Source organism: Asparagus officinalis, chromosome 4 (assembly GCF_001876935.1).
Source record: "Asparagus officinalis chromosome 4, Aspof.V1, whole genome shotgun sequence".
Classification (NCBI taxonomy): domain Eukaryota; kingdom Viridiplantae; phylum Streptophyta; class Magnoliopsida; order Asparagales; family Asparagaceae; genus Asparagus; species Asparagus officinalis.
The window spans coordinates 68,678,908-68,750,996 of NC_033797.1; the positions used below are offsets into that span (position 1 = coordinate 68,678,908).

A 72,089-nucleotide genomic window follows, 5' to 3' on the forward strand; every position below is an offset into this window, starting at 1 on the left:
CATCAGGCCGTATTTCTAACTTTATTTACTTTTCATTTGATATATTTCTTATATCTGTGTTATAATAGTGATTATCTATTAATTATTAAATTGCTTAAACTGATTTTCGTTATTGTCTAAACAGCTAATATTTCTAACATATTGTCCATAGAGAAGGAACCTAATCAACCATATATATGGTGCGTGTGATGAAAGTATGCAATTAGTATGACGATATACATACAATGAGAGGAAAAAAGAGTCAACATGAAACCTTGCAAACATAGCTTTAATGTTGATAGCCAATAATTAAAAATAAATAATATTTCTTACATACAACAAGAAGCTAACGAATTTCTAGCAATATATAAGTTTTCTAGAAGAAACATCCCTTTATTCATATATAAGATCACATACTTGCATTACCGGCAATATAGTCCCTCAAAGAAGGCACTTAAATTTATGCAACCCCAAAAAGACTCTGTATTATTTTCTGGAAGATAAAGTATAGTGGCAATAATAAGTAAAAATAAAAGTAAAGCAAAATTATATAGTACACTGTCAAAGTAATACCTCTATTTTCAAAGGTGAGGTGGTCAGTGCATATCTTTCCACGGTTATCCATCTTTGTCCACAAGGAACTTAGTGAAATTCCACTTGATGCCATCATAAAAAAACTCATTTTCTTTGATTTCAAGAACTTATAAAGAGTGGTAGTCTCCTTGTCATTCACTTCAACCTACAAAAACAATGAGTCAATCACATATAATTACATAAAATTTTCTTCTAGAACAAAGACAACATAGTAAAAATTTATGCTGTATATTTGCTAAGTGCAATGGAGATTTATAACTAAGCCAAAATTAAAAGCTAATAATCCTGTCGTGTAAAAATTAACACTGTATTTTCTTTTTTCAATCACGCTACCCATCGAAAACCAGATCTAGTTACTTTGAAGATATTCATATTCAAAACATCTTTGCAACATTTGTTAGATTTCATTTGAACTATCTTTCCTAATAAAAGATAATGATATACAGACAAGAATAAATTTGTAACAATAACATCTATCTACAAGTTACGCTTGGCCATAGATGTCATCTCATAAAAATGAAAAGAAATATGATTATCCTATTTGGTACGAACATTTGCTTTCTTGAGATTGAAGCAAACATGCTCTCACCTCACCCCCATGATTTCATAGGTGGACGTTCCAGTGCAAAATTAATTAGGAAAATGCTTCATTTCAAGAACTCTACACCAATTCCTCACATGCCCATTAGTAAAACTTGTAACAACTATCTATAATCTCATTCCAAAGGAGTGATTGCCCTAATAAATACTTTTCTGTTGAGAAAAGGCATAATATAGACATATAGAAGCAATGAAATAAAAATGCACAATTGTTGCATGCAATTTCTCATATATAGATATTATATGATATTATGATCAACCAGGACCTGCCTCCTATACGAGATGTCCAAGAGATACATGTTACTAACAGAAAGAAACGGTATAAAGACAAAACAAACTTGCAATTATGTGTTGTACTTCGGTCAATAGGGGCTTGCACTCACAAATTAGTAAATCAAAATTTTTTGACATATGCTTGATCTGCTCCGCTACATCTAGGAATGGTGTATGGAGTTTAAAACAAGTCATGAATGCACAAATACACACAGATTTCATCTTAGCTATCCAAGAATCAAATTCTGATAAATTACACCTGCTATGCAGCGGACAAGTGACTTCCCCATCTACACTAACAAGGGCATCAAATATGTTCACTTACTGTTGTGTTGATATTCCTTCCTCTGAGCTATAGAACAACAAATGAATCGATGCAAACTTAATAAACCAACTCTATTATGTATATGAACTGAAGGAACAAAGGAAATTTTAGTTTTGAACTTAACATTTATTCCAAAAGCCATAGTTGTTTCTAGGTTCAGCAATTCACCTAACCTTATGGAGCTTCCTTTGTTATCTTTGATGGAGATTATGAGGACATTTCTTGAGGATGGCAGGTTGGGTATATGCTTTGTCTTTTTGTGACCATCTCACATTGCTACATGGACTTTTTGTGATTCCTCCATCTGCTTTAACTAAATTGATATCCTCCAATGTTATCTCTTGGCATGGAACACTTTTGCTGCATTTGAAGTCGATCTTTGTATCTGAAGCAATTGTTCCTTTAATGTTCTTGTACGTGACATCACTTACGAGCATTGCTGATTTCTGCATAATACACAACTTTCGTATAAGAGAAGCGAGAAGATAAAAGAGGAGAGAGAGAAGAGAGAGAGGCAGTGAGGCTTTTACCTGTTCATAACAAGGTTTTTCTGAGTCACAATAATTTTGATCTATGAATATTGGATTTTGTACATTCTTCATGTCGACATTTCGAAATCGAATGTGTCTTGCGTAGCCTTTTCCTCCCTGTTAAACCAGTACGAAATGATGAGAGAAGAAATATGGCAAACAAATTCCTTCGGTGCACATAAAAATTAGTTATGTATACAATACACAATTGCAAAGTACATACACTTGAAGTTGATCTTATTTTTCCTATGGTGACTAAAGGTAATCAGACAATCGATCGTCTTCTTGAGAATCGACGTCCATCTACATGCTTTAATTAAAGAGGAAGCATCAGCAATGTAGTAATCAACTGCTTAATTACCTGCCAAGTCTCTGTTGGCTATTCTTCACCTTCAGGTTCTCAACCACCAAGTTATTGGTAGAATAAAAGGTTATCGCCTATTTGAGGGAGCAAAAAGGAAAAAAAAAAAATAAGCTTACTGAGAATAACCAAAACACAAACATTAATTCAAAAGAAAGCATTGCAAGATAGACTAACAGTTGGAGCATCCTTGCACGGCTGAAAATTAGAAGAAAAAAAAAATTTAAAAGAGGCTAGTCACATTTATCTAAAAGAATTTGCATTTGCAACATAATTTTGCAAATGGAGATTGTTTATGCCTGCAAATAGGATCCAGTGACTACCGTCTGCTCCATCCTAATTAATCCGTTTGGTCGGAGAAAACAATTTAGAGAGGGCGGGAGAAGGGCGGAGTAGAGGATCATTAAGGCATAGTGATTGTCGTTGAGAAACAGAGGAACCTAAGGGCTTGTTTGGATTGAGGGGAATAAGGGAGAACGGAAGTTAGGGGAACCATTCACCTTGTTTGGGAACATTTAGGAGGTGAAGTTATTCACCCTAGTTCCCCTTAGTTCACCCCCTAATAGTATATATAAAATTTGTTACCCCCCAAATTGAGGTGTGACAAAGGGGAAGGGAACTCCCTTCCCTTCCCTTCTCTTCTCTCACCTAGTTTCCCTTAACTTCCCTTAACCCCATTGAAATCCAAACACACCCAAGGTGAGGAGGTCGAGCATCGAATTAATTTAGAGAGGGAGAAGTAGAGGCGCAAGGGTGAGAACGGATAACAAGGGGAAGGAAGAGAGTTTGATGTTATCAAATAGGATAGGACAGGATAGGTACCTAGCTAATTAAGTTTTGATTTTCAATTAATCTAGTAATAACAATTAATAATACTAATACTATTAATTTAATTAATTAATTAACAAAGATTACTGAAAAAGGGCAAAGTTGGACAAACATAAAGGATAAAATTAGAATTAAGAAATTTGTAAAGGGCAAAATGGGTATGAAAAAGTTTTGACATTTTTTTTCTCTTTTAAAAATAGTATAGATTCCCTTCGATCATTTGCATCTCAATTCGCTGTAGAATTTAACAAATTACTAAACCATTATTAGTTTGTTCATTTGATGCGATTCTAGCTAAGACATCTGTCTATTTCATCTTCACGAGTCTTACATTTTAATCTAGTAACTTTTTTTTAATAAACAGTCCAAAATTGAACCTAGGACTAGAAGTGCTATATTAAATCCTCTCAACCGTCTAGACGAGTCTCATGTGGTGTGTTAATCTAGTAACTTTTTCAAATGGAGTAAAGGGCGATTGATAACTCCACGAGCAAAGCTCCTGATATTAGCCCCTATAGAACTTATAATTTGAAATTAGTCTCTCAAATCATTGAAATTGCTATTACCTGTCCAATTCATATATATCGTATCAAAAGTAGTCATAAAATCAGTGAAAATACTAGATCCCATATTTCTTGTTTCAAACTAGGGTTTTTATGATGATAAAGACCCCCAAATCTTCCTTATTTCTAAATAACACCCCCAAAATCTAGATATTTGTAAATAGCCCGCCCAAAACATGTAAGTTGTTGAAAACTCATGGATGTTTTCCATCCAAATGACTTACCCAACCATGGTTAGCCCTTAACCATGTAGATTAAATTACAATAATAGCCTTGCTCAATAACTCTAATAACTCAGTCTCTTAAAAATCCAGTCGTGCCCCCCCCCCCCTTCTCCGTTCCCCCCCCACCCTCCCAAACCCCTTCGACTCAAATGTAAGACTCCAAGAACGCAAGCCCTAATGAGGGGCTATTAGAAAAGGGTAAACAATTTGGCCACTTGTTGCCATCAAGAGCATAACGGTCCATCCCAAAAACAGAAATTTACACATACAGTGACATATAGTTACTTCTAACGAGGCGTTTCCCAACAACTTAACATGATGGGGGGGGGGGGGGAGGGGCGGGTGCTATTTAGACAATACCCAGAGCGGGGTCATTAGAAATAAGAAGATCTTTGGGGGTCTTATATCATAAAAACCCTTCAAGTTATTCCCTTCAGTTGAGGGTATTAATGGTATGATATAAGACTTCAATGATCCGAGGGACTAATCGCGAAGTATGAAAGTCTTTAGGGCCTAATATCCTAAATCCACAAGACAGAAATATCACCTCCGCCGAATGATCAAAATTCTATCAAATCTTATTTCTCCCAAATTATTCATGCATGCAACCCAGTTTTCCCTACGTACTTGTTCAGCGCTGCAGTAATAGGGAAAAAGAAAATAAAAGATCTACCGCTAACTTAGATGTTAAGCAGTAGCAATGAATGGGTTGGATTTACTATCTCGTGCTGATACAATACACTTTTCATCCCTGTCGACAGAATTGAAAGAATGGCGTCCATCTAGAATAAGTTCAAATTACAGTGGACTATTACGTACGTTCCCAAAAAAAGGGGAGGAATCTGATTATTACAGGTTTATAATATACAAAACAATGATAATAGAAGGGGATTTAATCAGTCCAGAAAACTGATCGAGGTCATATCTGATTGATATTGACCCCAATTTTCATAATGAATTTGTAAATAAAGATGATTTTCTCCTTCATATTGAACTTCAACTCACCCCAGCCACTGCTGGAAGCGGCTGGATGTCAACAACATCAAAACAGCGAGCACAGAGAGTGGGGTGTTCTGGAAAGGAACCAACTTGTGAAGAATAGTTCCAACACCTCTCACACTTGTTGCCGTCAGCACGGGCTACACCGATCCATATCTTGCTTACTTTATCGTCACTGTGCTGAGCAGAATACGGAATTTCCGCTACCATTTCGTCGTTCAAAGAATCCAAAATTTCAACCTGCAGGTTTTCATCACAACAATTGCACGCGCAGTCAGAAAAAAATTCAAAGAAAATTTGGCATTTTCTGTTCTTCCCTTTCTTTTTGCGGGTGGTTCTTTTATTTTGTTGTATTTGTCGTGTGGTTGAGGGTGGGGGTGGATGTTCCTGTTTTAGTGCCTCGAAATCATTTTTACTACCGAATTTAGTATGCCCTATCAACATCAATCTTGATATATATTACCTTGAAATGAAATATTCATATTTTGTTAATAGATTTCAGTAACTAGAAATACCACAAAAACATATGCAAGAAAGCAAACATGCATGCCACTATTGGGATCCAATATTTCACACTAGGTCATCAAGAAAAACATTTTGTAATGCAGGCTGTTTTCATTTTCTAGATGTTATTCTGAAGTCTTGATGCATATGCTTTATCTCGAATTAACTCTCTCACTTCTGGATCGCCTTTTGGTAGTAAGGTAAAACATGCTTATAAGTAGCATAAATATGATATCGAATCATAACATGATCATTCTTAGATTTACCTGTGATGTTATAAATATACGGTGCAGTTGGTCAGCATCATTCGCGGCTTTAGACATCTCCTGTAATTTCAATAGAGTGGCTGCATTGGTAGCATGTAGGTAGACCTTTGCTTCTAAGCTGGAACCTATCAGCTTCCCAATTCGTGCATTCTCAAGAACTTTGTTCACCTCTGATCTCAACTGGTCGAAGAAGATCTAACATCAGTAGTAGTTACGCAAAAAAGATTAACTCACAGATTAAATCCCATAATCATAATGTATAGCCTTCTGAGAACAAGATGTAATGTTATATTGCTTGGCAGAGTTACAATGACTTTTTAAAAAAAGTTATAAGCATTACTTGTAGTTGATATCATTTTGAAAATTTATATTAGAAACAATGCATAATAGTCCATGTACTAACAATGATAGATGATAAAGTCATACTTGCCTTTCTATTAGCGTTCCATTATTATATGAGCATGTAACTTGTAATATTAATACCATTTTGAATCAATTAAGCAGCTCCATATGATTTGATCATATACACTGCTGCATGCAGCCATTGGTTTTTATATGAGCATGTAACTTGTAATAGTAATACCATTTTGAATCAATTAAGCAGCTCCATATGATTTGATCATATATACTGCTGCATGCAGCCATTGGTTTTTATATGTTACAATTGCAATTACTTATATAAATTACAATTGCTAGTGTTGTCGTTGTTGTAGTTGTACAATTATGCCATACTTAAAGCCTTTGAAACATTTGATTTTGTTCTAAGGAATTTTCTATGTAGAAATCAACAATGTAGACCTCCAATTGGACGACACATCATAATCTTTAACTAGAAAGATTTATAAGTCAAACCCCATCAGCTCCAACAAAATTTACCCACCCAAGAACTCAGAAGAACCACCACGCTTAGAGCATAGTTTGCCTACAAGAGTTAAGGAATTGCACATTTTTACAAGAGAATAAGAAGGTAATCTTTATATGTCCCGTAAAGAGTCAGACTAATTACTCATAAAAGACGGAAATAACTTGAGGATCTCTCTCAAAAACAGGGTTTACTAACATGAATGTTTTCAGAAAACATTATAACAATCTTCAACCTCCTAACTCTGATGATTTCTCCTGCAAATGACTAGCATTACCTTTACTCTAAGCTAACTCCTGCTGCCAAAAACAGCCTTAGTATCAAAAGATGCAGCAAAGCTTTCAAAACCTTAATGCTTGTGTAGAGTTGGCATTCTAGCTTAAATCTTGTTCGAGACAACTTAAAGTTGACAAGTGAACAAATATTACTATAACATATGAAGGATAAACTTGCTAGGTGAGATTGCTACTATGGGGGCGTGCTCAGATCCCCACCATTTGTAGAGTAAAAGAAGAGGAAAGTCAGAAGGAAAGAGGAGACGAGGCTGGCTTTTGCTGCTCCACAACCTCTGCTAAGAAAGGAAGAAGAGAGAGAAAAATAGGGGTTTCCCATTGATCATTAACTATTCACAATTTCAAGTAAATCATGAATTATGGTCCTAAATAGCATGACAACTAGTGTATTCTTTACGCAAAAGTAACACGGGAAGCTAGGATACCTGTTTTCAGTTTACAAAACCCATTAGCTGACAATAAAGAGTCAAATTTTCTGTAATTTGGAGAATATACTAAAGCTGATACAATATGTAGTCAAAGAGGACTGGAAAACAATTATTAAAGACATTTATATGGTGCATCAAGTGAAAGAAACAAAGGTCAAGAACCTAAAAAATTGTTTAGATGGGTTTACTAGTTAATTGTACATAAGGAATTATAAAAATCTTTATGTCCTGATTTCAGAATGTCCATACTGTTGTAGACTTGTAGTTGATTTTCAGAGTTAGTATTAAATAAAGGATTTAGTATTCCACTAAACCTTCAAAAGTTAATAACATGATAAACTTATATCTAAATCTATTTATTTTAGTTTTCATTGCATATTAGTTATATCCCAAATTCTAACACTAATTCGCTTTACTCAATAGCAGAAATTGAGGCATCTAGTTATGGTTAAATCGTTAAGGACATGGAAGATAACGCAGATCAAGAAGAAAGGAAACATTTGCATACCTCAAGAATTGTCCTCCAAAAATCAACATCTTTCATTGGCATTGCAAGCCATTTTTCATTTACAGCAGGCCACTTTAATTCAAAAGCAAATCTTGCAACAGAACCGTCTTCCATAACATGCTCGAAAGGAAGGTTTTGCCAAACATCCTCAGCCAAGTGTGGCAAAATTGGAGCAATTATCCGAACTGATGAAAGAAGGTGCTCCGCTAGAACTGTCTGGCAACTCCTCCTAGTAAAACTAGTCGAGCCCCTGACAAGACATAATTACAAAATAAGAAGACTAAAAGATAGAAGGCAATATATTTCACCCTCAGTGTTCAAGAAGAAGGGCGTTCCATTATATTGAGTAAAGGATAATCATAATGACTAACATGATCCTGAGAATGAAGTATGAAGCTTTATGTATCATAATTAAGTAATTTGACTTCATGAAGAACAAAAGAAGAGCACCCTTGTGCAAACTTCAGCAGAAATTAGACCATCTTTTGACTACATTACTGAAGGAGATAAGCAGGCTGTACCGTATGGGAGATTAGCACATCAGAGGATTGTTATCTGTGAGCATCATATAAATATCTACAATTCTCTTTAAGAGCAACGAACTTGTGGACTAAGAGGCAAGAAACATGTAAGATCTGTTCAAGATAGGTCCTAGACATCGTTCAGCTTGTTAGGGAATACTTACTTTCTGTAACAAGGCAGTAAATGATACATGATAATTAACAATGCCACATAATCATTAGTAGAAAAATCAGATTTGATTCTAGAGTTCTGAAAACATTTATACTTTTGTTCATGCTTTACAGTACAACTCTGATTAATGGATATAGGGGTGCCAGTGGATTGAATCTCGCAAGAAACTAACCCAAGCTGCAGAAGTTTGATGCTCATCTAACACACACACAGAAACATAAATACACACATATATATGCACGCGGACACACATGCGTACATATCACAAAATAGTTGCAATTATTTAATTGTGATGAATTTGATCAATTAGGTCAGACAGAATGAGAAACCCAACTGTCTGGCATGACCCCCAATCTTATATAAGAAAACTCAGAAAACAAATCCTAACATGATTCCAGATAAAGCCTCAAGTTTTTGGTTGAACATAAATACTGAGTTTTGGCCTAGCTAAGGAAATCCCTAACCAAAAACTTCATCCCTTGGCTCATATTTAGCATCTTCCCTGTTGGCTCCAGCTCCAATTAGCTCGGCCTGCAGCCTTAATAGGAAGATGAGAGATTATGAAAGGAGCAAGCCCTCAACCTCATTTATGACAATGCTTATTGAGCAAGAGCTTGCGAATCTTACGAAAATACTCTAGATATAATATTCGTAAAATTCTGGAAAACAATTATGTAATAGCTTACACAGATAAATAACAAATAAAGGCCAAAATTGATTGAGAGAGCACAGATATTGTATGCCAGAAAAAAAAACATACCCCACATATAGTCGATCTTTAGCCACATCAAAATAGAAGTTTGACAGATCAACAATTGCAAACCGTTGTATTGTCTGGTACAACAAAATTTATCAGAGAAAACTGGTGTGCAAAACAGAACACCAAATATGATAACAAACAGTATACTTAATCAGATAAATTTCTGTAAGAACATGGGATTATACATAGCAATACAGGTTCTTTTGAAGAAATCATTATCTGCAACGTGGTAAAATAACCTATAATTGTAAGCATCAGCTAATAACTATTCATGCCTAATACAAACAAATTAGTTATGCAACAGATTTCCTATTCCATCCCATATGAAAAGCTGCAACAAGTTTAAAGTGTCTCATCAGTCTGAAAATGCAACTCGTAAATCTACTTGATATTAGCAGTCAATAGGACATCCGTCCATACCATATTATGCAATTTCCAATAGCAAATATTCCATCAAATAATGAAAGGGCAGCAGTTTATTTTTATTTATTTAGTTTTGAGGCGATCCAGTCCTGCCAAGCAAGGTCAACATGGTGATATGCTTCATGTTCTGATGCCAGCAAGGTGGACAATGGGTTATATATCTATGCACGTCACCCTTGGCTGGTTATATCTTTGCTCATGGACATCAAATATTCATATACTTCTAAATAATTGGGCCATATCCGGATGCTGATGCACAAATGACAAAATTGGTTTTTGATATAAATATCTAAATCATATATTTTGATGCTAGTTTTTACACATCAATATTTTAATTCAAGTTCTCCACGACGTGTGGAGGATGTGGGTGGGTGGGGAGGGGGCACAAATTAGTGATCGTGTCATGGTTGCCTTTATGATCTACCATCTAATCCTAGTTACCCATTACCCAGAGTGCCTAATTACTAACAAGCATTATTTCTTATCCCCTTATTTCCTTACTCTGTAAACAGAACTTCTTTGCTATTAGATCAGACCCAGCCCCTTTTAACCTTTCATTTCTTCGCCAACAAAGATTGATCAGGTCTGACAAAGTGATGACAACAATTATGGAATTCCAGCTGTTGCTCTATAACAACAGGGAAAATTTGGAGTTTTATCTGACAGAAAAAGTAGCATGCTGATAACCTTAAATGACAGGTTAGAACTTTATGACATACATCTCCAGATCCTAAGCTAGTAGTACTTATTAGGTCTACTATGACGATAAGGATGACCCAGTATGTATCCCAGTCCAACTTCGGAAAGATAGAGTAAGAAAGAGATATTCAACTTAGTCATTCCTATCTTCCTACATCTTTTTATTCCATCATAGATTAGTCACCATTAAAATACAGCAGACAATATATATGTCCACAGAATGAAGCAAGGACTGCGAACTAGTTCCATGTCCAGCACATACGGATGCTACAGAACTATGTGGGATTCTACGAAACCAAAATTAGTGTACCAGAGAGGTGTTCGCTTTTCTTTTTTAATTATAATTCTAAAAACCAGTGTTACACACCAAGAGCCATGTGTCAGTTCGACATATAAAATTATCATCTGAAATAAGAAGGATACCATGATAACAAACCCAAAACACCTTCTAATCATGTGAGGGCTTCATAGACTTGTATTGAGGAGATATCAGGTTGGATTTTCAGAGATTTCATTCTGTTTGATTTAGTTACTCGATGAGAAGGAATTAAATTTATTGAGACTTTATCTTGTCTTCTGACGATAACAAAACATATCCTAAACGCAATGGAATGGTGCATAATATAAATACACATAAATACATGTGTAGTCATGTCCTTGTGCCTGCCTATCCCGACGATTTACAACATCGTGTTGCATTGATATTAGTGTCATGTGTTATATTCTCTAGTTTCTAGGATCATGTACCCTTCTCAAAAGAATTACATTAAAGGTCTCATCAACCCTTCTGAGAATCCAAATAAAAGCATATGCCATTTGCCACCAAAATTTCAAAATCCACTTAGGTGTGACATTAGCAAAGAATAGCACTGAAGGAATGGCCAAAGACTCCAGGGAAAACAAGGTAGACACGTTGAAGAAGGCAATAGAAGGAGGAAACAAGCAAGAGCAACTATAGAAGCCAAAGGTTAAAATAGGACAATAGAAGCTACATATTGGGGTTTGGAATAGATAAAAGATAAGGAAGGAGAGGAACATCCTTCAGATGACAAGGGATAATCCTGTTTAGGGCTAAGGTAAATAATAGAAGATTTCTTGCATTCCTAATTTTCTAGGTAAAAGGTTTTTAGGAGGATCCATGAATGATTCTATTCTAACGAACTGAGAATACAAAATTGGACGCTATGGCTGAAAAGAAAATAATAACCGGATTTATACCTACGGATGCAGATGGATACACCAACTCCCAGAAAATAAAAGCATACAATAAAATCTCTTATGATGTAAAGTTACAAGTTCTTTATATTTTACTAAAGGCAAAGAGGACATGACATAAGGACAAACTAGCTGTAATTCATAAAACTAGTTCAAGGCAATATTTAAGTAGGGTATCTAACAAGAAATGAATATTTCCGAGAACTCAAGGAAGCCCATAATCTCTTAGACAAAAGCACTCAAAATAACTTGTGTAGGTAGATGCTAAAGTCTTCAGACTTTCAGAGTTATCCTACAAGTTCAAGAAGATGATTAACGGCTTCACAGCCTTAAAACAGAAGCCTGTGGTAATCCTCAGTAATAGGAAGACCAGGAAAACTAATGATACATTCAATTAATTGATCAAAAGGAAGATATGATAGAAAAGAGTCGCATGGACAAAATATAGCCACAAGTGAATAAACATAAGGTAACTGAAGTTCCTATGAGAAGACATGGAGATAAACAACATTGTGATCAAATAAACTGTGAACCAAGCCCACCAAAAAAAAAAAGTTATTGCCCCATCCATTTCCTCAAGAAAGAAATTTTAACAGCTCTCCAACTCATTCAAAAAGTGCCTTCTACATCGAGCTATGAGAGTCTAGCAAATTCATTGGAATTTATGAACTTTGGCCCAAAATATTTAATCTCAGCAAATCTTGCAAATACAGAAAGTGTATAAAATTACCTGGAATATCTTGTAAAACTGATAGCTTTCATAATTGTCCTTGATGGAACTGACTACATTTTCGAGTTGGAAAAGAGCATGCTGGTCAATCTTGGGAAGATCATCATATGAGACGGCATTTTCAGGCTACAAGATAGTAAAAAGAAGATGACATAGCAAAATGTAGAATAAAATAAATAGTTATTTCCAAATGCATATGTTGAACCCCACAAAAAAAAGATATCTAGACGCGATGCAAGGAAAATGATTTAGGCAGAGAGAAACAAAACTAGAAAATTTCTGTCAGGGAAATGAAAGCTTACATTATACTTTCATACTCAGGTAAAACGACATGTTACCATAACAAAACACAAGAATTTAAGCAAATTACCAGGAAGCATGAGAAGGAATGAAGGACTGTTGGAATAAAGAGTTTTCCTTGGTGTATAAACAAGAAAATAAAAGGCAGTAGTAGAAAGTGTATATCATAAACATCATGAATTGCACGACCATCAGTAGAAGAATAAAAGAATTTACAGCTGACAACCTGAACATACTTTCCAGTCATGCAGATTTGACAAAAGAAATCGCAGTGTCCCTCGAAGTTTTCTATATATGTCAGACATTTGGCGGAGTATCTGAGGCCCAATCAATACATCAACTGTATAATCAACGCTCGACACCCAAAGACGGAGGACATCAGCTCCATAACCGGGTCCGTCCTGCCGTAAAGGAATAAAACATAATAAACAATGTAGACCAATAAAGAGACTGCCATAAGTATTTTTATTGATGGAAACCAAACCTTTGAGCCTTTTCCCCCAGCAATGACAATATCTGGATCCACGACATTACCCAAAGACTTGCTCATTTTTGAACCCTTTTCATCCAGTACAAATCCATGGGTGATAACACATGAATAAGGAGCCTTTCCTGAAATGTATTGAAGAAAAATTATATCTCATCCAAATGTTTTTAGATAAATCTACTATAAATGACTACGATAGTGGCTTTGATGATTGGAAAAATAATAACAGATTATTACAAAGTAGAGAAAAACATATAAAAAAATGGCACTTCCTAGTTCCTACAACTTCATCTTTGATAGAATTCCAATAGGAAGTGCATGTTTGAAGGATTTTTACTTGAATGATACACTTCACCAGCTAATACGTCGCACAGAGTATTCTTTTGTTACTTCCTTTTGATAATACGGGGCCACATAATTTCCGATATTTCGGCTTGACATAAAATAATTTATTCTAACATCCGTTGCATCTGTTTAGTGCTGGAAGCAATTTAAACATCTCATGATTTTTGTTCATTTTAAATACAAGTGATTTCTTTCATCAAAACACACTAAAGTTAGAAGGTTTTTATATTGTAATTACCCCTTATACTACTACTCTTCTCTTCTCTTCTCTGAACCAGTCTATGGTCGAAAAGCTCATAATCTAAAATCAGGTTACATCAAGCCTCAAATTATTTATCTTGACTCACCAAAATTCCCTTAGTCCTATCATCCTATAACACCACCAACTTCCACCACCTTCTTTGAAGAGTTATGCTCTTCTTTTCTCCTATTACAAACTATTATGGTCTTCAAGCTCCTAAACAGATGTGCCTTCCAGTGTTACCTGGAGCTTCAATGTCATGTCCTTTAATGACTAGGAACACTTCAAAAGAACTTGACACTCCTGTCCTTGTAAGGCACACGTTATCATGAAATAATGATAACTTGTATCCATTCAATGCTCAATCTAGATCATGCGGCTCAAGTTCAAAGGTTACACTGATTATGCATAACAGTTTACTACATGCATGGACATTTTGTTGGGTTTAGAATGTTGCTCAACTGGATGTAAGTGAAAGCTCAAATTACTATTTATTATAAACAATCGTTACAATGATTGAAAGTATTTTCTTTGCTCAAGTGCCAAAAAAGAAGTTTAGTTAGGACCTGCTTTCCTTAAAGGAGCTTAAAAACATATGCTGATGTTAAACAATTGATGTTGACCCAGTTTCTATACGGTTAACCAAGAAGTCCGACAGTGTCCTAAGCCAAGCCAAATAAAGGTAACTATAGAGGAAGTCTGCATTTGCAAGTTTCTGTGAAACAAAATAACCAAGCGAAATTATCGCTTATTCTGAAAACTGTAACTGCAATGCAAATGTTAGCTGCTGCAACAGTCACAGACTCGCATTCATTTGTTGTCACAGTCAGCTTTAAACTCTTGCAATTTACAGTAGTAGATGCAGCTGTAGATTTTCGTTTGGGATATCAGATCTTTTGGACTTCTGTTAGGGACTGGCTATAAATGGACATGAAACATAAAGTCCAGTTATATAGTTCAGAAAAGTTGAATGTGCGACTCATGCCTTAAAATATGTTAACTGTGGAGGCATTTTTGCAACTGCAGTTATAATTGACTTCATTAGCAGCAGTTGTGCAAAGAGTAACAATTGGCTTAAATGTCTCAGATGCAACCCTCCACTCAAAGTGAACCGAATATCAAGTATATGCAACTATGTTAACATATTTAAAAGAATTTTAGGCGATCAAGGGATCTCGATAGAAATATGTAAAAGTTCAACAACTGGTCAGGAAATAACCTCAGATTAATACACTTAAGGACATCCTACAAGTCCCTCATGAATGAAGATCGATATACATCAAACAATTGCAAAAACTACTTTGGAAAAGATTACCTGTTGTCGCTATGCTGGTCAACAAAGAGCTCTGAAACCACCCACGATGCTGATCTGTACCTTCAAGATACACATCTGCTGGAAAACTGAGGCCTTCTCTTTTCCCCAGGACCGCAGCCCAAGATGAACCTATAGAGAAGTACATAATTAATTTAAGTGAACATATCGCATAATACCCATTTCTGACAGTTTTATTGGAACAGATTACTAATGTCCAGATTACATCATAGTTACAACTTACAAGCAACAAGATCTATGAATTCATCATAACTTCAGCACACTCATGGAATAACTGTCAAGTCTTATCAACTTGGAGGTCAATCATTAGGAGAGACATCTGCTAATACGTGTTCACAGAAAGTCACCACAAGACAACTGTCAAGTCATCCAAGAAGTATAATAGGTGTTAAACTGTTACATTCCGTTCTTAATCCTTTTCTGGTATAAAATTTCTCAGTTATTCTCTAATAAGGTTGTAGACAGTATTTGCCTTCTGCAGACAGCATCTTATTTACGTGAATGTATCTATAACCATTCTCCATTTTATTAACGATTTTTTATAATCTTTCTACTCAAACCAGTCGGACATATTGAATTACCAGTATAACTCAATGATTTACAATATCAAGACCATTTATTTAGAGTAATCAAATGTTGTTCGGAAAGCTTATGCATACATAACCATTCTACCATACAAGTTTTTTTTTTTTGCGGGTTGGGGTTTTTTTTTTTGTGGGGGTGCATTTTTAACTTGAGTACGATACCATTAGTATTATATCATACTAATGTCTAATCAAAAACATCATACTAGTGTCCTATTTAGGAACAGTACAGTGCTTTAACAATTTTTGAGCGCAAGGAGAAGTTATGCCCATAATATACAATGTGAGCTGGGTACAAGATCTGCCCAAGTTTTATGAGCAAACAAAGTACCCACATTCACTACAAGTGTATTAAGGCCTTAAATGGTACAAGAAATAAAAGTATAACCACAACAGATTTTAGTGTATTGCTGGTGGAAGGCTATTTTTTGACCTTACACCTTTCCAAACAATATCTGTATATGTCAGAACAATTTCACATTATGCATCATACCTATACCTTTTTTCTTGAAAAAGAAACATACCAGAATCAAACCAAACATCCATTGTATCAGTTCCCTTTTGATAATCTGAAGCTTTGCTGCGATATTTTTCAGGGAGAAGCTCCTCTGTAGACATATACCACCATGCATCACTACCCGTATTCGAGACTATAGCTGCACAATGGGAAACAAAATGAACAAGTAAATTGGAATATCCTATAATGATTAAATTATATCTAAACAACTATAGAAAAGGGAAAATGCAGCCAGTACATGGTAAAACGTTCTCCCTTGTGGTTGGATTGGTTTCATCTAAACATCCATAATAATCAACTTTGTACAACATCCAATTACATTTAACTTGTTAGTAAAGTGTGCCATTACTTATCAACTAAACATCAACCATGTACATTCATGATTATAAGTTGTGGGGGTATTGATCCGACCGGAAAAAAAACAAGTAGTCATCATATAAAAACAGAACTTAAAACATGGATTGCACTGCATACAACATCTGAAGCTCTAGATAGTAATATTTGACATATGCGAAGAGCTCATGTTTGTTTATATAATTAACACAACCGGTTCATTACAAAAATACAATTCTTCAGAGAGAACTACACGTATTTTGTCCAATTGTTAATTGCATATATATATTTTTTTATTTATCTAGTTAATGTCAATAGCATGTGTTCAGAGGAATTTTTGGGTAAAAAGTTAAATCTGGAAATATAACCATATTATATTCCAACTCAAGATAGGAAAAAATAAAATATAATTGTGATGAATGAACATAGGCAAGATGCAGTTTACACGCAGATGTAGTTAAGAAGCTACTGTTACCACTACTCCCACCATAGAGGGCAATCATCTTAACAAAACAGTATGGAATACGTTGCAGTAATGAATAGATTTTGGAGTAATGCAGGAATCTTCTAAATCATTAGCAAACAGATTTCACGTTGAACTGAAAATAAGTGTAACCAAACAAGGAAGCACAAGAGTTTTTATCTCAAAGAATATAATTGACAAGTTTCTAAGAAAGATATCAACTAAGCCAAATTCATTGATATCTACAAAACAAGACAAAAGTGTAGAAAGAAAAAACTTATATATCACTCTACAGAGTATTATCTCTATGTCTGTGTCCGTTCATTTTCTAAAGAAGGTCCTAGACAAACAAAACCATCAAGACTAAATACTGGATTGTTGATGCAAAATTATATATGATTGTTGATTACTAAACAAGATTGTTAAACAATTATCTTGTGATATGAAGTAAAAAGAGCTGATAGTATTAGCCAGGTTCAATAGCCATACTGATAACATAATCAGCAATAAAAAAGGAAACTGAACGGGTAAAGGTAAGTTGAAAATTTAAATTTTACGGTAACATTTTGAAGAAAAAAAATAATATACGTATAGTTTGAACAACAACAGAATAGTTATGGACAATGATGTGCGGATTTCAAGCAGGTGCATGCAGTGGCCAATGTGCAGCCACACACCAGCATTGTGGTTGTGGTTGCATGACACAGAAATGGGTCTCCTTGAAGCAATGAAAGCTGCTAAAATTATTGCCTTCGTCATTCTCAACTAGAATTTTATAAGACACCAGAGTTGGGTGTTTCTTTTCTTTTCCTTTTTTTGGCATAGGGTTTTTGGGTTTTTTTTTTTTTTTGGGTGGAAGGTTGGGGAGAGGGGATTGGGGGAGGGAAGTAAGGAACACCTCTACAAAAAAAAAATCAACTCTTTCCTTCAATGTAACCTCAAAGCTCCTGCGTTCCATAACCCTCCTAAGGAGTATTCTTCATAACTTTATATTCTACCTCAATTCATATACGTGTGTGTGTATATTTATATATATAAATGAATTTTCATCATGTAAAACCTTATTTAACGCTTGTATGAAGTCATATTAACATCCTGCATATCAACAGATGGATAAAATCAAACAATAAAGAGGATGTTATATAGAAGTGACTTATTAGTTGATACGAAAACTTAAGAAATTACACAAAACAGCAATGTACAAAAGATTTATAAGCATATATATATATATTAAGGTCCATTAAGTAACAGCATAAAAGTGGAAACATTGGAGAAGAGAAGGAAAAGAAAAGGTACTCAAATTCAAAGAGTAAAGTATTTGAAAGAAAAAAGAGACCATGAATTAATATGAGGGAGTTTCATACCCTTGACATGTGCAATAGTCTCTTCAGTTATCAGGGGTTCCTTTGAGTGTACATGATAGAAGACTGGAATAGGTACACCCCAATTTCTTTGCCGTGAAATACACCAGTCAGATCGGCTAGAAGTCATAGCAACAATTCTGTTTTCTGCCTGTGCAGGAATTTATCTCATTAGAAAATAGTCAATATCACATATAATACTATTTTGCATGCACAGACATCGGCAAATACACAGGGACACATATCAAATAGGTGCATCCAAATTCTTTGGCGTGAAACACAGCGATCAGAGTAGCTAGAAGTCATAAAACCAACCCGTTCTGCAAGTGCTAATATTTATCTCATCATTGGTAATGATATATCACTAATAAACTTATTCCGCAGACGCGTCAAAGCACATGCCCATGTACACAGTCAAAGCACATGTCCATGTACACAGATTCACCTATATGTGAGCACATGCATGCATGCACATGCATATATTTTTTCAAATTTGTATTTCCATGCAAGTATGCAGCCATGATGTCTGTGTCTGTCTGTATCTACACACAAGCACATGCTTACATGCTCTCAAATCTTCAATTATACATGCTGTTGTTTTCCAGTCACTTGCCCATGATACGTAAGAGCATATTTATATGAAATCGACTCAAAAGAGCATAAAATTATTCATGCTAATGTACTTTCACATAATTTCAGGTTTCCCATGTAAAGGGCGGTCACCTGCTGTAGGCATGTAAGAGTCTAAATACAACCCTCAACCCCCATCACAACTTCAGGGTTTTAGTGGTTTTAGTGTAGTGGAAGGAACCTTTTAACAGAACTTAATTAAATCCAGATGGGAGGAATAAACAAGAGCTGATGCAAATCCAATTACAAAGCCATAGTCAAACTACTGACTAGAATTTAAATAAAACAAACCTAAACTAATCTTACTTAAAAGAAACTTTATTCACCCTTGATGCAGCACTTAAAACCTAAAATTTCCCATACCTCCACTTGAGAGGGGGGGGGGGGGGTGGGGGGGGGGGGTAGAAGCTTTCAAGGAAAGGGCGAAAAGGGAAAAGCAATAAAATTCGTGTGAATATCCTTTCTAGCTTACTTTTTTATCCATTAAGATCAAAACAAATTTCTCGTTTAGAGGTCTTCCTAACATATTCTTTAATGATACATCTTCAACAATGTTCCAGTTTAGATATGCCTGAATATCTCGACAATGAGCCAAAATTGATAATTTACCACTTAGATCTACCCTTCCAAAGCTAATCTGAAATGGCTTAATCTGAAGAGTTGTGGCCAAATGTAAAAAGGCATGCTTCTTGCCTTCCACAAATTTCACCACAAGTGCATTCTTATGAAGAACTTAGGTGAGATATGCACACCTGAAAGACTGATGACTAGTTAAAGTATATACCTCCAGCAATGCTCAAAGCGCATTACAAATCAGTGTTCGCCAAAAAAAAAAAAATCTTTTCTTGTTTCCTTTGACTACCTGAACATCAATAAAATAATATTGCTTATGCGTTCTTTAGTGTCATAGTCTGCTGTATTTAAGACTTCCAGTTTCAGTAGTAAAATACACCTGGTTGAAAAGCTAACATCTCATCTCAAGAATCATTAGCATTTTGTCTCAAGTCTTTCTCAATACCACAAAGTCCTCGACTCACTTGCAATTCACTGCCAAAGATCTTTTATTACTTGGAATAAGAGGATATTATATTTCAATATACCGTGCACAATTATTAACCAATAAATCATACTACTTTATCTTACCAAAACAAGAGATAGGCATCCTTATTGGTTACCAAAGGGTGCTCGTCTCTTCATAGTTTTTTTCTTTTCTCCACATGCTGAGGGTATAAGGTAGGTATAAGGTGATCAACAACAAAGTGCGGTTAATCACCTTCAAGGTTCCATCAGGAACTTGAGCAGTAGACAGTTGTTGAATAGACACGTACGTAAAAATAAACATAGGTGACTTCGTCTTCTATCCATTAACCAAAATGCCATTTGCATTCCAAAATGAAAGTGAACAATGAGCTCCAAGATTACAATTCATAACTTGCAAAAGAGGCTTAATGAAAGGGAATAATGAGCTTCTAGATTACAATTCATAACTCACAAAAGAGGCTTTTGAGAGTATTCCATAATCAGGATACTAAATGGGTGTTAACCATCAATGTAGGGAACCATCCACTCAAACTCTCTCCAGATTGAAATTAGACCAAAGCTGTACATCAGTTGCTAGACATGGAAATTAAACACAAAATAATTGCTCTTAAAATATAAACTTGTTGCGACAAATTACAAAGACAAAGCTCCAAGCCTCTAAAGATAGACCCCAAGTAAAATAACTAATAACAAAAGTAAGGCAAACAATGTCATGGGTACCTGTGAAGGAATCCAAGTCACACGGCTGATAGCATCCATGGCATTCTGTCTAAAGCCATCAACTGAAGCAAACCATTGTTCAGTAGCCCTGAATATTGTTGGCTTTTTGGTTCTCCAATCATAAGGGTACTTGTGCTCTACAAAGAAATCACAGAATTCACTTTGAACAGTATTCCAAGACATTAAATATGGTATAAGAAGAAAAGGACGGGTCAATTCCTATGCAAGGTTTTAAATATCGGATATTGGGGAAATATAAGATGGCCAAAATTCATATTGGATTGCGGATATCGGGAAAATATCGGGAATATGTGATAAATATCGGAATGCCATAACGGATGTTTGCATATATAGTATAATGCACTAAAATGTAATACTAATATCAAGATGCATAATGAAATTTAAGCATACAAATGTAAATAATATATGTCTAGGATCACTAATGAACCTTGTGAAACAAACAAAAGCACAAAATCAACATTGCAACATTTCGCCTGATTTTTTAGGCCAAAATGTCATTTGATATAATAGGAAAATCATGATCTCGCCCAAAAATTACCAAATGTGGTATATTGTTCTACGACAAGCCATATAAAAGGATATATCAGTCAACATGCCGGCTGCTATCTCGGCCATATTGGGGACATATTGCCTAAAATAGCCAAAAAAGAGATGGAGGATATATAGAGACCATATGGGTTGCGGCAAGCCCTGTAAAAGGATATATCGCACGATATATCCGACCATGTCAGGGATATTTAAAACAATGCTCCTATGCAAAAGGATTACTCACTGTATGGTTCCTCCACAAGAAGTAATGAGTGCTCATCAAGATACTCCACAACGGCAACATTACCAGCCCCAAGGACATCTAAGCCACTGAACCGCCCAGCCTCCTCAGTAAATTTTCCATCATCACTCACAGGAGAAAGTATAGGCAGTCCATATTTCAAGCCGGTTATGTAATCCTCCTGCCCATGTCCAGGGGCAGTATGAACAAGCCCTGTTCCTGACTCAGTGTTTATGTAGTCTCCACCTATAACAACAGGGCATTCTTTTCCATCCACTGGATGAATATACCTGACATCAAAATTAAACCAAGTAGTGAGTAGAGACTTTATACTGAAAAAACCGTATAAGCTAACCAAGAAAAAAAATTGCAAAATTGAATTTATAGAATAGATCTGTGGTCAAGTAGAATCTTCAATTCACACTTTATATAATGTATTTGGTTATATACTATAAAGAACGAACATATGAAAATGAATTTGTAGATATTAGTTCAATTTTGTTTTTTTTTTTCATTGATAGTGCAACCTGCAGTTCTCCAAAGCTGAACCAAGGAATGTTTTCCTGATCAAAAGCTTCACCCCCCATTTGGATTCAAGTGTTGGTATGAGCTCTGACGCTACAATGAGGAAGGGCTTCCTCTCACCATTTTTCAGAACCCTGCCAATATTTTTGTTCTTCACAGAAGGAGCAGATGATGTATCCTCCAATATTGACTGTACTTCAGCTACCGCATACAAAAGTTCAGGATTAACAGCAACAGCTGCAAGATAGAAAAGACTATTATTCCAAATGAAACTACTATAAAACATAGCACACACCCACGTATGCACGCGCACACACGCACATGCACACACACTGGCTGGATCATTTGGCTCAATCCTGTATTCTCGGAAATAAAAAAGAACATGGGCAAATTCAGATTGTTTTAAATGCTAAAATAACAGCAGCAAGTATCATGATATCAGCCAGCATGTAATAACAATATTCCTTGACTGTCCAGTAACAAAGAAATACATATTTAATAGTCCGAAATCTAAGTTATACAATCAAGGACTCATTTGTTAAACAAGTAAGGTACCACCAAATAGTCAAGGCAGTAGGGGTGACACAAAAATACATAATTAATAGTCCAGAAACTAAGTTATACAATGAAGGACTTATTCGTTAAACAAGCAAGATGCAACCAAATAGTCAAGGCAGCAGGGGTGGCACTTGATGATACAATAAAAGTACTTGGTCATATTTCTGTCCCAAATTTCTCGGTACAAGACATGATGATCAGATTACATTCAGCGTCAATTCTGTATCATAACAGCATCTTGCTTTGGGGCACCCCTCGCTTTCAATCTATATTCAGATGGATAACCCATGAGTGCATTTCTATTTTTTCCCTTTTCTCTACAACCTGAGGGATTTGGCCCATTGTAAACTAACAAGTCTAAACTGAGATTCCATAGCTGTATCACCAGATCATCAACTAACAACAACAACCTAAAGCAAACAGCAGATATCCCAAAGATTCAACAATCGACAAGATGGGAAAAAAGAAGCATAAACTTTGAGTAAGCGGAATAAATATCTGCAAAATCACTGCATGCAAACCAGGAAAATTTATGCAAGGAACCACCACTCCAATGAGTTGACAGTTCTCCTTGCTCCAGAGACAATTGAATATTGGGGATATATATAATATAGTGAGCTGCTCGATCCCATGAGAACAAAGTAAATGATGAATCTACATGAAAAGGGCAATTAATGGGTTTATTAAATTTGATTGGCTCTTCAGGGAGTCCCTGCTGACGTTAAGAGTTATAATTATGCTATCCTATGCTAGCTTCCACATCAGATTCTGGGTACACTGGACCAAAGTTTCTAATAAGTAGATTGTCAAACTTAAGGACTCAGGAATCAGGATGCCATGCATTGAAGAGAGAAGGAAACCTTTTATGGAAAAAGGATAGAAGAATGCTCAGGCACTATATAAAAGATGGCATACAGGAAGGCATTTCAGGTAATGGCAAGATGGCATGAAAGATGCCTCTTATATTGTCAGCAAAGCTTCATCCAAACTGACCACTGGTATAAGAAGTGGCTAACCTTTTATGGAAAAAGGATAGAAGAATGCTCAGGCACTATATAAAAGATGGCATACAGGAAGGCATTTCAGGTAATGGCAAGATGGCATGAAAGATGCCTCTTATATTGTCAGCAAAGCTTCATCCAAACTGACCACTGGTATAAGAAGTGGCTGCCAGCCGCCAGCAACTGAAAATCATTATCGCATCTCTTGTGACTGACTTCATTGATGAGATGCAGAGATACGGCTCCACTATATCCTACTTAACGGGAGAAATGCCTTGTACTGTATGTATCCCTAATTTCTTCTTGACAGAAAGAAGAATTATAAATAATACCGATACACGTTTTTAATAGAATATTCTTTAAGATCCATTTCAGGTCCAACCACATGTTATGCTAGGTTTAGGCTACCTAACTCAACTCTTCTCTAGCTCTGCTTGGATAGACTGCAAAAGAATAAAGATTATGTGAACTGATTTCAATAGACGTCCCAGGAGGTCACCATCCTAGTACTATGTACAAGAAGTTAGAAAATGTACAGCTTTGCCAATTTACTTAGTGAAAGCTAGATTACAGGTAATGAGTGCTGCTTTAAATCTTGAAAAAATTACCGGCATTAGCAGGAATAGTCCAAGGAGTAGTTGTCCATATTGCCACGCACAGATCTGGAAAGAATTCCTCTAAGAGGCCATCAGAAGCTTGAGGCGCACTAACAACTTTGAATATAGCATATATACTCCTAGATGTATGGCCCTCAGGGTACTGTATATAAAGTGTGCAGTAAAGATAAACATGATAAAAATATGTGTATGAGAAAAGAGCAGTAATAAGTTAGGCTTTCAAGAATCAAGTAATAGATATTACAAAGAGGTGCTAAAAAAGGAATGCATGTGTATAAGCATTGTTCTAATTGCACATCGTATAAAGAAGATTAGTAATTAACCAGGGCGAAAAATCTTCAGACTGTTAATTTTTGTGATCGGTAATATATTATTACCTAACTAGACGTTAAACATTGCTTTTGCAGTAACAACAGCAAAGATTATATCCTATTGTCGAGTGACATAATTTTGCCAGCTGCATCAATATATTGATGGCAAAAATTACATTAAAATGAATGAATATGGAAAAATTAGGATATGCATGAAAATTATGAACATAATGAATGCTTTCTTCAAGTTGGTCAGGTTGAGGATAATGTGATTCATCAAATCAAATATGGCTGGTTAAAATGAAGGAATGCTCCTAAGGCGATGTGATCAAGGGAAATTTCTATAAAAGAATTACATGACCAACAGTGTCTTATAAATCAAGACGTTGGATAGTTAAGCAACAACATCTGCGAAAATTTAGTAGCACAAATGAGAATACCATGGTGGATGTGTGGATATACAGTAAGATATAGACAGAAATGACTGCATGCTTAAGAAGTTGAATTTGTTGCAAACCTATACTACTTATAAATGAGGATTGCTATGTCAAAACTTTTGATTGCTTCTTTTGCCCTTTCAATCAAAAGTTTTGACATGGCAATCCCCTTTCCATATGTATAATAATTAACTAATATATAATAAGTACATATATTAACATACATATATAATCAATATGATAAATATTATAATAAATGAAATATATACGTTCATATATTTCCATTAATACATTTTCATTAATATGATAAATACTTATAATAATATTATAATATTTATTACATTGATTTCAAGATTAGATTATTTTAAGAATACATATAGTTTTAACAAAAAATATTTAAATATTATAAGTTATAACGTTAAAATACTATATTAAATTTATTCATAATCTAGGTATTATAATATCATATTTAAAAAGTATTTGTACATATAGTCCATATATATTATGATTATTTTAATATAATAGTATGTATGGCGGTTAAGAATTTATATGTCGAATTCCTACCATTATGTGGGCCCATTTCACAGGCCTCAGATTTCAACCCAAAACCTTTTCTTTTTTTTGAAATTCCCACAGTTCCAGACTTCCAGTATTGACCCTTAATTGTCACCCTCTTCTCCATAATTTTCTACCACTATGTTGCGCATTATACCACTATGTTGATCACTGATTACCACCTTTAACCATATAACTTAAGTCATTGATTATCACCTTTACTCATTGACTATTATCACCTATGTGTATGTGAACTGAATGATGGTTTTCAACAATTCATGTGCCCCTAGCTTTCTCATTGCTCGGTTAAAATAAAAACTATCCTCTACATTTCATTTACTACCCACTATCCACTCCTCAAATACTCATACCTCAAATTATTAATAATTCAACTCATAACCCCCAATAAATCACCCATTAGACCCATTAACACAATCTTTCCTATTCCTACAAACTAAGTCACACTTTTCTCATCTCTTCTCCTCTACAAATACACCTTCAATCAATCAAACAAACGTGGCACCATTCTTGACAAAAAGAAGTTACAGCCATAAACTTCTCTCGCCACAGCCGAAGCTATATATCACCCAATTCAGTTTTGAACATATTTTATTTTATATATAATTCATCTTTATTTCTTCCTAAGTGTTTTTTAATTTTTGGGTTAATTTGTTAAAGATATGATTGCATTCTTGGGAGTTAATACCAGCAGTCACTGATAAGCTATTTCTTCTATTTTTAATTTTTTTTCAATTATTTTTCATTTTTATATTAATTGTATGAAATTAGATGGTCTCTCTTTCTCTCTAAACTCCACGCTTTTAACTTTTCTAACATGGATTGTCTTTAATCCCTCTACAAGTCAATTGCTCTCTTCAAAATCAAGGGCAATCTCAAAGCAACAAAGATCATTCAATGGAACATCTGCCTCAGTTGGAGATTTCATATGTAACACATTTCATCCTTTTAACACTTTTTATATAATTCCCCTTTATTCTTTCATATTTTAATTCGTATGTGATTTGTTAAGGTTTGCTGCAAACGTAATATATTAATCTATTAATTTATCAAATATTTCCTTGACAATATATATTATATTAATTAAATACTTATATTGATAAATATTATGAATATTAATAAAATAATAACATATTATATTAATTAAATACTTATGCATTATCTTTCCTCAATAATATATATTACTTAATCAAAGACTTATATTGATAAAAAGTATGATTATTAATAAAGTTATACAATATGATTCTTTTACCTTAAATAAAATATTTATTATAAAATAATAATATAAACTATTTAATATATTAAGAAAATACATACTTTCTATATATTAATAGTATTAATATAAATATTTAGACATATTATTAACAAAACTTTAGCAGATATCTTACTTAGATAGATTATGATTTATCTCAAATATGGTAGAATATTATACATTGAAAGTAATATCTCATACAGTATGATAATGAATGTATGATGATCATATAATTGAAAAAATATATAGTCTACAAAACTAACCCATTAGAAGAACTTATCAAATTCTCAATCATGGTCTATAACCCCTAATTAACTGCATTGCCTTTAAAACTATTATTTCACTCATGGTAATAAACCAAAAAAACTATTAACTATATCTTTATCACCGCATTAGCAAATTATTCCTTGTTCAAATTCATTCATATACCAAGCTCATAAGCCCTCATTTTTACTAAAATGTATTATAAAAAATATTTGGGGGATAAGCTAGGGATTCTGGTGCCGACGTTGTCTTAGCATGCTTGTCCGATGTATTTAGTTGGAGATGAGATTAATAAATTCACAATATGCAACGATGAGCTAACTATAACATTTAGGGCATAAAACAAATATATCCACATGCAATGCACTAATTGAGGATTAAATGGGAGAAAAATCTTGAGATGGTTTGGTCATGTACAACAGAGGTACTAAATGAACCAACTAAGAGAAGTAATAAGTTTATAATTAATGGAGCAATGAGGATAAGAGGTAAGCATAAAAGAACTTGATTGGAAGCAACTAAGAAAGATATGATGATGGTTAACCGAGGAGATGACTCATAAGAAAACTAAATGGAAGAATATGGTTCATGTAGCCGACCCTAAAAATTAAGGATACAGGCTTTAGTGTTATTACATAATGATTAATGAATCCTCAAGTAACTTAATTTCTTGAAATGCATATATATTATTAGTACTTAAGCAGTATTTGATGTAGAATTGTAATTATTAAGTGGATGGCTAATCAGTGAAAGAAATGACAGCCTGTCAAGTTCTGTGGTTAAGCAGCTGTGATATTAGACTTCCCTCAGTTACTTGAGAAACATGGATTGTTATTGTGTCATGACTCAAATTCCAGTTTACAGTTAGGAGGAACCATAACTAATCATAGGTGTATATCTATAAGTATGGACACATGAAGTGAGTAACCATGAGCTTCCTACTTGTTGAACCACATGCCTCGAACACACATGTTGAACACAAAAGTGATATGCCTTAAAAACAGGGTACTCCACTTTGGGCACATTTACATTGACCCTATAGTCTAAATTACTTACTCACAATAGCATCAAACAAAATGTCAGGCTCCTCAACAAATACTGTGTGAAAATTTTTGGCATCTTTTACTCCGTATTTAATTCCGCCTCCTAAAAAATAACAATCTAGTATGCACGAGAAGTATACATTACAAGAAAAAACTACCAAATTTTAGACAAGATGATCAGACGTGGTCTATATTCGTACCATACCTACAACATGCCTATGTATGCACAGGAAATATATTACACTTAACCCAATAAACGCCATGTCCTTATAGTGTATTTTAACTTTTCCGTATTATGACCTATGTTGTTTGTATCCATATGTGTCCTCATCCACAGTAAACAGTTGTTTATTAAATGTTAAGTGAATACATACTTTAAGATCCAGTCCTTGATCCCAGTGATCTATTTAAGATTCATCTGATTATTCAATTTACATTCACTTGCGAGTTGAGAGAATATGCATTGGATAATACCCAAGCCTATCCAAAAGAAGCACAATGTTGTTAAGCAATAATTTCTGCTTGGGATATTAAAACAATGTGTGACTACATATTTGAACTTTTGAAGCTATGTTGTTAGACTCAGTTTTATGACACCATAAGTTATCTGAATCCGGCATGATGTGTGTACTTTATAGATCCTATTCAGACATCTCACTTTCAAGATCTGAACAAGATAGCCTATATAATTCACCAAGAATAAAGCTCAAACAGAAATAGATCTAGACATTTTAGCTTGAATTTTGACCTGATTTAGTTGTATCTGAAATTAATTACCTTAAATGCAAGCATGAACTATTACATCATCAGAGTTAAGGACACTGTTATTCTTCGAAAGATAAAAAATAGCCTTAAGGTATATTAACTTATAAAATAGTGAGAATAAAATCCAAAATAAAGAGCGAAATTCCAATGACACATCCCAATCAGAATTAATAAGTTACCTAAAATCTAGTATCACTTCACTTAAAAACAATTATTTTTAAAAAAGCATCAGAAGCATAGCATTGCATCATATCACCTCCAACTCAGCCTCAGCAAGAGCCGTCCGGGAAGATGGACTCCAATGTACGGGTTTGCGTCCCCTGTATATGTATCCTTGCATGGCCATCTGACCAAACACTTCTATCTGACATACATTTAATGAAAGAATGAAACAGTTCTTAAATCATCCAAAGATTAGTAACACTGATAAAGACTATACTATAAACAAAATGAAAATTGTCTACAGCTATCACAAATGTGAAAGTAAAAGCTAGCATGGTCTCAGAAATGCATGCTCAACATTTTCTTTTCTTTTCTTTTTTCCGGGACTCCATCACCACTCCGTTACGTACATTTGCAAGAAGATCAATATAGGGTTCAGAAACCAACCTGAGCTGCTTCATACTCCGGAGAAAGAGTTAAGTAAGGATTCTCCCAGTCTGCCCATACACCAAAACGCTGTGGCACCCAAAAAAAGGAAGAAAATTTCAGTTCACCAGACATAAGAATATAAATGCAAATTAACATTTCATAATGGCAAAACTCTCAGCTTCTACAACTGCTAACACCCTTAGCTGCATTAAAATTATGAAAGAAGGGGAGAAAAGAGAAAAATAAGTTATGACCTTAAAGGACTTCATTTGAATTTTAACAGTTTCTTTGGCAAACTCTGCAGCCTTTTCTCTCAACCTTAAAGTTGTCAGCTCTTTTCTAGCATCTCGATCCATTGACTGCAAAACTGAAACATAAAAACAATGGTGATGTTCATCTAAGATTGCTAAGGAGAGCATTAGACCTAGATTGCAGTGAAATAAAGGGATTGGAGATCCGCTGCATTTAACAATTGGCCGTTCTAATACGCACGTATAATTTAAGTCCTAAGAAAGATACGTGCACAGGCTAAAACTACTGATGTGGAATGACATAATGATCGTGTTGGACTTAACTCCAAGAGCCCTTGTATTGATATTTCTATAATTACTAATAATGTGTTCAGATTAAAGGTACAAAATAAAATCTCTAAGCAAAGATCTCATAGGGTGTTAGGGTACGCGATGAAGGGAAATCTAATGAAAGAAAATAAAAGAGAGTGTGCTGCAGTTACAGTGCTCAATCCTTTTATCTTAATGGTAATTCCTACTGTTGTTCATTTACAGGAAGCACAAAAGTGCATCGGTGCTTCTGCATCGGTCTCTATCCTAACAAGCATCCATCACATGTTAATTGCTAACTCATCATCACATGCTAATTTCATGAAAAGCTCCTGATATAATTTTCCAGCATAGCACGGGAATATGTGCAACATAGGGATGTGTCAAATTGGTTTTGCCTAGTATTTAGTTCTTTTTATTCCCTCAATTATTTTTAATTACCTCCTAAAGATATTATAGTCCTCCCAGCTTAAATTGATTATATTTTAATCAACACATTGTTAAACATTTTATTTATTTATTTATTTACTTCTCTCGCATTTATTAATAACTCATGTTGTGTTGGTCTTATAGTTATGAGCTTGTTTTGTGAATGCTTGTGGTAATTTCTTCTCTTGTTTAATGCTCGTGCAATATTTAAGATGAATTCCAGAATTAAGTTTCCATTATTCTGAATGTATGTGGTTATAGTTCAAGTTTGATTAAATTTATAAGTGATGTAATAATCGGTTAACATAATTTTTCACACATAAAGACTATAAGTTTACTCTTCTGGTAAAATGAAAAAATAGTACTTCTGTGAGAATGTGATGGGGAACGGCGTGAGAGTTTCGGTCCAAAGGCGGTCGAGTCTCTAACATGAGGGTTTCGAATAGCATTTGGGTATGTTCTACATCCTGATGGATTGTGATCGGCAACATTGAAAAAGGAGTATGGGGAAGCGCATAAACAACATTTATGACTGTTCACCCGTGAACAGCACCGGATTACTGCTCACTGGTGAACTGTTTGATCCCTAGTTCATTGATGAACAGTAATGCTATAGGGATTTTTCAAAAGTTGCTTGAAATGGATCAAGGGTTAAGATTTGAGGTAGATTTCGTGGGGTGCTTTTGGATGAATGATTAGGATTGGAAGTGGAAAAAGTTTAGATAATAAATTAGGCTTCACACGGACCTCAGACCTAAGGGTATCACAGCCCAAAGAGGCAAATCACATGACAAAGAACACTTCACAAGCTCCTCACAAGAGAATTCTCATATCTCGAATTTTATTCATTGATGGTTTATTCCTCATGGAAAGAGAAAGCATCAAAACAGTTAAGGAAGTAAATAAAAATCCTAATGAAATCAAAACTTAACAAAACTAAAGGATGAAATCAAATGATACCCTAACTAAGCTAGAAAGAGATCTTAACATCAAATCCTAAAGAAATCCTAACTAAAAAGAAAATTACATAAAATAAAATAAAATCCTGCCAAAAAAGCAAGGATTCTAATAATTCTTAATCGCATTAGATGAAGGGTCCACAATCATCATCCATAAGAATGTCTATTTAGTTTTGATTCTTGAGGAATTACCATTGCAGGTCCATTTTAGATTGCTTTTCGCATCATGCGTCCATGTAACTAGATTCTTGTGATTTCCACACCCAGCCCTAGGTACATCTGTTCACTGTGGGATTTTAGTCTCGGCCTCAACTGAATTAGCTTGAATCCTTGTAGGAGTAAGGTTAAGGTATTAAATCCTATTTAAAATTTGGAAACTCTAGTAACTGGATTCATCTTCTTTCTACAAAATTATAGCTCTTCCAATTTATGCTTGAATATGCACCTTTTACGAAGAACTCAAGTCGTGATTAATTATCTTACAACCAATTTGGTCAAGCTAAACACATTAATAAGTTATATAGCATTTACTAAGAACTAAGTAGAGAAACAAAATATCAATTTGAATGGTATATCTGCAGTTTCGATCTCTACAGGAACAAAGATAACTCAAGTACTTGTGATTTTATTGTTCTCTAATAACTTAGGTAAATACACCTAATCTCATAAGCAAACCATGAAGCATGAACTTCCTAACAAATTTGCACCACTTGGATTTCACACTGTTAGAGTATAATAAGAAAATCCTCAACCCCCACCATAACTTTGGGGTGATTGATGAAATGGTTAGAAAAACTTTTTAAGTTGATATCAGAGCAATCTAGGTTCCACGAATTTAAAGTAGATTTTTCAAAAATTGACACTGCTATGTAAGCACAGGTTCTGACCCACAAAAAGGGCGCTCAACCTGCAAAAGCACGTTAGAATATAAAATATAATTAACTCTCACCATAACTTCAGAGTTTCGGTGTAATGATTAAAGGAAATTTAAGATACGACAATGCTTAAAATCTCCCTTAAGATATCAAAAGATGTTGTTTCATATAAGATGTTTCTTCTATTTGTTAGGAAACCCTCAAGCATAAAAAATCAACATAAAGGGCATTGAGTGGTCGACGACATAAAAAATATGGGTCTGGCTAACAAGGCATCAACTAAGCTTTTAGATAGTAGTTAGTACTTGGAAGATATCCCATCAAAGAGTAAAGAGGTCATGGGTTAAACAGGTAAATAATGTTACCCTCATGAATTCTTCCTTTCCAAGTGAGTAATCTTTCAAGCAATGGTCTTCTGCATGATTTGATATAAAGGGTAGTTACATGTGATATATATTATATATATATATATATATACTAATTATATAATATATATATATATATATTATATATATATATTATATATATATATATATATGATATATATATATACGTCTGTCCACAACCTGTCAGTTTATCCATTTTAACTTGGTGGCTATCATATATTCATATGGTTTCAATATAGAATCAGTGGGTTTTATATATCAAGTAAATATATTGATATCTTTTTTTTTACTTCACCAATCTGCTAACAAAGAAATATTTCCTAATTATGCAGCTTTGGTCAAATAGAGAAAGTAAAGTTGAAGGAATATGATAGAAAGATAAACCAACACATTCAAGCAAAAAATTGCAATGCTTTTGGAGCAAGAAATGCATGATCTCAAGAAGTGAGTAGATTAAGTGACAATACCCTCGTCCCTTTTGCAATATTAGGTTTTATAATTTTAGATAGTTCTAGCAGTATTGATTACTTTGTTTGGTTTTTCAATTAGATTTTCCATTTACCTAGGATTCTTTGTATCAGTTTGGAGTATGTGATATCTTTTAGTTATCAACATATTCTCGATATAATAAAGTCAAACCTTTTGAAATTTATCCAGGACCTGTTTTGGACTTATGTAGTATCAGTTTGTTAGCTATGAAGCAAGACTTTAATATAAAAGATGTTGCTTTCTTTGTTATAGGTAGTGGATGGCATTGATAAAGGAAAAAAACTGAAATTATAAACTCTGTAAAGAGATGTATGTTAATCTTATTGTAGAGACCAAGCATACAGTAATTTGTTCTTTGAGGCCACAAAAAGATTTGAAGCCTTTATTTGCTGTTAACCTATCTATCATATCCAATATACTAAACTCGTTTCATATCAATCTAGCACTCAAACCCTAAATCTTAATAATAAGCCTAGCTACACGCACTGCTGGTGACCCGGACAGTTGGGAGATTCCAATATGGCTCTCACGGTCCTGGATTCAATTCCGAGCTGGGTTATCAAAAAAGTAAAATAAAATAAACTAAAAAATAATTAGCCCAGTTGCCTCCCAAATGCAAACGCTAATCAACATTTGTAGGCCACTAGTTTTCAACGAGTAAGTGTTTGTTAAATTTTAAACAAAGTCTTATATTGTTTGTTACAAATGACTTGACCATGACAAGAGTAGCACTTGAATGTTATAGGTTGGAAGCAAGTTTTACAATATCAAGATATCAGTTAGGCTACCAAAAGGTCATCGGGTTGATTGTACCAATTTGATAACATACTCGATTGTATCGATTTGATAATCTAAATGTGTGCTAGTGCAAATTTGATATCATACCAAGTTACCAACCTTCAGTTTCAATTAAGATTTACGTGAGATACCCTAGGGACACGTTCAATTATACAGTTTATGTAGCATATAGGAGAGTTCAGTTCAAACCATTAGTTGTTCTAGGCCGCAGTTGAAACAAGTAATAAAGTCCTGACAAGTCAAATATCCTAAAAATGTTGGGAATGTAAATTACCCTCTTTCTTGACTAATAAAGTTATTTTGATGTATAATAATAATTATTGAGTAATTACATTGAAGACATTGTAGGTATTGCACAATATAGAAGGCACTTACCTTTTAACTCTATAGGAAGACCGTGACAATCCCAACCAGGAACAAAATGGATTTTATGGTTCTGAAGAAGCTGCAAGAAATAGAGAATTTAAGTGAGCATAATACTGGTAAAATTTGGTAAAACATCTAGATTACAAGTGCAGGTATAATAATTACTTTAAGCTGAATGCTCGATTAACCTTATATACCAAAAATAGAAAATTTGCTGATATCGACATTGAACATACTGACATTTAACATTTTGCATTCAGATAATCAATAGGCCTACTGATGCATGTGAAGATAACAAGTCAACAATAAGTTTAGACCAAGGATATGATGATCATTTAGTATTTCCAATTACTACCTTAAAATTTGGTTATAAGCCAGAGAGGTCGCTTATAGAATAACCAGCAGACTAGTGGACATCGACTTACAGAATAATCAGCAGACTCGTGAACGCCTCATAGAATTTTGCACCAATGAACCCTATAAGCACATCAATGTTAAAAAGGCTCAACTATAAGGATGGAGTTGTATGCAAATGCGCCGGTGCAATGGCTCATATATCCCAAGCAGCAGTGCATCATAAGAACTTTCAGTTCAGAAATAAAATCATGCAGTTTTCTGTTAATCGTATTCCACATATAGAAGATGGGACCATATAATCGATGCCTATGAAAATGTGTAACAAAACTAAGATCCTAATGGAAAAATAATATATTAATGAAAAAAGATTGTGAGGACATCTCAAAATATTGGCAGCATGCTGCAAGATCCATTTGATCATGCAAAATGTTCACATAAATTTTATTCATTCTTTTGCAATCATTGTTTGGCATCTTTCATATTTTTTTCAACTTCCTGTAGAACTTTTTTTATCAGCCTTAATTATCCATTTAACTTCCTGAATTTCACTTGGAGACTTCCATTAAGTAAATACCCATAAAAGTTATAAAAATATGCTCCAACTGCATTACAAGAATGTTGCACATGAGACCTTAATGATAAACCGATTCTTTTGACCTAATATGGATGAAGAAGAAGTGAACCTTGTATTTATTTATAATATCTTTCAAAATTTTATTCAAAGCATGCCCCATATGAAGATTGCCATTCGCATAGGGTGGGCCATCATGAAGAACAAAGCTTCCCTGCAAGACAATAAGACATAAAATTATATACTAAATAAACAAAACAGAAATTATCACGTCTTACAAAAGAAATTATGAAATATTAGGTGATCTGAGAATAAGATATACCCCGGTATTCCTCTCCACAACCCTCTTGAACACTTGGTTTTCTTCCCAAAGCTTCTGAATTTCGGGCTCCCTCACAACAGAATTGGCCCTCAAGCCAAATGTAGTCTTGGGAAGCTCTATCGTATGCTTATATTTCCCTTCTTCTTTACGACCTTCAAAAACCCCAACCAGGTACATCAGTGAAAAGCAACAGTCCTAGGATTTGATTCAATATACAATTATTTGTAATAACAGCCTACATGTGGTTAAGCCCACGAATTGGAGTAGAATTTGTAACAACAAACTAGGAAACACGGATAAAAGTTGAAGTCTCCAAAGTAATTATATTCCAATTAACACCTCAATAGAACAATGCAGTGTATAATCTCATAAAGCAATCCAGAATAGAACATTTTGGAATGGATTACCTTGGCATGATTCATTATAGCTCAGTCTAAAACGTTCATATGGATACTTGCTCCCAAAAAAAGAAAGAACGGATGGGTACAACCATGAGCTAGTTATTCAAAAGCTCACGTTAGGTATGTACAAACTTTTTGGACGATGCTTAAACCCAATCACTCGAACTAATATGAAAACAATATGATCGTGAACCATTAAGCTCTGATCAATACTAGCTTATACTTCTTTGAAAAAACCACCAAGAACACAAACTATATTATATATCACGAATTAATAACATCAAAAAAAAAATCAGAAATTTCACCATGCGCGACAAGGATTCTGCTGAAAAGTCGCGTTAACTCTTCAAACAAGTAAGCTAAAAACCAATAAGCTCATAGACCCATCCAAAATTCTTCGAAAAGAAAAACAGTGAGAGGAATAACAACCTTCTGCTGCTTTCTTGGCCGCCATCACGGGGCCTCGAGCTCTCCTCTTCGAAGAAGAACCCAAGGTCTGGCCGGCATCAGTGGAACAGAACCTCGAGGGGAGAACCGGCCCGAGACAAAGACTTCTCTTTGCCTTTCGCGGTGAGACCTAAGTGAATGGGGAGACGAAAAGATTAAATTTTTGAAGAAGAGGAGGAGGCAAATTTTGAAAGGCGAGAAGGAGAGGGAGAGGGATTACGAGGCGGGAAGAGGCGGAGAAGGCGAGCTTGGCCTCACCTGCGGTGAGGAGAGTGGAGGAAGCGGCGAACTTTAGGAGGGAAGGAGCGTCCATTGTCGATGAGATTTTTTTGGGTCGGGTTTAGAGAGAGAGGAGAGCCATGGGGACTCGAGGGCTCATGGATGAGAGAGGGATAGGCATCTTGACTCGAGTCGCTGGTTCTTCGTTACCGGTTGATCAAAAGGGCTTTGGGCTGGGAATTCGGCCCAGACCGACTCCGTTAAAGCTCGGCCCGGTATCGCGTATGGGCTGCGGTCGTAAGGGGCCGATTACTGATATTTGCCTTTTTGGGTATGTTTGGTTCGGTTGGACGGTGTTTTCTAAGACCTGACGCGGCATGAAATTTAATCATCACTCTGAAAAATGTTTACTAAAAACTTATTTAGGACAAATTTTTACAAAAACGACTCTTTTTCAAAATTAATAAATAAAATCGATAATTTTTTAAAAAAATAGCAAAATCGATCATTTTCACTGAAAAGACCGATTTTGTAATTTTTAAATTGCACGAGACGGGTAGTTCCGTGCCGTCCCGTGCAGTTCTCCAAAAAAACAAAATCACCGCTTTGCACTCTCTCTCCTCCTCCTCCTCTCCCTTCTCACCCTCTTCTACCTCCCGCTACTTTTGCTCCTCCGTCGAAAATCTCTCCCGCCTCCTCAACCTCTCCACCACCATTGCCGGCGTCACCCTCCCTCTTCTCCTGGATCTCTCTCCGCTCCGCGTCTGAACTCAATCAAACCCTCAACTGAGATCCCCTCATCCTACCAAAAAATGCATCCATCATCCTATCAAAAAATCCCATCATCCTACCAGCAGCAAACGTCAGAACCCCTAGTTCGAATCCATGGCATCCAGCCTCCATTGGCCCCCAACTCTCATCCTACCCCTCGTCATCGGGCCTGTTCAAGCCCGACCTCGCCGAGGGCGTGATGAAGCCAGTGATCAAGCTCCTCCGTCAAACTGGCCCTCGAAGGGCGACAAGAATGAGACCGGTGTCGGCGAGGCCAACGCCGCCGCCTACAACGACAACCTCGCGCGCAAGGTCCTCTCTGGCCAGCACTCCCCTCGGTCCCAACACCGACATCGACGTCTACCTCTTCTCTCTCTTCAACGAAAATCAGAAGCTGAGGCCAGCATCGGCGAGGAGCCCGACGGAGGCGGTGTCGACGCGAGGTAGAAGAGGGTGAGGAGGGGGAGGAGAGAGAGTGCGAAGTGGTGATTTTTTTTGGGAGAACTGCACGGGACTAGTAGTCACGTCCCGTGCAGTTCAAAATTTGCAAAATCGGCCTTTAAAAGTAAAAAGAGTCGATTTTGCTAAATTTTTTTAAAGTGGTCGATTTTACTTATTAATTTTGAAAAAGAACCGTTTTAAAAATTTTGTCCACTTATTTACCTTCCAACACAAACCTGAAATTGATCATATCTCTTAAAAATGTTTACTAAAAACTTATTTATCTTCCGAAAAATTCAAAAAAAAAGACCTTTTAGAAACCCCGGAAAATGGCTAATTTGATGGACATCTATTTCAGAGCTTTCTTCTCAGAAATAGGCAATAAAACAAATAAATGTGCATTAAAATTGGGGCAAGTGGGTGACATTTGTACGTCTTTGCTCGCTCCTCTCTTTCTCTCAATTTTCTGAAAGGTTTAATCTCGAGGGTGAAACATATAGAAAAATGCTTTTCTGGAAAGCATGTTCCACTTTGGTATGAGGTATTTAGAAGAGAAAATAACGTAGAGTGAAGTGAGGTGAAGAAAGAGAAAGCAAAAAATGAACTGGTCGTGAGGAGGGAGAAAATTCTCTCTGATTTGGAGGGACATAGATAGATTGAGGATATTTATTTTATGATTAGTCTTTTATCCTCAGAAGTATTTCTTCATTACCTAATTAATTATAGTATCCTCGCAAGTTTTATTTTTCCAAATTTGGTCCCCTAAATCTTTAGGTCTTTGAATCAAGACACCGGAATTTACAAATTTGGAAATTAGTCCCCTAAATTTTCAAATTCTGAACATATTGGCCCCTGAATTTTTTTAAGTAATTTCAAAAAAAGCCCCCTAAAACTTCATATTTTAAAATTATTCCCACAAATCTTTTAACGTGATGCTAACAAGAGGGCTACGTTCATAATACTTATTAGATTTAGGTGACTAAAGTAAATATATGAAGATTTAGAATATTATCTTGTAAAAGCCTTGCGCATTAAGCTGAAATCCCCCCCCCCCCCCCCCCTCCATCCGTCATTATGACTTCGATAAAATAATAGACAGTCTAATATTTTTTTCCTTTTTTTTATTTTCTATTTTGTTTTAATAAATCATGTACAGTCTCGTTAATATGGTTCTAGAAATACTTCTACAAAAAGTATATTATTGTACCTTAACTAACTCATCATCTCATCTCTCCTTCTCATTCCCTAAAACAAACAATAAAAAGTAATATATCTTCCATCACCTTCCCTTCAACCTAACAATAAGTATGAAAATGTATGTTCTTCCTTGCACCTCATTACATCTCGCTCTAGGTGAAAGATTTTATAGATTATTGTGTAATATGTCACTAGAGAAACGAGAACAAATAGAGAGAATGAAGAAAGAGAACTAAGAAGACATGTATATTTTGAGAAATTTAAAAAATATGCATGGACAAAAATAGTGAAAGCATTATCGTTACGAACTGCGATATGCCTAAATTAGTGGTGGTAAACGATTGAATCAAACCGAATACTAAAGTGTTTGTATTTATATTTGTTTAAAATTATCGAATTCGAATGCGGACTCGAATATTCATATATCTTATTTTTCGAATTCGAACTCAACTACTTGGTATTTGATAAATATTCATGAATATTCACGAATGCTTATTGAATATCAAAGTATATTTATTCCACTAAACAATTTAATTTTCAAATAATATTAAAATTCATAAATAAAAATTATTCATTTATAATATATAATGTATATATATTTAAATCAAATTATGAATTAGAAAACAAATTTAAGATTATTTAAGTCTTAAAATCAGTATATAAAACTTAAGTAGAAATGGTAAATGAGTTAAAAATATGACATTATATGTGCAATAATACAAATAATAAGCTGTGATCAAATTTAAAATAATAAGTTGTGATCAAATTTTAAACGAATATTTAGTAGACAAACGAATAGAATATACATCTGGTTAAATTCTATACGTTAGTAAACTCGAATACAAAAAAATATTTGTTTAGTGGTAAATGACCTACTGAATCGAATATGACCGAATAGTTATTCGAACAATTGTCGAACTATTTGTTAATTATTTGGTTCGTTTCCACCCCTATGCCTAATTCGTTATGTCTAAGAAGTTTCCACTAGCCGGTTAGGACTGGAACCCTTCCTACTCACTGTGTGGTCGAGTCCTTCTGTGAAGAAGTTGAAGTTTATAGAGGATTGGATTCGAAATCCATGCTCCTTCAAGGGAGGAAGAAGGGAAAAAAAAATTGCATACGAAGGTTTACTCAGATACCAAAAAATAAAAAATAAAAAAAAATTGTTGTTTGGTTCAATCGGATGGGACCTTAGCGAAAAACACAAAAGAGGAGAAGGCTCAACTCTCTTATTTTGGGATGGGCCCCGGGGGCGGGGCACGAAGGCAAATTTCAATAATTTTGTATAGTCCTTCGCTCAGACGGACGGAAATCAATTCAATTCTAATGAACTTATATCTGAAAAAAAAAACAAAAAAAAATTGTTCTCTCTCAATCACCAATGTAATTATGTGAGATGCTTTGAACCATACTTGAAATAAAAATAAAAAAATCGTGGGCCATACAAATGGATCTGATGAATAATTCAAAAAGAAAACTTAGAAATTTTTTTTGACAAAAATACGCAGTTTTAGGCCTTTAGTTTTTGCCGTTTAAAACCCTAACTTTATCTATTCTATTTCTTTATAATAATGGCTGAACACAATAATAACTATTCATGCTACAGTAATTTACTGTAGTGTGTTCAAAGAAATAATACTGTAGCATAGGCGGAAATAACGTAGCAATATTAAAATCATAATGTAACATTTTCTAAAAAAACCAGCAGCAGAAATACTGTAGCATTAAAAAATATTATTGTAGCACCTAAAAAATCCATGTAGCATTTATAACCTGTTTGGATGGAGGGTAGAGAGGGAGAAGGGAAGAGAAATTTTATTTTAATCTTGTTTGGGAGTTTCATTTTGGAGGGTAGAGGAGGAGAGTGGAGCGAAAATTTGACCCAAATTCTTACACCCTAAATTGGGGTGTAAATGAAGGGATAGGGAAGGAAGGGGAATTTTTTTCCTTCCTTCGCTCCCCTGAGTAAGGGGCTGTTTGGTTGGTTTCCTAAAAACCAAAAAAAAGGAAATTGAGTATTGGAAAACAAAAAAATGCAATTTCCACCATTTCCATCCCTAAAACTAACCCACAACATCCAATAAAATATTATTTTTATCATACAACTCATCCACATCATTCAATAAAATATTATTTTCATCTAACAACTCATCTCATATCATCCAATAAAATAAACCAAACAACTTTTATGGGTCACATCATCCAACCCATTTCATCTCATCTTTAAAAATAACTCACATCATCCAATAATATTGTAACAACTCATTCCATCTCATCTCTATTTCATCTCCACCCATTTCCTCCAAAAAAACAAGGAAATTGATTTCCTTAAGTGTGGGTCACATCATCCAATAATATAATGACAACTCATCTCATCTCATCTTATCTCCTATTTTTAAGATTGAACCAAACACAAGAATAGGACCTATTATAAGAAATATGTTTCTTATTCTTTGATTTTCTTCTTTTTTAGCCAATCAAACAACCATCCAACAACTTTTCTTAAAAAATCACTCACATCATCCAATAATATTGTGACAACTCATCTCATCTCATCTCCTATTATTTGATTTTCTTCTTTTTTTAGCCAACCAAACAACCATAAAACAATTATTTAAGGAAATAGGTTTCCTATTCCTTGATTTCCTTCTTTTTTTTGGCAAACAAACAGCCCCTAAACTTCCAAACACACCATTAAAAAATACACCGCAGCAACTAAAAACGGAATTATTGTAGCAATAAAGTACTAATTATTTTATGAAGCACAACCGGTATATTCAACTCCGCTAGCTGTCTCTATCGTTTTGACTTCTAGCGGCGACGCCCATCCCCATGTGACTACGCTCTCTCATTTAAATCCCCCTTTCCCCCAAAAAACCAAGATCAAAAGACGTTCCTATCCTCCATTTCAAATCTCGCCCCTCTCTCTTAACGGCTAAAATCTAGGCTCTCTCTCTCTCTCTTACTCGCTCTTTCTCTCTCCTAGGGTTTCATCGTTCGAGATGAGAAAAGAAACCCCAGCACTGACCCCTTCATCGTCTCAGAAGCAGAAATCTCCTCTCTGTAAGGAGAACCTCGATCCCAACGCCATGCCGTCCTCCGATCCCAACTCTTCTCACTTTCGATCCAAGCCCTTGGGGCTCAAGAGCAAAAGCCCTCTGCCTCCGAGGCCTCCGTCGAACCCTAGGGGCAATCCTCTCAAGAGGAAGCTCACTTTGGAAACCCTAACCGAGGGTGGATCTCCAGCTTCGGTTCCATCAGATTCCGGCGTTCAGGTACAACTTAATTTGGGGATTTCGACTGAATTGCTAAAAAAAAACCCTAGTTTACAGAACTTAGAATGGAGGATTAGGTTGATTTTGGTAGTAATTTCCCTTAATTTGTGGTTTTCTTCGATTTTTTATTTGATTAGGTGATAGTGAGAATGAGGCCTTTAAACAAGGAAGAGGAAGAGAGCGATCAAATTGCACAGAAGATATCTCCGAATTCCGTGTCTATTGTTGACCACATGTTCACATTTGATTCGGTTGCTGATTCCAGTTCCACTCAGGTGAAAATTTTAACTTTTCACTGAAGTTTTAGTGGAAATGTGGCAAATTAGTTCTCATCTGACTTTCTTAATTCTACTTCAGCATGACATATTCCAACTTGTTGGGCTCCCTTTGGTGGAAAATTGCTTGGCTGGATTCAATAGTTCTATATTTGCTTATGGGCAGGTAAATTTAACATGCAGTAGTCAAAACAGGTTTGTTGGTTTTCATTTAATTCTTCTTTGATAAGATTAGTTAGTTCTTTTTTGGCTTAATTTCATTGAATAGACTGGAAGTGGGAAAACCTACACAATGTGGGGACCTCCGAGTGCCTTGTCAGCAAAGGATTCATCGAGTGAAGAGCGAGGATTAACACCCCGTGTATTTGAGAGGCTCTTTTTGCGGATAAAAGAAGTGAGCTTAATCTTTCCTTTAAGGTCCTTTAAGTTTTTTTCTCCCAATTCATACAAGCTAATTTGTTTATGTTCTATTTTAGGAGCAAGCTAAGCATTCAGACAAACAACTAACCTATCAGTGTCGCTGTTCATTTCTGGAGGCAAGTGTGCTCATATAGTTCTGCATTCTTGTACATTGCTCGCTAGATGCTCTTGTTAATTCATCTTTTTATTATTTTGCAGATTTATAATGAGCAAATTACTGACTTATTGGATCCAACGCAAGGGAACCTTCAGGTGAAATTAGGTTGCATTTGTGTCGGTTCTTGAATGCTGATCTTACTTTTCTTTTATTTAACTTTTGTGCTTATGTACCAGATTAGAGAAGATGTCAAAATTGGCATTTATGTTGATTGTCTAACGGAGGAAAATGTATGTTCAATGAATGATGTGGTCAAACTCTTGGATAAGGTGCGTGAACTCAGATAACACCTCAATTTTGTTTTACTTGTATGCAAGTTTAAACTCATTCTCCTTAGAGTTCACCTGCTAATTTTGTACGATGATCCTTTAAAGCTAAGCTGATGCCAAGTCGACAACCTTATTCAAGGAGGTCTTGACCATAAGTGAGAAATGCGTAATTGTGTATTCTAAACTGTACATTATGATAGTGAATGATGGTGGCCACAGAACTCGACAATGATCCTTTAAAACTAAGCTGATGCCAACTTGCCAACTTTATTCAAGGAGGTCTTGAGCATAAGTGAGAAATATCAATTATAGCAAACAATGAAGTAGCTAGAGGTGTCATAATTCAAAAATAAAAGTGGGAGGAAGCATAGAAACTTAATTATTAGAAACTAAGCATGTAGATAACTTCATTCAAACAGTTTTGATCACGACCAATATACAACAACACGAGTGATATATTGAATAGCAAACATACAGAAAACTACAAAGTAGAAGGTATGAGGACGAGATGGATGCTTCATTTCTATAAAGAAGAAGAAATGCTAATATGTCTTCACCCTTAAGTTCACTTATCCTCAATTGAGTTCATGAACAAATAAATGAACTCTCTGAAGTTGGAGGAGAACCCCTGACTATCTAACAAATAATGATTTATTTAACTGCTAGCATTTTGAATTTTTCAATCATTGAAAATTTGCTACTTTAGTTTCTGATGTTGTGTTATAACTTCCTGAGTTTTTGTTTCATTAGCTCGAGTTTCGAAGATTGCATGTTATAAAAAACTGTTTGCTTTTTTTTGATATTATATCTATTCTGGCCAATTATTAATCTATAATTATTGCAGGGCTTAGCCAATAGGAGAACTGGTGCAACAAGTATAAATTCAGAGAGTTCCCGTTCACATTGTGTATTTACTTGTGTGGTTGAATCTCGATCAAAGGTTTTCTCTAATCATTGTTTGTGCTTTATAGCGCTTTTCTTGAACTATTTTCTATGATCAATCTCTCTGCTTAAAAAACATTTAAAAAAATTTGCTGCATGACTGATATTGCAGCTGCGTGCTATATAGTCTCATTTATCTATAACATAAAAGTATAATCCTTGAACGTTGAGATTATTTTTTTATGTTTCTTATGTTATTGAAACCACGTAACTTAACTTTCTTTCCATTTAAATGAAGAGCTATGCAACTTCCTGTTCTTTTCTGGAGTTCTGTGAACGCACAACATAAAGACATGCATGAAGGAATACTTATCATTTTAATTTGATCAATGACTTGTTACATCTTATTTGCCAAAAATACCCATTATTATTTATATTTGCCCTCCCCTTCCCTCCTTCTCAAGCAAACTTCAAGTTTCCTACCGCCTATCAGACTGCATATTGGGCACCTTACTGAGATGGCCAACCATTAAGTTTTCACAAAGCATACATATAGATTTTATAAAGTGTGGTTTTATATTTTATATCTAACCCAATGTCATCTGGCTGAACTATCCTTTAAATATCTTCTAGAGCACATCTGATGGCTTGAGCAACTTAAGGAGCAGTAGAATCAACTTAGTTGACCTAGCAGGATCAGAAAGACAAAAGATGACAGGTGCAGCAGGGGAACGTCTAAAGGAAGCAGGCAACATCAACCGATCACTTTCACAACTTGGGTATGATTTAATTCTTATAGAGAATAAAACTCTTTACATGTACAATCCTGAAATGGAAAGTCATTTATATACTCTTTATGCTTGAAAAGAGGTTGACATATATTGCTTAGCACACCCTTTACTTGAAAAGTATCTTCCTTTACTAATGCACCAGCCAAACAGCAATGCATGCTGTTTATCGTTTACCTTCTATGACCATTATGAAATGTTGAATTAATTTCTAATGATCTAGCCATTTATCAAATTCTTGATATCTGGTCTGGTTAATGATGTATGTGATTCATATTCTCTGGTACCCTGGCGAGTTCTTAATGTTTTTTAACTAAATATGAACCTTGTCTTGATTTTGCTAGTCCATTGGACATCCTGGGTGGTGGTTATACTTCAAACTTTCATACACTACACCTATCCTTTTACTTTGAAATATATCTAGGAATAGGATGTTCTTGTTTGTTTATATCTTATCTATTTCATTAGTAATCACTATTCTTTTGGCGGATATGTAGTAAATTGGATTTATTTTTATCGTTTTTTCACTTTGTAAGTGATTCATTGTTTAGCAACAGCATTATCCTATAAAGATTTTGTCAAATTGAATGTAATGTAGAATGTAGGTCTGAATGGTTTCAAAATCCCAGTTGTCAGAATATATGTTCTGTTAAATTTCTTTTTCTTACTAAAAAGTGGTTGCAACTTCAGGTATGAATTTATTTTTTATTTAGTTCTTGACTCTTGTTCACTTAAAACATTCATACAGTTACCTTAATGGTCACAGAATGTTGTAACCCCAGTCAAACACTCACAATTTTGACCTGATTCATATTTGTGATTAATTTAATAGTTTAATCTTCTGGAGAAGCTTCATCTGCATTTTGCAGTTATGTGAATAATTGATTATTAATAGCTAAACACCCTAATGTTATCACATGAATTTTAATCTTCACTTTTGGCAGTTCAGGGATTATATGCCAGGTTTTCTTGTATTTCACGTTTTATAACTGTGTATTATGAATTGAAAGCTCAAACTCAAAGTTTAAAAAAAATATGCATATCCTGCAATCAAGCACTGAATAGTTTTCATGGATCTGGAATTCACAGTAAAATTAATATCTCAGACATACGTCATGCATTACATTAGATGTGGAAAATCTCATAGAAAATTCTCTGAGCTGCAGGAATTTAATTAATATTCTAGCAGAAGTTTCTCAGTCTGGTAAACCAAGGCATATTCCCTACCGTGACTCCAGGCTAACATTTTTGCTACAAGAATCTCTTGGCGGCAACGCAAAGCTAGCAATGATATGTGCTATTTCACCATCACAGAGGTATGCATAATGTAGAGCAATTTCTTGAAGCTGCGAACATTCTCAGTTTCTTTTTTCTTTCCCATCTGTCCTCATATCCATTTTTAAATATGAAATTCCTCATGAAACAGCTGTAAGAATGAAACCTTCAGTACCTTGAGATTTGCACAAAGAGCAAAAGCCATTAAAAATAAAGCAGTTGTAAACGAGGTAACACAGGATGATGTTAATGTCTTAAGGGAGCAGATACGTCAACTGAAGGTAATCTTATCGTTTATTGTTTGATTACTCTTGTATTTACTCTTTAACTATCTTCTAAATGATGTATGTCATCAACAGGATGAACTTCTTCGAATGAAATCAACTGGGGCCTCACCAGAAAGTAATGGAAGTTATTCGACAGGATGGAATGCACGTCGAAGCTTAAGCCTTTTAAGAATGAGCCTGAACTGTCCTAGAGTGTTGCCTGTTGCTGAAGATGACAGTGATGAAGAGATGGAAATTGTTGATGAAGATGTCGAGAAGGCTAGTAAAGAAAATGGAATTAGCTCTATGGATATAGCTGGACCTACCAATACTAATGACCAAGTTCCCGAAACAATGAGTGTTGATCAAAAGATCTGTGACACACCACAAAAAATAACTGGAGAAGACAATAAAATAGGCTCTGATGTTGAGGAAATTGCAAGAGGGCCAGTCTCAGCTGATGGGAAGGAGCGTGGTCACACCAAGGAAATTCAGCCGCGTTCTGGCAGATCTCTGGACTGCATTTCTCCATCCAGCCTTAGCATTGTGCCATATCAGACACCCACAGTTCTCCAGTCACCTCCGTTGAGCATTTCGCCTAGTTTTGAGAATTCTAGCAGGAAAAGTCTGAGGACGTCATCTTCAACTTCAGCTTCTAAGGGAAATATACTGTTAGACCCAAAGTCTGATTCAGGAGTTTTAAATTTATCTTTTGCTGATATTCCCAAAAGTAGTGCTTCCGGTGTTCCTCTAGTTCAGACAAATACAAACTCCCTTTCACCAACTGAACACCTTGAAGCAAGCCTCCACCGCGGTCTTCAAATTATTGACAACCATCGGTACAGTGTAAGGCAATCAGGTTTCAGGTTCTCAACCAAACCCATTGACCTCAACCATTTAATGCCTATTGCCAAGGTTGATGTCAGTGTACAAACCCTTCCTGAAGAAGCTGAAATTTTGGGGGAACCATCGACATATATATGTAGTTATTGCAAGAACAAACCGCCTCCACTTGAATACAATGCTGTCAGTGATGACAGGGAATTGCAGCTAGTACCTATAGATGCATCTCCATCAGCAGATAAATGCAAAATTCAAATACCTAAAGTATGTTCCAAATTGGACACTTGATTGTTTCTATTTCTTACTATTTTCTTATTTATTTTGTTGATTTTCTTGATAAACTTTGAGTATTGACATAAATTAACATGCTGCAAAGTTCTAAAAATGCTTTTCCTACAGGCAGTAGAGAAGGTTTTGGCTGGAGCTATCAGGCGAGAAATGGCACTGGAAGACCACTGCGCAAAACAGGCTGCTGAAATTCTGCAGCTACATCGTCTGGTAATTGTTTTTCTGCAACTTATTTGTTTCCAACTAAATATTTATGTTTTGCACCTTTGTTTACTGCCACATTGTGACACTTGCAGATCCAACAATACAAGCATGAGCGTGAATGCAGCGCAGTAATTGAGCAGACACGAGAAGATAAAATCTCTCGTTTGGAGAGTCTCATGGATGGCATCTTAACTGCTGAAGATTTTATGGAAGAAGAGTTTATTTCATTAACAAATGAGCACAAGGTTAATATATTTTTCATTTTAGTTTTTGTCAAGTTCTTAAAAGAAGTGTCAACATTTGCAACCGATTCTTTCTATTTTGCCTGTTTTGCAGTTTCTGAAAGAGAAATATGAGAGTCATCCTGAAGTTCTACGATTGAATATTGAACTAAAAAGAGTTCAAGAAGAACTAGAAGGATATAGGAATTTCTTTGATATGGGTGAAAGGGATGTGCTAGTGGAAGAAATTCAAGATCTAAAGTGCCAATTGCAGTACTATATAGATTCTTCTTCAATATCGATTCATAATCGAAGTCCTTTGCGACAGTTGACCCATTCTGTTGAACCCATTTCGGCTTCTCTCAGTACAATTCCTGAGTCATCGGGAGAACGCATTGATGAAAAACTTGAAGAAGAGAGGCGTCGTTGGACTGAAGCAGAGAGCAAGTGGATATCTCTCTCAGAAGAGCTTAGAGTTGAGCTTGAAACTAATAGATCTCTAGCTGAGAAGAGGAAACTTGAACTTGATTCCGAGAAGAAATGCACAGAGGAGCTTAAGGAGGCTTTACAGACGGCCATGCAAGGTCATGCCAGGATTCTGGAGCAGTATGCTGATCTCCAAGAGAAGCATATTGATTTGCACGGAAGACATCGCCAAATGATGGATGGGATTGAGGATGTGAGAAAAGCAGCGACAAGAGCAGGGGTTAAGGGTGCAGAATCTAAGTTCATAAAATCCCTTGCTGCTGAAATTTCGGCTTTAAAAGCAGAGAGAGAAAAGGAGAGGCGTTACTGGAGGGATGAAAAGAAAGGCCTTCAGTCTCAACTCAGAGATACTGCCGAAGCTGTACAGGCTGCTGGCGAACTGCTTGTGCGGCTGAAGGAAGCAGAAGAAGCTGCTGCTACGGCTCAGGTACATGTTTGTCTCTGCAATTAGTCATTCGTTTTTTAACAACTCCCTACCTCTCCCCTGGATATGGGGACTTCGTCTTAATACGAGGAAAGCCTTGCACCTTTCACCAACCCTTATTGCAACTATTATCGTTACCTATTCTATTTCAGCTTTTTTTAACTAATAATAGTTTAATCACAGCTATAGAACAATGATTAAGAATATAAGATAGCTGAAAAATTACAAAATTAATTAGGATCCAATGCAACATTCAATTAGTTTATAGAACGATCTTTATCCATATCTTCCACCTGGCCTTGGGTTCATGTTTGGATATGGAATACCCATGTCTGGTTCATATTCAAGCTCGATATGGAGTCACCCCCAAATTTTCCCATTTCCCATAGCTAACCCATATCAGATAGGTGATATTTTTATTTTTGGTTTTTGTTAGGAGTTTTTCTTTTGTTAATAGGAGCGGATTGCGAAGATCTCAAGTTCCTAAAATTCATGAATGGGTGCCCACTGCCAATGCTCTTTTCATTGTCCAGTTCTGGTCAAAGAAAACTAGTGACAATGTTCTGTTACATTAGAGTTAGTTAATTGATAGTAAATTAGGAAAACATGTTTTACCATCCTGGATTTAGAAACACTGCTCATTCTAACGGATTGGAAAAAAAAGTTCTGAGTAAAAATGACTATTGTAACATAAGTAATGCCATTTACCTATGTGCGGATGACAAAAATTTGATAGTAATCTATACTACTTATAAAAAAGAATATGGGTGTCAAAACTTTTGACTTTCTATTTTGCCCCTCTTAATATTTATAATTCCTATGCTTGATAATTCCTTAATTCACTTAATTAATGATCCATTATCCCTCATCCATTGGCATTAATTCAATGCATAAATCTTTTATTAGGAATTGTAATGTGTAGAAAGAGATAATTGAGAGAGCAAAAACCCTAACTTCATTGATTTATTCAGATACTAGAGAGATATATATATAGTCATACAAATAGGGGTATGGTTAACGGGTCACAGCCCATTAACCCAATACCCAATAGACTTAATCTAACACTCCCCCTCAAGCTGGAGCATAAATATCCACCATGCCCAGCTTGTCACATATAGTAGAAAACACCTTTGAAGAAGTAGCCTTGGTAAGAATATCAGCAAGTTGTTGTGAGGACGGAGTGAATGTGAGAGATACTATCTTCTTCTCCCAAGCATCTCTGACAAAATTACAGTCAACTTCAATATGTTTTGTCCTCTCATGAAACACAGGATTCTGTGCAATATAAATGGCAGACTGGTTGTCATAATGCATTGGCATGGGTCCAGACTGAACAAAACCAAGTTCTGTCATAAACTTTCTTAGCCACACCATCTCACAAGCAGTGTGAGCCATTGCTCTATATTCGGCCTCTGCACTAGATCGTGATACTACATCTTGTTTCTTACTTCTCCAAGTCACAAGATTACCTCCAACAAAAGTACAAAATCCTGAGGTTGATTTTCGGTCTCCCATGTCTCCTGCGTAGCCAGCATCAGAGAAAACCGAAATGTGAGTATGCCCATGCTTCTTATATAACAATCCCTTGTCAGGACAACTTTTGACATATGCCAAAATCTTCAGAGCTGCTGTCCAATGAACCTCTCTAGGTTTGTGCATAAATCTACTCAGCACACCTACTGCAAAAGTAATATCAGGTCTGGTAACTGTTAAATATATTAGCTTCCCAATTAGTCTCCTATATCGTGCAGCATCATCTAGTAGAGAGGTATCATCACGCCACAAATCAACATTTGCCTCCATTGGAGTGCTTGCAGGTTTGCAGTCCAAGAGACCTGCTTCTTCTAGTAAATCTAGCACATACTTCCTTTGAGACAACAACAGACCATGTTTTTTATATGCAACTTCAATCCCAAGAAAATACTTTGGCTTTCCCATGTCCTTAGTGACAAAATGACGGTTTAGATACTCCTTAGTCTCAGCTAAGGCAACAGAGTCACTCCCAGACAGCAGAATATCATCAATATATACGGCTAAAATAACCAAACCAGTTGTTGTGCGTCGAAGAAAGACAGAGTGATCAGACTGACAACGTTGAAAACCAACATTAGAAATAACCTTGCTGAACTTATCAAACCAAGCTCGAGGACTCTGCTTTAACCCATAGATGACCTTTCTCAGCAGCAACATACCCAGGAGGTTGCTCCATATAAACCTCCTCGTCCAAATCACCATAAAGGAAAGCATTCTTCACATCTAGTTGGTGCATCGCCCAATCCATATTAACAGCCAGTGAGAAGAATTCTGATGGAGTTGAGACGAGCAACGGGAGAAAATGTTTCAAAATAGTCAATACCATATGTCTGGGTATATCCTTTAGCAACCAGGCGAGCTTTATATCTATCAACAGACCCATCAGGATGATATTTCAAGGTATACACCCATCTGCAGCCAACCACAGTCGCTCCAGCAGGTAGAGAGACCAAATCCCAAGTCCCTCTAGAAAGCAGTGCATTCATCTCCTCATCCATAGCCTGTTTCCAGGCGGGTACTAACAAAGCTTCCTCATGTGACCTGGGTAAAGATATAGTGGACAATGACAAAGCAAACTGACGAAATGATGAGGTGAGACGGTCATAAGAGACAAAAAGAGAGATAGGATATTTTGGGCAAGACCGTTTACCTTTACGAAGAGCAATAGGAACATCTAAGTCAGAAGAGATATGAGGCTCGACATGAGATGGACCTGCAGCTGGAGAAGAAGAGTCAGCAGGAGCAGAGACAGGTGTATGTACTTTAGGACGGCGAGAGTATGTCAGTAGAGGCTTTGGTGCAGTAGCCTCAGGAGCAGATACCGGAATAGTAGTGGGAGCCGTAGAAGGTAGTGGCACCTGTGGACTAACAGAGGTAGTGGAACCAGAGGAAAAATATGGGACAGACTCAAAAAAGGTAACATCAGCAGAAACAAAATATCTCCTGGTGGTCGGATGATAGCACCTATACCCTTTTTGAGTACGTGAGTATCCAACAAACACACACTTAATGGACCTAGGAGACAATTTATCCAAACCAGCAGTCAAATCCTGAACAAAACACGTACAACCAAAAACTCGAGGAATCACAGAAAAACGTTTTTTAGCAGGATAAAGACAGTGGAATGGTATCAAACCATCAAGAACAGAGGAAGGCATGCGATTAATCAAATAACAGGCAGTGAGGACAGCATCCGACCACAAGTACTTTGGAATATTCATATGTATCATCAGTGTTCTAGCAACATCGAGAATATGTCTATGCTTCCTCTCAGCAACTCCATTTTGTTGTGAAGTGTGAGAGCATGAAGTTTGATGAATAATACCATTAAGAGCACAAAATTTTAAAACGTCATTTTTCATATATTCCAAAGCATTATCAGTACGAAGAATATGAACAGAAGTAGAGAACTGGGTTTTTATTTCATTATAAAAAAGTTCAATAACATGCGAGACTTCAGACCTCTCTTTCAACAAATATAGCCAAGTCATGCGAGAGAAATCATCAACAAAAACAATGAAATATCGAAAACCCTTCACAGAGGGAACACGACAAGGACCCCAGACATCAGAATGAACTAACTCAAACGCAAAACTACTGCGTTTATCGACACGACTCTGAAAAGAAGCACGATGGTGCTTACCCAGTTCACATGACTCACAACCTAAAGAAGAAAGGGAAGACTGAACAGTAACTACCGATCTAAGTTTCTGTAGTGAAGGATGACCCAGACGCCAGTGCCACAGTAAGGTAGAATCAGGCTGTGCTGCAACAAGACCAGCACCCGGCACACTGTCGTCCAAATAGTACATACCTCCTCTCTCATGCCCCGAACCAATCGTCATCCCAGTTGCTAGGTCCTGAAAAACACAATAAGAAGGAAAGAAGGTGACTTTACAGTTATTGTGCTTTGTAAACTTGCTAATGGATAATAAGCTAACAGGGAATTTAGGAGCATATAACACATCAGTGAGTTTCAAAGAGGAAGTAGCATGAACTACTCCAGCACCAAGAACTGGAGAAAGTGTACCATCAGCGATGCGAATAGAGGGAAGCTTATCAGAAAGATGTAAAGAGACAAAACGATCCTTTATACCTGTCATATGGGATGAGGCTCCAGAATCTAGTACCCATGGTTCATGAGGAGAAGCTATGTAAGCATCCATACCTGAAGAGGATGCATGAGTAGCCGAATGACTGTTCTGAGAGATCTCTAGCTGGCGTAACCTCTCATAATCTGCCTGAGAAATCTGAACAGTAGTAGCTGGATTACTAGAAATAGTAGTAGAAATAGGTGAGCGAGTCGACTCGGCATCGGCTACTTGGGCCCATTAAGGACGACCAAACTTCTCCCAGCATTTCTCAGAAATATGATTGGTCCTCCCACAATGACCACACTGACGTGAACCCCTATCAGAATCACCCTGTCTCCCACTAAAAGAGCCACGTCCTCCCAAAGAATCACGACCACGACCGCGGCCTCTGCCTCTACTAGAGAACATGGCAGACTGATCCAACGAAGGTGGAGACGGTGCAGAAGTATCAGAAGAAACACCAGTAGAGACCTGCATGACTCTGGAGAATGTAGCAGTCAGGGAGGGAATCGAATCGCCACCCAATATTTGTCCCCGTACCTGAGACTGTAAATTAGGGTGCAGTCCAGAAAGAAACTTGGAGACAGCCAGATCGCGGCGATACCCCAACAATGTCGCCGCATCAGCTACTGCAGGCTGATGCATTTCTAGTTCGTCTATCAGTCCCTTCAACTCACCAAAGAACTCTGGAACTGTCTTATCGCCCTGTTTGATCGCAAATAGTCTCTCATAAATCTCAAAAACACGGGAAACATTCTTCTCATTCCCGTACATAATCTTCAGGCTGTCCCACATTTCCTTTGCAGTGGTTAAAAACATAACACTGCTACTGATCTGTGCATCCAAACTGTTGAGAAGCCAAGTCATAACACAGTAATCAGAGGAGAGCCATGAGTTGTAGGTGGGATCAGATGGTGGCCAATGAAGATGCGGAAAGCCTGAGCCCAGAGTAGATAGTTTGTACCATTCAATTTTATTGTAGTCCCCAAGACTACCTTGGGCGCAGAAGTCTGACCAGCAGCAGCAGAGGGAGATGTAGAAGAGGAGGAGAGATCTGTTTCCGACATTGTTGCACAATAGTGGTAGGCAGATAGTAGTCAAATAATCAGGGCAGTAGTAGAGATCTGTTCTTTAAACATAGACTAATAGCAGATCAAAAAAAATAAGATCAAAAAAATAGACAGTAGTAGATGACCGGATCGGGTCATGTGTGGCCTCGAATCACCTATTCAAGGCCATGGAAAAAAAAGGAACAAAACAAACGGCGCGGCACTGTAGCGGCGCGGTTACTGTAGCGGCGCGGTTACTGTAGCGGCGCGCGGTTACTGTAGCGGCGCGGTTACTGTAGCGGCGCGGTTACTGTAGCGGCACGGCTAGTGGTGGCGGTAGTGCCGGCGGCAAGGAGAAGAGGCGGCGGCGGCTAGGGTTTTTGAATGAGGATTTGTGGCGGCTAGGGTTTCAAGCTCTGATACCATGTAGAAAGAGATAATTGAGAGAGCAAAAACCCTAACTTCATTGATTTATTCAGATACTAGAGAGATATATATATAGTCATACAAATAGGGGTATGGTTAACGGGTCACAGCCCATTAACCCAATACCCAATAGACTTAATCTAACATAATGCATAAGTTTTTTATTATAAAAGTCAAAGCATAAGTTACTCAATTCAAGATTCTTCCCTTATTTGTTTTCTTCTTTTGCAATTATTTTTAAATTTGTGTGTTAGTTTTATAAAATTGAGTGTATATAAATTTGATGGTTATATACACATACATATATATAAATTATATAATATGATTGTGTTACGACAAATAAAAAACATACATTGATAAATAATAATATAACATATAAAATAATAGTTCATAAAAAACATTTTAAAATAAATTTTAAACAAATTACAAAAATAGTCTACAAAAAATTCAATTTTATATAATTAAACATATTATATTATATTTATCGGAAGATGCATGAACCCTTCAAGTCAAACTAATATTGTTGACGACACAAAAGATAAAAGACTTATCTTTTTTTTTTAATCTTTGATAGCATAAAATGCATCTTTCAATAATGCATATGTCTCTTCGTAACTATAGGACACTAAAATTTCTCTTTTCGTAACTTGAGGATTAATGGGCATCGCGAGCATCAGGTTTAGGCTTTTTGTCTGAACTTCCTAGCAAGAACCAAGTGTCATCTAAAAAAGTATTTAAGATTTATTAAAAGAATAACTACCGAAATATCATATTTATTAATATTAGCTATAAAATTTTGATTTTCATTTTGATAAAAAAGATATTACTAATTATTTCACAAGTATGCCCACGTGTAAAGCATTTTGATTTTCATTTTGATAAAAAAGATATTACTAATTATTTCACAAGTATGCCCACGTGTAAAGCACGTGCACTATACTAGTAGATAAAAAAGATATTACTAATTATTTCACAAGTATGCCCACGTGTAAAGCACGTGCACTATACTAGTATTAATAAGAGGATGAACAAGCAATGCAATACAAACCACAATGAAGGATTTGTATCGTCATACATTGATGTCTGTCACGTATTTTTGTGGGTCAATGTTAAACTCTTATGAATATGCAGGAATGTATGTATATGAAAATTTTAGAACATTAACTTCTTCGTGAGAACTTTTGTGAATTCCATAACAACTCGTCTGCATACATCTTGTTGAACATATCCAAATTAGTTTATCAACATGAAAATTTAGGTGGTTTTAAAGTTTTCTTCATGTCCGAAGTTTAGTTTTAAAAACATATTATTTCAGTCTTAGAGAAAAAGACGTCTTTACTTGCTCAAAGAGGCGGTCACCATACTAGAGTGCGGATATAATCTGATGACTTGGAACGACCCACGTCGTGCGGGACGTTCTGAGCGGTGGAGATGTCATGTATGGGGACAGTTCAAATATTTAACTGCCTCCTACATGGTTCAAGTGGGGTCTTTTGATAGGAAATGCATTGATAAGAATAGAGGTTGGCTCCACTATATCTCTGGAAAATTCTCTCCGTCTAGGCAGAGGGAGTAGAGTGTCACTCAGTGTTTAATGTTCAATAAATAAATAGGGGTTTTTGCATATATACACCCCTCAAATCTTCAATATTTGTAAAAGTACACCTCAAATCTTGATATTTGCAAAATCAGCCTCAAAACTAGTATGATGGGTCTTTCTACCGCTTCAACTTAAGAATGTTGGCTTTTAAACAAGGCAATGTCAAAATTTCCAATAATTCCAATAGGTTTCCAATAATTTCCCATTTAGAAACTAATATTGTTAAGTGAAAGGGGTAGAAAAAAGTCATTGTGAAAGAGTTGGGGGTAATTTTGCAAATACCAAGATTTGGATGGTAATTTGGAAAATATGGAAGAATTGGGCTCTTTATTGCACCTATAACTTAAGTCCGTAGACAGGGGGGAGTATTGTAAATCTAAAATTTGAAAGTTTGTTAAAACTCATATATTTAGATCTTTTAGTTGTCGTCTTCTGCTTTTGTCAATTTTAATAAATTCATGATTTGGACAAATATATGATATCAGTCACGAGAAAGCAACATATTATTATCAGAGCCTCTCCTTATTATCTTCCAGTTTTGTACTTTCTCAGTTTTGACGGTCCTATTTACGATAGATATAATTTTACCTTGAAGCTGAAAGCTAATATGGTTACTTCCTTGCACCAAAAGCAAATCGAATATGGTTTCTTAAACAAGTTGAAGATTGCACAACTCCACACTCCTTGAGGCCCTATTTATTTACTTATTTATTTTTATGTTGATAGTTTCACATATCACTCTCTCTTCTTTCTTTCAAGCAGAAGCGAGCAGCGAAGGCAGAGCTAGAGACTGAGAAGGCCTATCAAGAGATTGACAAGTTGAAGAAAAACTACGACCAGCAGATTGTTACGTTGAATCAGTTCCTTGCTGAGTCACGTCTGCCAAAAGAAGCATTGAAACCTGCAATTAGTGATACTGATGCAACAAAATACGATGGAGGAGAGAGCTTAGGTGATCAGCAGTGGAGAGAAGAGTTTGCACCTTTTGGTCAAGGAGACAGCGAGTTTTCAAGAGGAACTGAGCCCTACTCTTGGTTTGCTGATTACGATCGATGCAACATTTAGAGAGCGGCAGAAAACAAGTGATGTTCAGGATTAGTGTATGTTCCAATATAGAGTTTTGTTGTACAACAACCTTCAGCGACGGTGGCAGCTATGAATTTGGTTATATGATCACCGGTTCTCACAAATTGTGAGGTCCGATTCTGCCTTTTGTATAGTCGTGACTCGTGAGACATCGATTAAATGAATATTTTACATTCTTTTTCTTTCCTAATTGCAGGTTTATTCATCGATGTTTTTTCTTTTGACTCACCATATGGACCTCATTCCTGCGTCCGTTGCTCTGACATCTTATACATGCTCAGAATGAACTATTTGAACCGAATTCATCGAGAGCTGATTGAGTGTCATAAAACTTGACCTAAATCCATTACTCGTATTTTTTTTTCCTGACTAGGCGCAATACAGTTTGACTATGCTAATGTCACTTATCGAGTTATGGTGCGTATAACGTATAATTGCTGCTAGTGGTGAAGGCTTCATAAAATCACAATCACACGGTGAGATATCAGCTTATGAGATAGCAGGTTAATTTTTATTTTATTTTTCACTGAACCATGCATATTAAAAATTCTTGCACTTAATTAGCAAGAACCGGTTACAGTTTGTGGTACTGTAACGTCATAGCTTCCCTGAATTCTAGTATCTTGACCATTAATCACTTTCTTATTATTAGAAGGAGATGCATTTTTCTGTTGGGTTAATTGCGAACGAACCCCCTATAGTATCACCCAATTGCAAGGACAACCTCTATAGTTCTATTTATCGCAAATAGACGTCCTATAGTTTTATTTGTTACAAATAGACCCCTTGAGTGATTTTTTTTCACTCTTAAAATCATTTAAAATTTTGAGGAGGTAGATACATCCCTGTTAGTTCTATGGGTGAGGATAGACCCTAATTGCTTTTTTCTTTTCTTTTTTTGTTTTTTGACTTTTAAAGGAGTTGGAAAAAGTTCACTAAGTGGGTATATTCGCACTTGGGCCAATACAATAAGGGGTCTATTCGCAACAAGTAGAACTAACATAGGGTATATTGGCAACAAATAGAACTACAAGGGTCTCTATGCAATTGGATGATACTATAGGGGTCTGTTCACAATTAACCGTTTCTGCTTGCACTTGTTTGTAGTTTAATGATGTTTGATGTGTAAAGGTTGGAGTTGTAACAGGAGTTTTCCTTTACATATTTTTCACACAATCAATATAATTGGGCTGAAGGTTTTTGTCTTCGAGTATGTTTGACAACCCCTTGAAACTATGTCAGAGGTGAACTTGACCTAGTTTTAGGTTATTTCTTGTTTGGCAAAACTTAGGCTGCTACTAGCCTAGTTTTTCTTAGGCCAAAAAGAGACCTTAAAATCAGTTCTTTGTTGAACAATCATCCCCACCGCCTAATTCAAACTGATTTAGGATAGAACTAAGGCAAGACTAATCAAGATCCAATTTTGAGTGACAAACAGTGATAATTACACTATACATTTTCAAACAACTATCAAATTGCTATACCTAAACTAGTGAGGCCTTTGATGACTTGTCAAAATTGACAATCTACGAAAGATGGATTCCATACTTTTGTTAGTAATAGTGTAAAGTAGTTTGAAGAGTGTACTTTAGTAACTATGCTACACTTTTTCAAACTACTATGAGACTACCACACCCAAACTTGTGGGGTTCTTAATGACTCATCAAACTTGATGATAATCTAAGTAAGACAAACTCTAGACTTTTGTGAATAATAGTACAAGAGAAATTTGTAGAGTCTAGCTCAATTAGAATTATAGCTGAGTGATTTGACTAACACAACCTTTTTAACAGGAGGGAGAAATTTGCAAAATAAACTCAATCATAGTTTTTATCCCAAAAGCCTGTTGGGGATTCGAAACAATCAAATCGAATCATTGCCCTTCCGAACCTTGTGTTTGAGAGTAGGAAAGTAGGAAAAATCACAGCAAATAAAAGATAAAAAACTTACAGGAAAAGTTAACAAGAAAGAATACACTAGATTTAACGAGGTTCGGCAATCGTGCCTACGTCATCAGGAGCCACAACACACAATTCTTTGATTAATATTGAAGAAGATTACAATGCCTACAAATAGGATCTAATCTCTCTGAGATCTCTCTGAAGAATTCTCTTAAAACCCTCTTTTTTGATGTTTAATCTCTTCTAAGCTCCATATATATAGAAAACCTAAAACCAAAACAGACTAGGAATTCTAAAACAAAAAACAAAACAGATTAGGAATCCTAATAACCTGTTACCAAAACAAATTAAAAATCATGTTACCAAAACAGATTAGGAAACCTGCTATCTAACAATTTGTTTGATTCCAGTTTTGAGTGAGTACATCCCTAAGACTAACAATCTTCCACTTGGAGACCAAAGCATAATCAACGAGCTCACCCGAACTCTCCCTTCTTCGCAAGCATCCTCCTACACGCGAAAAATCCATTCTTCAATCATCATCAACCCGGCGATCCTGCCGATCCTCTTGGTGTGGCTCCACCTTCATCTCCTACACGTGAAGACCAACTGAAGTTGCGCACAACTCCAGTTTGTCAATGGTCACTGTTTTCGTCAACATAACCGCATGATTTTGACTCCCCAAAATCTTTTCTAGATGTAACTTCCTGTCCTCAATCAGCGAGCATATAAAATGGTATCGTACATCAATGTGCTCTGTTCTGGCATGATATACTAGATTCTTGGCAAGATGTATAACACTCTGGCTGTCACAACAAAGAACTCCTCTCATTTGCTTCAGATCTAACTCTTCTAGGAACCCGTTCAACCAAATCATCTCCTTAAAAACACCCTAGTGCCACTAGGAAAGAACCATAGAGGGCGGTGAGTAGAGTTTATGCTAATCTAATCCGATTTTATACCAAATTAAAAACTATTAATAAATATAGCCTAGCAAATATGATATGCAACAAGATATATGTGCAAGGATATACAAGTAACACAAGGGTAAACAAACTACTAAAGTGATAGGGCAATATAAACAACAAGCAATTGACAAAGACGATATAAATGATAAGTACGAATATAAAGGAATGCCAATGACAAACGCAAACAAACGATATGATCACAGAGTTTGGTCCCCACGACCTACGTCTCCGCTCCTCACATCGAGGAGATCTCCACTATCACAACCGGGTTTTCTACGCTCACCCGAATAACGTTTACACCTCACACTCGGTTTTCTAGCTCACCGAAAACTTTACAATCACTCACAATGTAAACACACTAACTACCACCTCAAGTGTTGGTCTCTAGCTCATGTCTCCCTCAAGTGTTAGGAATTACAACCTCTCTCTAGGTATTACCACCTACCCCACTCCTCTTGGGACGATCTCGTCTCTCACCACACACTCTTTTCGGTGTACTAATGTAATACAAAGTGAACCTCACAATAATAGCTCTCAATACAAATAAATTATTCTCTATAATAAATGAGAACACAATATAAGCTCACTCTCAATGTCACAAACCCACAACCCCAAATTATACTATGAATGTAAATACAATAAGCTCAAGAGATTGTGTGTGAACAAAAAGTATAATCAAAACAAATCTAAACTCAAATAGATATTCTAGCTTATGGAAATTATGAACAAAACAATAAATAGCTAGAAATAGAGTTTAGAAAAACTTCTCTATAGATAACAAGAGGGAGAGAGAGAAGAGTTGAAGCTCAAACGCAAATGGTGATCTCCTCTCTCTTGTGAAAATTGCTTCACAAAACCAAACTTAAAACAAACACCAAAACAAACTTAAGCAACATTTAAACTTGTTTAAAAACTTTCTTGATTGGTTTTTGGTCTGAGGTATGAGGGCTATTTATAGAGATCCCAAAACACAAGAAAAACAAAGCAAAAAGACTAAAAAACTCAAAACTGGAACAGACTGGAAAAAACTAGCCGTTACAGCATCAGTCGACTGACGGGTTTCATCAGTCGACTGATGAGCTGACCGTTAGAGACATTTTCCAGCTCATCAGTCGACTGACGACCTTATCAGTCGACTGATGACCTCATCAGTCGACCGAAACAAAATAGAAACTTTTTGTTATTCCAGACGATTTCTTCAGTCGACTGAACACATTCATCAGTCGATTGATAACACTGTATCAGCCTGATTACAATAGTAAATCTGATTTTTAAACTGCCTTTAAAAATAACAAACAAATTCCAAAAATTATGAAACTTTAGAAAATGATTATAGACATGATAATACACATGTTATAAAAACTGGTTTTCAAAAATCACCTCCCGAGAAATCTCATCATTTTTCAAAATAATCCAAAACATGAAAATGAACAACACTTGTTTTGACATTTTAGCTAAATCATGTTTTGAAACTATACAAAATGATTTTATAGACTTAATAAAAATATGTATAAAGTGATATTGAAGTCTATAAACTAATAAACCAACATTTTTACAAAAACACCTATATTTTGATAAAATCAAAAAAATATGTGTGTGTGTGTGTGTGTGTGCGCGCGCGCGCGCGTGATTAATATGAGCTTGAAGTATTAACACACAAGTATAAACCTATACTATAAACACTATAAACTATGTACCCAAGCTTGATGAAGATATTCAATGAGCTCGACTTGGTAAACTTGCGGATGAAGCTTGAACTTGGATCTTCAACTTGAATTGTATTGCTTCATTCCACTATTCCGCCAACCTCCATTGGATATGATCGTGAATGTGCAATTCCATCCAACCTCCAATATATTGTTTGTCTATAATAGATAAGAAAATACAAATACTAGACAAACAATATTAGTAATAAATTGTTTGTTAAACATCATTAAAATAAAAAGGCCAACACTCATTGCTTGCTTCAGTCACCGCGACTTACTCAGCTTTAGTTGTAGACTAAGTTACAATCTTCTGCAAACGTAAAACCTAACTCACTATTGTCGACGCTAATGTATAAACATACTCCGTGATGCTCCGTCTCGTATCATGATCACCGGAGAAGTCCACATCCACTTATCCTTACAGTACCAACTCCTTCCTCCTGAAACATAGTGGCTTATCCATAGTCCCTCTTAAGTTGCATAATATCCACTTCACGGCCTCTCAATACTGCTTCCATGGATTTCTTACAAACCTACTCATAGCTCCAATTGCATGGGTAATATCTGACCTCGTGCAAACCATCACGTACATGAGACTCCCAATGGCTAAAGAATATGACACCCTGCTCATATGCTCTCTATTTGTATCTGTCTTAGACGATTGCTCTTCAGATAGCTTGAATTGGCTTCCAAGGGGCGTACTAACAACCTTAACATTCTGCATATTAAACCTCTAAAGTACATTCTCGATGTATTCAGCTTGACTCAACCTCAACGCCCTTCAGCTTTATCTCTACTGATTCGCTTCCCTAGAATCTGCTTCGCTGCACCCATATCCTTCATAGCAAACTCCTTTGCTAACTACTTCTTCAAGTTGTTTATCTCCTCTAAACTCGGTCCTGCAACTAACATATCATCAACATACAATAACAATATGATAAAACTGGACTCGAACCTCTTGAAGTAGCAACAATGATCTGAATTGCATTTTCTGTAGCCATTGTTCTGTATGAAGTTATTAAACTTTTTGTACCACTATCTCGGGGCTTGTTTCAATCCGTACAAGCTCTTCTTGAGCTTACACACTATCTCTTCCTTTCCTTCTTCAATGAAACCAACAGGTTACTTCATGTAGATTTTTTTTATCCAAGTTACCATGAAGAATTATAGTCTTCACATCTAACTGCTCAAGGTAGAGATCTTTTGCAACTACTAAGGTCAACATCACTCTGATGGTGATGAGCTTCACAACGAGGGAAAATAACTCTGTATAGTCCACTCATTTTCGCTGTTGGAACCCCTTCACGACTAATCTGACCTTGTATCTCTTGCTTCCATTACTCTCATGCTTGACCCGATAGACCCATTTGTTATGCAATACTTTCTTCTATGCATATAGTTGGACTAACTCCCATGTCTCATTAGTGTGTAGAGAATCCATCTCTTCTTGCATCGTATGCTCCCACTGCTGAGATTCACTCACTTAAATAGCCTCCTCATAGCATTCTGGTTCTCCACTATCTGTTAAAAGTAAATAATTAAGTGATGAGAGATATCTGGGATTTGGTTTGGGTACCCTGGATGACCTCCTAAGCTTCACGTCCTGGGTAGGCGTCTCTGCACCTGGAGCCTCCTCCATTCTTGGGTCAGAATTAACTTTGTCGCATCCATCTGGAAGTTTCTCTAAATCCATGTACTCGGATCCACCTGTATTCATAGTGCTGCTCCCACTACTTTGGCTATCATTGGCACTGTCCATGTTCATGTACATCACCTCCTCATTGAATATCACATCCATGCTTTTGATGATCTTCTTGATCTTCTCATCCTAAATGCGATACCCGAACTCATTAATGCCGTATCTAATGAATGTGCACTTCTATGACTTAGCCTCTAACTTGTCCCTAACATGGTCACTGATATGAACATATGCCACACAATCGAATACTCATAAATGTGAGAGATTGATCTTCTTACCACTCTAAACCTCCTTTGAAATCTCGTAATCCAATGGAACTGATGACCCATGATTAAAAAAGTAAGCTACCATATGTACCGCATCCGTCCAAAATATCTTAGGCAGATCTGCATGTAATCGCATGTTCCTGACACACTCTATCAATATCATGTTTATCCTCTCTGCAAACGCCATTTTACTGCAGGGTCACAGGAGTAGTCCTCTCCAAACGAATCTCATTTAGAGCATAGAACCTCTTGAACTCCTCGAACTCGTATTCTCCATCGATGTTTGATCTCAGAGACTTCCTTTAGATCTATCTTATTTTCCACCATGACCTTCCACTTCTTGAAGATACCCAACACCTCTGACTTGTGCTTCATGAAGTATACCCATACCTTCCTCGAGTGATCATCGATGAAGGTGACATAGTACGCCGAATCACCAAGAGAAGACACACTAAGTGGACCTCATACATTAGTATGAACTAACTCTAGCTTCTGAGCTTTAGGTGGCCTTTCACCATTCTGGAAACTAACTCTCTTCTGCTTTCTAAAGATACAATCCTCGTAAACATCGACTTTCACATAATCGATGCCGATTAGCTTCCCTTGTGAATGTAAAATCTTTATTCTCGCTTATGTGTCCCAATCTATTGTGCCACAGATCTGTACTCTCTTTGCTAGCTATAATTGGGAGGGTGCCACTCGCATGTGAGGTGAGGTAGAGAGTTCTTGTTTTGTTACCTTGGGCAATAACCATATTACCATTTGAGATCCTCCATGAATCCCCAGTGAATATCGAAACATAGCCTTCTGCTCTAAGCTGACCAATCGAAATAAGATTCATCTTCATCTTTGGTATGTACCTCTTGGAGCCCACTTGGAGCCCTTTAACTGTATTTACACATCTCCTATTCCAACAACACTACAGAGTTCATTATCCTCCAAGTATATTTTTCCAAAATCCCCTGCTACATAGTTATGAAGAAGCTTCCTATTAGCAATGACGTGGAACGAGGCTCCTGAGTCAATGACCCAGGAATTAGAATCGATATCCATAGCTAGGATCAATGCATCCTGCACGATATGAGCTTCCTGCTCATTCGCATCCTTCTTTTGTGCTTCACAAGCTAAAGACATATGGCCCTCCTGACAGCAATTCCAAAATTTCCCTTTGATAGGCCTAACTTTCGAGTTTGACCTCTTCTTATTTGACTTCGACCGATTCCTATTCTGATTCCCCTTCTTCTGGCCTCTGCCTCTTTGCTCGAAATTTAGGGATGGACCTGAACCTTCTGATTCAGACGATTTCCTTCTAACCTCCTCGGGTAGAATCATGCTAACAACCTTGCTCAGCTTTAACTTGTCCTTCCCCATTGAATTACTGATTGTCATCAAACAACCTGTCTAACTATCCGACAACTGCGATAGAATCAATAGGGCTTGCACTTCGTCATCGAACGTGATGTCTACAGAGATGAGTTGATCAACAATCGTGTTGAACTTACTGATGTGCATTGTGAAGGAACGTCCTTTTGTCATATTGAGATTGAAGAGTGTCTTGATGAGATGCACATTGTTTGCGACAGGCGGTTACTCGTACATCTTCACGAGCACTTTCATAAGCCCCACCGTCGTCTTCGCCTTCAATATGTTGTGTGCGACTGTCTTGGCGAACGACAACCGGATTTGTCCTAGAGCCTTCCTATCCAGTATCTCCCAATCCTCGTCTGACTCTTCTTTCTTCTTTCCCTTAGCCTTGCCTATCAACGGACGACACAAGTCCTTGGTACAAATAGTCCTTCATCCGCGACTTCCAGTAGGCGAAGTCTGAACCGTCAAACTTTTCGATCTTAGATTTGCTTTCCTTTGCCATGGCTCTCTCACAATCCTTCTAAACGAAGTTTTAATACCAGTTGTTGGAGATTCGAAATAATCAAATTGAACCATTGCCCTTCCGGACCTTGTATTTGAGAGTAGGAAAGTAGGAAAAATCACAGGAAATAAAAGATAAAAAACTTGTAGGAAAGTAAACAATAAAGAACATACCAGATTTAACGAGGTTCAGCAATCTTGCCTACGTCCTCGGGAGCCACAACACACAATCCTTTGATTAATATTAAAGAAGATTACAATGCCCACAAATAGGATCTAATCTCTCTGAGATTTCTCTGAAGAATTCTCTCAAAACCCTCTTTTTTCTGATGTCTAATCTCTTCTAAGGCGTTCCATATATATAGAAAACCTAAAACCAAAACAGACTAGGAATTCTAAAACAAAAAACAAAACAGATTAGGAATCCTAATAACCTGTTATCAAAACAGATTAAGAATCATGTTACCAAAACAGATTAAGAATCTTGTTACCAAAATAGATTAGGAAACCTGCTATCCAACAATTTGTTTGATTCCAGCTTTGAGTCTACATCCCTTAGACTAACAAAGCCGTCCCTTTCCTAGTTTTATTACAAAAAACTATCTAGTTTTTTGCCACATTAGCTTAATGGCAAGAACCTAGGTCGTTTTAAAAATAATCACGAAGTTAATTAGTCGGAGTTGGTAACCCCGTCTAATTAGTAGCGCTAATGGTTTGATCGGTTAACTGAGTGATGTTTGTTAATGCCAAATTAGTCAGGGTTCCCAACCTCGACCAAATTTTTTGGGCTCGGGAACCCTGACTATTTGCCAGAGACTTCACGAGAATGCGACCAATTCAAAAATTGGCGAAGGGAGGAAATAGTCGGGGTTCCCAACCATGACTATTTCCTAATAATGGTGGAGCCTACCCTCTTGTATAAAACCATCAGACCAAAGGATTCACTGTTCTAATTCATTTCCCCCCATTCCCACTCCGGTCTTCTTCATCCTCATCCTACCCGACTCCTGTTCAACCCAAATGTTCGCCGATTTTCTTGCCAAAATTCGATAAGAAAGTCTCAAAGGTAATTTCTATTCCTTCTCTCTTATTCCACATTTAAATATCTAGGATATTTCTCTTCTTTTTAACATTAAAATCTAGGGTTTTCATTAAAATCCAAAATCTAGAGTTTGAAATTAATATCAATATGTTATAGTGTTTTTCAATCGCCAAAGTGCAGCCTTTTGCCAGCAACGGACCAATGTACTTCTACATGCAATGCCCCAATCAAATTGGCGGCCAAAGACTAACAAGGATTCCAACTCAGCCGACTCGCTGAGTCGACATTCCTTCATGTCGACTCGAATGACGGTACTTATTGGCCCTGTCGTCGAAGACGACTCACAACGAGCTCACTCGACCAATTATGCGACGCCTCACAAGGACGACTCAAAAAGCATTACTTTTCGACAAAGCTAGAGGACGACTTCATCCTCGAGCCTCTCCCACTGATAACGTGTCAGCATCGCATTTAATGTTTAGCAAACACATCATGCCTCTAGCCCTGATAGCCTTCATGACTCATCGGATCATGTCGGCACTGTCATGCCTCAAATCACTTCACATTTAATGCTGAGGTGATCTCTCCTCCACTCTTTGAGCGACGCGTATAAAGTAGGTGCTTACGCAGCCATCAGCCCATACTTCTTCACCGGCATGTTATGCTCAGCCAAAGTGTCCATTCTATCCTTATACCATTAGTATAAATAAGGGGTACTATTCTAACATATGCGTCTTCTGACTTCTGGTTCAAAATCTGATCTTCTAAGACATATCTACAAATTATACTGCATACATAAGAACTCTCACAGTTCTTCACTTTCCCCACTTAAGTTCACCAGCTGACTTGATCATCAGAGGAACCACGGGAGAACCAGTCCTCGTCATCTCATGAGTTTCTATATGTGCAGGCTTCAGCCACTCAACTCAGAACTATATATTCGGGGAAGGAAGCGGCTCCTCATCAACTTCACCGCATCCAACCCATTTAATTGACCGTGTGATCATTTAACATCAATAAATTAGATATCTTTGTGATGATTGTCAGTCCGTATATGGTATGGTTTAATTAAAATTAAAATTGTAGGGCATAGAATGCTCAATTTGGGGCTTAGGGTTTTCATATATTTACTTAGGTTTATTGATTAAAATTAGAGTTATATGATTATGAGATTGTTGTATTGTATATATGGATTATGAGATTGTTTGCATCTAGGGTTTCCTCTCTTATTCAATGGTTTGATAATATTTTATAATTTTTTTATTTAAATGATATAATCTAAATTTTTTAGCAATTGAATAATATGGTTTTTATCGCTTGTTCTTATAGTGAAAAAAATTAACTATGGAATGAATAATATGCTAATGTATGTTGGAGGGATAACGACATTGTTAATGATCTCATAATCATGTAGTTACTATGACTTGAGTAAATAATTACACCGAGTTACTAAAATTGATCCACGAGAGTACCAACTGGAAGTAATATGGAATCGACCCATAACATTTGACAGAATGTCTGCGATTGAGATCTCAAATGATAATAATATGAGTATTATGTTTAATTTGAGCAAGACACAATCAAAGGTAGAATTATTTATAATGTGTTTGGTAACCAAAGTGTTTCTTTTTGTATTATTTTTTTAAAAAAACACAATACCATGGTGTTTATTTTTCAAACGTGTTTTCAAAACACCATTTATAGTTATTATTTATATAGCGGCGGCGGCGGAAGGGCGGGCGGCCGCCGGCGGGCGACGACTGCGACGATCGACGACGACCGGTGGCGGAGCGCAGCGGCGAGCGGGCGGCGCGGGCTAGGCGGATGGCTGGTGGCTGGCCGACGATGACCTGCCATTTGAGCGGGCGGCGGGCGGCGGCGGACGACCACCGGAGCGGGCTGCGGCGATCGCCGGCAGTCGGCGATAGGCGGGCGCGGCGCGAGCGGCGAATGGCCGACGGCAGCGCACGACGGGTCGACGAGCGACGCGATGGGCAGCGGCTGGCAGCGACGGCAGGGCGGGCGGGTTAGCGGCGGCGACAGTGGCAGGCGGCGAGCGGCCGACGGCAGCGACGGTGACGGGCGACGGACGGATACGGCAGCGGCGGGCGGCGACGACGAACGGGGCGGGCTAGCGCGACGGACGGCAGGGAAAACGCCATGGTTGCCAAACGCTCCCTATTGAAAAGATTTCGTTTAGTTTGGGCCAAAAGTTCAAACATCCGGAAGAATTCTCATGCATGTTAGACTTGGGAGTTGAGTCTAACGGTTTTCTTTCATCTTCATGCGAAATGGAGCAGACTCAATTTCAATGCCTAAGTACACCTTCATTTGGGGAAACATCAAGTGTCATGAATAATGAAGCCCTTTATCAAAATATGAGGGCGTTAAAGATGACAAAAGTGACGACTCTAAAGGTGAAAGACAAGATAGTGCAGTAATTGATAGCATGCAATTTGTGATTGAAGATGATGAAGAGAACTCGGGGTGACCTGACGAGGCTTATGTTAATACTGAATATGTTGAGTTCAAGGAGCCACCTCCTAACAAGTTTGAGGATGATGAGTGGATTCGTTCTTCTACAGTACAAGATGTTGGCATCAGGGAGTGTTTAAATGGTAGAATAGGTGAGGACTTCACTTTTAAGGTTGGTGATTTATTTGAGACTAAGGATAAATTGGTTGATGCTATTTGTGATTATTCTATCAAAAAGAATGTCAAATTCAAGAAAGTTAAAAGCAATCACACAAGTTTTGATGCAGTTTGTTTTATGAATACAGAAAGAAAAGGTCAGGCAGAGGAAAATGAAGCCGATTACACATATCCTTAGAAATTATATTCATTTGCCTGAAAGAAACATACTATGCATTTTAAAATCACAAAATACTATGGTGTTCACACGTAGCATTCCGATCTTGGAGCAAGACCATAGTAGTGCATCTGCCTTCTATGTAGCTCGGTTGATTATGCCAAAGTTAAAGAAGAAGCTTGATCTAAATCCTGGTCAGATAATAGATAGAGTGTTAGATTCAAGATATATTGAAATATCATATAGTAAAGCATGAACTACAATGAGAATTGCAATGACAAAAATAGTTGGTGATTGATATAAGTCTTATGTGACACTTCCTCAATATCTTGATACAATCAAAATAAGTAATTTTGGAACTGAATACAATCTTGTAACCAAAGTGATTCATCTAGGAGTTGAGCAATTCACCTTTGTATGTTGGACATTTGGTCCTTCGATCAAGGGATTTAAATTTTTTCGGCCGATTCTTAGCATTGATGACACACACTTATATGGTAAGCATAGAGGTGTATTGCTAGTTGCTATAGGGTAGATGCAGATGGTGACTTATTTCCTATGATTTTCGCTGTTGTGGAGGTCAAGAATTGTGAAAACTAGGGGTGGTGTTTTTCTTGTACTTAATTTTATATTCTTAATATTTTACCTCCTAGAAAAATTATTTTTATATCCGATAGAATGAAAGGTATTCCTAAAGCACTATATAAGAGATCTGGTGCACATCACTATCACTGATATTGCCTAAGACACGTTATAGATAATTTTAAAAAGATGCATGTGAGATACATTTACAAAATTTTTTTTGGCAAACGGGTTGTGAATTGGGAACATGTATGTATGATCGGATAAGGGATCAAATCAAGGCAACATCTCAAGCTGCACATGACTAGATTGAGAGTAGTTTGGAAAGTGAATATGTTGACCGGTGTGTACTAAGTAAAGATGGAGGAAATCAGTTTTGCATGATGATAACGAATTGTTCTGAAATCTTCAATGATGTACTTAAGGAAGCTCGAGCAATGCCCACACATACATTGGTTGCGAGGACATTTTATAGACTCAATCACTATTTTGTCACATGGCGAGAGAATGGAGCAAAGGGGTGACGGTGTTGACACCCAAAAATGAAGAGGGTATCGTGTCGTGCAAGCAAGATCAACAAAATTTGTTAGATTTTCTAAAGATGAGTGGCAAATTATAGATAAATACGGTCATAATTACACCATCAATTTACGAGGTCGAGAATGCGCATGTGATTGTAACATACCACAATTGCAAAAATTACCATGCTCGCATGATATAGTGGTTTCTTCCAAGCAATATGAGGATGCAAATACTTCACACTACACATACGCTTCTGAGTGGTATCAATCAAATTTCTATAAAGATTCATACAAGCCATGTTTCCATTCCCTTATAGATAGTAGCCAATGGCCACCCTATAACAAGTCACATGTGTTACCTCCTGACTATAAGAGACAAGTCGGACGTCCGCAATTGTAGCCTGTCTAAAAATCACTGTAGATAGCTGATCCCCATCAAACTCCGATGATGGAAGTTATAATTCGATGGCTTCCAGAAGACTACAATTTGAAGACTTTCACGTAGATCGATGAATATTACAATCTGACGATCATCACAACAACTGATGAAAGCTCTAATCAACAGCCTTCACAATCAACATCGGGAGTTACAAAGATTATAAAATGATGATCTTTGCAACGCTCTGACAGAAAGAGACTACAAATCGACGGTCTCTTCAAACTAAGACGCGAAAGTCCTCCCCGCATACCAGCATCAAGACGCACCGCGTTCACAGCCATGGACGCAGCTCAGATCCAGCTTCCAACACTGCCAACGCAGCTTCCAATGCTTCCAACGCTGCCAACGCAGCTTCCAAATTGCTGCCAACGCAGCTTCCAACGCTGCCAATGCAGCTTCCAACGCTGCTAATGCAGCTTCCAAATTGCTGCAAACGCAGCTCACGAGCAGCTTCTAACACAGCTTCCAAATTGCTGTGTCTGAGCTTCCAGACACTGCGTTTGAACGCAGAATTCATGCCAGAACGCGGATTTTGCGTTTGACCCGTTCAAACACGAGCTGAACAGTTTTAAAACCGTTTCCCACGATCTGAGGGGATC

At 36.4% G+C, this 72,089-nt stretch overlaps 2 protein-coding genes and 1 long non-coding RNA gene across 4 annotated transcripts; 1 reads left to right on the forward strand and 2 right to left on the reverse strand.

Annotated features, from left to right (window-relative positions):
- On the reverse strand, positions 2,034 to 2,720 carry LOC109836001. Its single transcript, XR_002245773.1, has 3 exons — positions 2,663 to 2,720; positions 2,302 to 2,418; positions 2,034 to 2,217 (listed from the first exon to the last, which is right to left on the reverse strand). It is a non-coding gene; the product is annotated as an uncharacterized LOC109836001 (long non-coding RNA).
- On the reverse strand, positions 4,965 to 37,094 carry LOC109837659 (isoleucine--tRNA ligase, chloroplastic/mitochondrial). 2 transcript variants are annotated; one of them, XM_020405979.1, is made up of 22 exons: positions 36,920 to 37,094; positions 36,682 to 36,829; positions 35,852 to 36,003; positions 35,642 to 35,743; positions 34,611 to 34,680; positions 29,994 to 30,106; positions 29,758 to 29,826; positions 29,405 to 29,512; positions 24,495 to 24,645; positions 22,330 to 22,564; positions 21,806 to 22,092; positions 21,013 to 21,149; positions 18,625 to 18,772; positions 16,472 to 16,603; positions 15,346 to 15,474; positions 13,442 to 13,569; positions 13,194 to 13,358; positions 12,658 to 12,783; positions 9,591 to 9,664; positions 8,138 to 8,387; positions 6,047 to 6,226; positions 4,965 to 5,516 (listed from the first exon to the last, which is right to left on the reverse strand). In XM_020405979.1, exons 1-22 carry the CDS (start codon positions 37,010 to 37,012, stop codon positions 5,274 to 5,276), a joined length of 3,240 nt encoding a protein of 1,079 aa, XP_020261568.1. In that variant the 5' UTR covers positions 37,013 to 37,094; the 3' UTR covers positions 4,965 to 5,273. The 2 variants fall into 2 exon arrangements, with proteins under 2 accessions (XP_020261568.1, XP_020261569.1); XM_020405980.1 differs by having other exon boundaries at positions 36,958 to 37,081.
- On the forward strand, positions 42,201 to 57,819 carry LOC109837661 (kinesin-like protein KIN-12B). The gene is made up of 16 exons (XM_020405981.1): positions 42,201 to 42,602; positions 42,740 to 42,877; positions 42,960 to 43,043; positions 43,146 to 43,271; positions 43,354 to 43,413; positions 43,496 to 43,549; positions 43,631 to 43,723; positions 44,568 to 44,663; positions 45,239 to 45,384; positions 46,560 to 46,709; positions 46,820 to 46,949; positions 47,028 to 48,041; positions 48,177 to 48,275; positions 48,362 to 48,514; positions 48,606 to 49,403; positions 57,365 to 57,819. The coding sequence occupies exons 1-16, from the start codon at positions 42,330 to 42,332 to the stop codon at positions 57,665 to 57,667; spliced, it is 3,717 nt and encodes a 1,238-aa protein (XP_020261570.1). The 5' UTR covers positions 42,201 to 42,329; the 3' UTR covers positions 57,668 to 57,819.

Coding starts and splice junctions, on each gene's coding strand:
- LOC109837659 (XM_020405979.1), bottom strand. CDS start 37,012: ATGGACGCTCCTTCCCTCCTAAAGTTCGCCGCTTCCTCCACTCTCCTC. Junction 18,773..21,012: donor TGACTTGGATTCCTTCACAG/GTACCCATGACA, acceptor ATTCCTGCACAG/GCAGAAAACAGAATTGTTGC. Junction 13,570..15,345: donor GACCAGCATAGCGACAACAG/GTAATCTTTTCC, acceptor AATACATTTCAG/GAAAGGCTCCTTATTCATGT.
- LOC109837661 (XM_020405981.1), top strand. CDS start 42,330: ATGAGAAAAGAAACCCCAGCACTGACCCCTTCATCGTCTCAGAAGCAG. Junction 42,878..42,959: donor CTGATTCCAGTTCCACTCAG/GTGAAAATTTTA, acceptor ATTCTACTTCAG/CATGACATATTCCAACTTGT. Junction 48,515..48,605: donor CATTAACAAATGAGCACAAG/GTTAATATATTT, acceptor CCTGTTTTGCAG/TTTCTGAAAGAGAAATATGA.